A 72,089-nucleotide genomic window follows, 5' to 3' on the forward strand; every position below is an offset into this window, starting at 1 on the left:
CTTCTACCTTAAGGTTTCTGATGAATGCAATGACTTGTAGAAACATTGATACTGAACTCATGGGTTCCTTGCCAATGATTCTTGTTGACATCCGTTTCCCATACTGCTAATCTAGAAAGTAAAGCAATTTTCATTATGGAAATTTAGGCAAACACTAGTGTCTTCAGTATTAGAAACATTTTTCTCATGACTGCCCCCCCCCGGTATTCATATCCTTAACCCATGGAAATAAAAAGCAGACATTGCTTGTGAGGGGCATACACTCTTATGAGTTCACGTGTTATGCATGTCTGCACATGTACGTGTTCATGTTGGTATTTATGTAGGTGTGTGCACATTTGGATGTGTATAACTGTCTGTACATGCATCAAATTGTATGCAAGTTGATTTGTATGCAAGTTGATTTGTATCGAGATTTGCAATTATCTGTGTACTTGTGTGTAACTCCTGAATATCTTCGTATTTGCATAGGTTTGAGGGTATATCTGAAGGGTTTGTTTTGTGTAAGCTTTGTATTCCTAGCTGAGAAACCGAATTGTTGAATTTGCACATTTTGAGTGGCCATCATTGTTCTGCTCTGCAAACATCTCTACTACAAAGTAAGCTGTTACTGTGTGGACTTGCAGTGCAGGACAGATTTTGAATATCATAAATAGAACAATTGAAGTAGTATTGTGGTAAAGTACCTCAGTATTCAAGCACTGGCTCTAAAAAAAAATACAAAATTCATGTGGAAAACAAGGATGCCGGGAGTACATTGATTTGGAGAGAACAAAAAAAGCAAGGAAAAAGGATATTTTATTGCCACATGTGCCCTGAATGTGGTGAGTTAATACATAGTAATGTTGAAAAAGGCAAAAATATCTGGGGAAAAGGATGATGGTCTAACACTATGCAAATAATTCTGCTCAACATTTCTAAGGACAGTCTCATTCTTTGTCAATGCCAGACACACAAATTTCAATGGTTTTCTGGACTGGCAGTATCTGAAAAGCTGAGCTAAAACTGCATCTTAACAGTAGTGTGGAGGCATCTGTTCTTGGTAAATATGAACACATCTTTAGACAAAATAAATGCAAGCTGATTTGTAGGCACCCTGCTACAAGTGCACAGATTTCAGTTACAACAGAATTGTCCCAACCTATCATGAAATTAATGTACATACCATGCTGGTAACCTACAAAACTTTCTGCTCATCATAATCAAAAGCAGAAAAATTGTGTAAAAGTCAGCACCAAGATTCCTCAATGATTCAGAAGTTCTTCCAGAACTGGCGCCATGTCGTGCTTAATACAATGTACCAGCAAATGACAAACTGTGAATCACTGGAAAGGAGTATGACGTCTGTCCACCTGGAACACTGAATTGGATGCTGCTAGGAATGGCATGCCAGTGGCTGAACATGTCGCACACAAACCTGTGAATCTGGGAAGAGCAGAAGGTTGTGCAAGTTCTGTTCACCCATCAGGTGCTTTTATTTTGTCAGTATTGCCCCTTTAGTGTGGTAGAAATGGTGTATTGCACTTCTGAAGTCCCATCCTTTGGATGAGACATTACACTAAGGTTTTTTTTCTGACTGAGTAGATGGTAGATCATGTCGATCTAAAGATACAATGGCATGGATAGAAGAGTAGGTGAATATCCATGATGTCTTGGCCGAATTCCAACTACTCTGTAATATCACTTCAGGTGTATTCTGAAAATAGGCTAATGGGACAGAACTGGTCACCACAAATAAAACGTCAGGATTAATGAACTGCTCTTCTCAAATAGTCTACTACACTTAGCATGCAATATGCTTCTCTGACATCAGATGTACTCTTAATTTCAAAGCATGAAAATAAATACCCTAGTCATGAAAATTTTGAAAAAATGTTGCCATTGAAACTAAAGCAATACATCAATCTGTAACTGGCAAGCTCAGTTTAGTGGTGGGCTTGGGAGTCTGAAAACCTTATGTGCGAAGAAAAAAAGCTAAAACCTTAAGATGTGTGCTTTACTATAGTAGCAATACAAGGTGCAGTGGTATGGGGTGCTACAAAATCCTAGGTCTGACAGTAACTGCAGTTGCTGAGACAGTTGATTGGTATAATTTTATTGGCTTGTGCACAGCAGGATAAAGCATATATTATATCTGCTGTATGTTGCAGATGGGATGGACAGAAGGTGGTTAAAATGGTATTGCATGTCATGATTTGCCACTGTTGGTGTCCAATTTCCCACCAGCTTATGTTTGGGCTGTAAAACTGAAGTCCATCTGTTGAGGGATGTATTAGGCTTGAGAAGAATAGTTAAAAGGGGTGGGCAACCAGGAAATCAACAGGACCTGAAAGAAATGTGGATGAAATTAAATTGTCAGAAGACAAGGTGTTACTGCACTTGAGCTCAAAACCAGATAATTTTAAAATTAGGGGGGGTTCTTTTGCTTTCTGGTGGGAGGTCAAAACCAGATCATTTTAAAATTAGGGGGGTTCTTTTGCTTTCTGGTGGGAGCAGATAGCTAAATTCAACCCATCCAAGTTGGAAACTACTGGTCAAAGCGTTGTGTGCTTTTACCTGATTGACCTGAGGGTTTGACTTTGTAGAACTTATTCATCCTGCTGGTATACAAGCCTTGCATTTGCATGTTTCCCTGTTCTTGCATGTAGGCAGACTTTTCCACTGTTAATCCTCTGGAGGTGCACTCCATGGTCTCCCACTGTTCATGGCTGCTCGAGGAGTTTCCCCGTTTCTGTGGAATGTGGTACAGCTGTAGGTCATCTAGTGATGTACTGCTGAACACTGTCACTCTGTCCTTTGTGTGACTATTTCCTATTCCTTCCCATCTAGAAATGTTTTCCTTGCTTTACATAGCATAGGTTTGATTCAGACTTGCTGAATCTAGACTGTTTGGTATCAATGTGCTCTTAAACCAGCTATTTTGCATTAAGAGGGCTTCCCTGGCAGAAGTGGGTAGCTCAGGACCCATCTGAGTTGAGGATTGCTGGAAAAAGTTCATTTTGGGGTTTTCCCATTGGTGGTTGTGTTTAAAATCTTTAAAATAGTCTGTATACAAGCCTCACATTTGCTTGTAACTGCACACTGTGCAACTGGGTTTAGCAGTGCCCTGTATAGATGGAAATACTTGGGGACATATTTCCCTAGAGACCATCCAATAGAATATCCCAAGCTTCCCTGCTGAGCAAGGGGCAACTCAGTTGCACTCTAAGCAGTGTTCTCACACTTAACCACAACCTACTATGCACTCACAACCTTTGCTACTGCAAGTCAAAATAACCCACTAGTTAAGCCAAAACCTTAAGTCCAGCTAGCCCACTTTCTTCCCAAATGCAACATTCAGAAAAAATCCTGCTACAATGGATAGGCAATTTCCTATCATTTCTCCTGCCAGCTTGATTGATATAGGCATTTTAAGGCAATGTATCAATTGCTTCATGTATACTGACATTTACTCCTAAAGCAAACTAATACCCTGTCAGAAATAAAAATACACTGCGGAATTGGAGTTGATTCTTTCAAGTAAAAAAACTGGACATCAAACAGGGTGACACACATTTCACTTCTCACAAAACAAGGCTATGACACATAAACCCACTTAAAGCCTACCAAAAGAACAGAGATCTCCCAAACACACACCACCCAGACTTACCACTAAACAAAAACAAACCATTAATTATACATATTGGCACAAACACCTGTCTCTACAAATAAGCCCCTAATGCAAAACACACCAAATGTCTTGGCCAAAGGCACCTCTATAGTGAGACACCAGATGTCCCCCTCACTAAACTGGACAAGGTCACGGTCTGCTGCCTATCAGGTGCCAGGATCCAACAAATAATGCATTTACTCAAAAAATTGTTGAGACTCTCATAATACATAGTAAAAAATCATCGACCACTGTGTAGGTAGAAACGGCAATAAGGCACAGACCAGGAACTTGAAGCAGAAAGAATTTATTTCTTTCTGCTTCAAGTTCCTGGTCTGTGCCTTATTGCCGTTTCTACCTACACAGTGGTCAATGATTTTTTACTTCATTTTTTACTTCACTCTCATAATACATGTTGGAGAGTGACTTGAGATGTACATCTCTGGGCTTAAATGGAGAGACACATAATGTAACTCTCTCGTTTCCTAGACAGATATGTCACTAGCCCTAAGCAGTACCCTTCCCTTACCCAGGATGACACCATAATATAAACAAAAATTAGTTGACTTCAACAATAGGTTTGGCTTCTGGTGTCAGTCCAGGAGGAGCCAGCATCTATCAGCCTGGGAGAATATAGTAGGTAGACCTTGATGCTTTGCTAGATATTGTCTGCACCTGTCCCCCCTAGGCTTTTGGATACTGACAAATACCCTTGCTTTCCCCCATTGTGCCTTTTTAGGCAATGTAAAAACAACAAATTTTCCAACGTAACAAAATCTAATTGACACAAACGCAGGGCTGTGCTGCTTAATAGTAGGAGTTTAAACATGAAGCTGCACTCCTTACCTTGGAGGGTGCTGACATTTGTTCCATTAGAGACATGGTTCAAGGCTGTTGAGAGCATCCCAGCTGTGCAAGGCTACAATGCCTTCTACATGCTCAGACATCAAAATGAGCATGAGGGAAGCAAAGGTGGTCTATCAATCTTCATTAAAAAACAAATGCACTTTGAGACTGGTCCATGTCCACTTAACTATCTGGAAAGTACCATTCCATATCATTGCTAGCTATAGATCCCCCACCAAGAACCAGGATAAGCAAACTGCCTACCTCGGTTTACTGTAATCCCTCACCATACAGCCCAACACCTTAGTCATGGGAGATTTCAACTATCCTTCCATAGACTGAGGGATATACACAAGCAAAAACACACTTGCCCAGAGGCTCCTGGACTTCAACACAAATGCTCTGGAATAGTGTACACCCCAACAAGGGGCTCTAATGTTCTGGACACAGTACTCACCAAAATGGTGGCTCACTGTACTTCCTCATGTGTGATGCCTTCCTTGGTTTTGTCAGACCACAAACCAGTTTCATTTGAAGTGACTACTGGAACTGACACTTTCACAGGAACAAAAATTATAAAAACTTTACCAAAGCTAACTACAGCCTACTAATTGGTGGTATAAAAAGCTTCATACCACCCGCAATCATACACATAAATGATCATTATACAGAATTGTATGTAAATGATCTGTACAAACACTTAAGCAACTGCATATGCTCTGCTGTACCGGACCAGATCAAAACCATGGTGGACTTGCCTATTTTATATAACAAGAGAAAGAAACTGTTGTCCAAAAGCAAGAGGGATATCACTCTGCAGAGGATGTTTCCTCCTAAGCCTAAACAAGAAAATCAATCTTGTAATGTCTTCTAAAGCAAATTACAAAACTAAAATCGTATCCCCTAGCCAAGGATAATAACAAGGCACTGTTTATCTACATGCAAAGTCTAAAAGGGAATGCCCCGCTGTGTCCCAAACTAATTTGTAGATTGGATCACTTGTAATGCACCGGAAGATATCACCAACCTGCTAGCTGACAGATTCAGTGCAAACTTCACCCCTCTATTCCCACCTACCATATCCCATAGAAACTTGACACCAGTCCTCTGCCTAGTATCTCTAGAGAACAGGTAATCTCTACACTTTCCAAAGCCAAAAACATGGCCTCAATGGTACAAGCTAATATCCCAGGTTGTTTGCTAAATCTAAAACAAGACCTAGTGGACCTACTTGGCAGTCTTTTAATCATAGCAGCAGTAATCCCCGTGCACAATGGTGGCCATCAGCTGACTCTGGGAACTGCAGACCTAGTTTAACCAGCCTCATTTGCAAGGCCATGGAAAGAATTAAGGACCTTATCAACAAGGACATAGGCAACCTTCAAACACTACACCCAGTTCAGTTTGGCTTCATTAAGGGGAGATCATGCTTATTAAACCTGGTAGACTTCGAGAATATCACCAAAGCCATGGATGAAGGTAAGACTGTGCACACAGCCTATCTTGACATTGCCAAGGTATTTGACACAATTCCCCCACTCTGATATCACTGAGGAATTCTCCCAGCTGGGGATTAACCCTTAGATTACGAGACGGGTAGCCAAGTGGCTCACCGATAGAACACAGTCAAAATTGGTGACTCCACCTCAGCCAGTAGACCTGTCACCAGTGGAGTACCACAGGGGTCTGTGCTAGGCCCTTACTGTTTGGAATCTTTCTCAGAAGTCCAGGCCAAAGTAGATGATCTCTGGCTTACCAAGTTCACTGACTACAAACTGGGAGCAATCATTGAGTTCCCTAATAATGTCACCATATTACAAAAATGGTTAGCACAAATGAATGGTGCCAAAGCCATGGTCTAAAACTAAAACTAAATGCAAAAAGTGATTCCCTTTGGCAAAATAAATTTCCCCACAAATTACAGTATCGACAGCACCCCCATGAGTTCCAACCCAGTTGTGTAAAACTTGGGAACACAGGTTTATAGCAATCTGAACTTTGACTACCAAGTTTCCACAGTGGTAAGGAGAGCCTACCTCATAAGCAAGAGCATAGCTTCCAGGTCAAAAGATGTTACAACTCCACTGTACTCTACCCTCATCAGACCACTGATAGAGTATAATGCACCCTTTTGCATGTACCTTACGAGACACCTGCAGCAGCTGGAGAGACCTCCGAGGTTTCTCACTAAGAAAATACAGGGACTTCAAGCTATGACCTACATGGACAGGCTGAAAGCCCTGTCACTTTACTTTGTATCTTATAGGCTGCTGAGAGGCAACTTGTACCTGGCCTATAAGGCAATCTCCAACCCTGTCCTAATGGAAATGCTGCACATCCGCAAGTCAAATGGGACAAGAGTTTCTCACTCTAAGGATCTTAACCTAACCTGTGACATTAATAGAATATGCTGGAGAGACAGATGCATCTTCCAGAGATTGTGCTTCTCTGGAATAGACTTCCTATTCACATAAAACAGAACTCTTCACTGACCTTAATCAAATGCAACCTAGATAACTGGATGAGAGATGGCAAATCCCTGGGGTGGCACCCAATGTCCCTCATGTACAGGGGTAGCCAGTGATGATCACAGACCTGCTCTGTTCATAAATTCATTCTGCAAACTATCCAGAAAGAACAAATGAGGATACTTGGGATTATAATGGTTAAGGTGTTTGCCTTACAAACATATAGTGCAGGGTTTGATTCTCAGGTGGGGTAATTGGCTAGGCTTAAAAGGGCAGTTAGCTTAGTATTAACTTGTAATGGGTCTAGGATCTCTAGCCTAGTAACCTATGATCGTAAAGAGCTTCAAATTTGTTAAAATATAACATGCACATTTGATGTCCAGGTATGAAAAGTTATTTTCCAACTTGCAGTATTGGATAATGAACTAATGAGCTAGAGCGTGGAATAGGGTTGCTGAAAAGGGAGCTATCTGTCTACAGTGGGGTGCAGGAAACCAAGACTTCAAGATACGGAGGGGTAGGAGATGTGGGGGGCCTTAGCCCTGATTAAACTTCAAAATAAAACAGTGAAACGTATCTCAGACAAGTAGCAAGGAGTCCTGGAAAGTTGTATTTAAGACTATAGTCTGTACTAATAATCCGAGCAATGTGATACTCCAATTAAAATATCTTTGCTGCTTAAGGTAACCAAATCCATTGAGATGGAAGGAAAGCTTTTAACACATTTCTGACCTAGGAGTCAACAATACAAATAAATCCATGTGCATGTATGGCTGAAGCTGTGTGGAACGAAGTAAACTAATAAAGAAATGTGGTGGGAGATGCAGTAGTGAAAGACAAGGTAGAAAGACAGGCAAATAAAGCAGTGCCCAGCAATGAAGGGATGAGTGAGACAGTAGTGACCATGAAGGAGCCAACATTACAAGGAAAGTAAAGGAGACGTGGGAAGGGTGGTCAGTCACGTGGGAGGGGTGGAGGATAAATGAGACAAAAATGAAACCAGTCTTGTAGAAGGGTCTAGATTTCCACATCGAAAAGTATGCTAATCGAACAGCTTTATAACTGAAAATGCAGTTAATAGAACTCACTTATGTGGGGGGCTTTGCCCCTGCACCCCCACTAATTATATATACCGAGTCAGATTTCACTACAGTGAAGAAAAGGCAAATTTTCTGATCTTCACTGTATTGTGATCTCATAATACACACTTCTTTCATCTTCATTTTCTGTTATAAAGCCGTTCGATTAGTGACTTTTTCGATGTGGTAATATAGACCCTTTGTAGAAAGCACAACATGGATGGTAGAAGTGTAGGGTGTATGGCAGGGGGTGAGACAACCAGCACAGAGTAAATGTTGGTCTAGGAAGACTAAAGGGGGAAGGTTTTAATATTATGCATTCAATTTTGCTATGTTCTAAATTTTGCCATGCACTCATTTTGTATATATTATTGATTGAAAGACCATTATTGTAGTTTCTGCTCTTTGAGGTCAGGTCATGGTTGAAAAGGACCAGTAGAACAGTCCACTTACCCAGTAAACAAATAGTTTGCGACTCCAGCTTTGTGGTCAGCGGTATAAAGCCCTAACTGATCCTGGTAACCAATTAGCAGCTTGGTAAGCTGAAACTTGGGTGGGGGTGGGTAACACAGTGCTTAACTTGGCACATTCAGTTGGGAGGACAGGTTATGATAAATCATCCCCTTCTGCTGACCAACCTCCCTATGGGATGAGTGTGGGACAGGTTTCTTGACAGCAGGCTACTTGGGGGGGGGGGGGGGCTGGGTTTTTCTGTCCAAGCCATTTCAACGAATGGTCATATGCAGTCATTTTGTGGTGATGCAAAAGTTGATTTCATCACTTGATGGAGTTAAGGCTGAATAACCAAAGTGCCCTACAATGGTTAAAACTCTAACACTAGTATTTCAGATACTTTTGCAGAAAGCTTCATCAGGCATAAAATCATTCCTGAAAAAACACCTCTTATAAAACAGTTAATCACATAAGTAAAACTGATTTATGTATAATAATCCCATTTTAAAGAAACATACTTATTTAACCTGATTATGTACTTCTTTCAAAATGGGTTTGGTGCTAATGCTACTATTTAATCCTGGTGGCATTTGAGCTCAAATGTAATATCCATTTCAACTCTTCCTTTTCTGTGAGACTTATTAAAATCACCTCCTCTAATAGGTTTGTGTATTACTTGTAAAATCATAAATTTAAAATGATGGGGTTTCATCAGTATTATAAATGTGCAATGTTACTTTGCACCTTTCTACCTATATCAGGCAAATAATTCCCTATATGCTCTTTAAATTTTCTATTTTATCAACATAATATGCATCACATTTGAAACATTTAGCCAAATAGACAGGATTCCCAGTGTTGCAGTTTCTGTATGCTCTTAAAGTAAAAAGGTTGCCATGTACTGGGTGTAGGATAGGTTTTGTGTATAAATATGTATGCAGTAAATACAATTGTGGCATTTGACTCATTCCCTCCAGTACAGCTGTTATGAGCGTGTATCTGTAACTCCCAGTGGGTGTGGCATGAGTCTTTGAAAAATTATCACCTTACAGTTCTAACAAATACTCATTGACAGAGGTCAAATGTCACTACAATTGTTTATGCCATTGTGTATGCTTCAAGATAAAGTATTCTGATACCTTGTATGGTGCACGGTTTTGGAATTATTAATGCAAGTATGAAAAAGCAATAATGGAAGCCTAGAGGTACAGTAGGAGATAACTGCAGAAATGCCTGGAAGCGCACACTGCTGTAATGAGTTAGCTTGCTTATGACAACGTGCAATATTTGTAGTCTTAGATTTGTTTCTTGCAGCATAGTTTGTTCAGGTTGTTACATTATTTGTATCCAAATAGAAGTTAATGCCCACACCATTCTTAAGTTCGGGTATTTGATTTACAAGGAGCCAATATTTCCTAATTGTGCTCTTTATTGCCTCTGTATTTGCGTTATAACATACGTCTATGAATGACTCTTCATTCAGCTCTGTGCCACAGGCAATTCCTCTGAAAAAGTCAGTCTAGCATGTGAATTGCATTTAACACTGATATTAAGTTGTATGTCCTTGGTCCTAGCTGAATCATAGCCCCTTTTCATAAAATCTTGTGATAACTAGATCAGGATATGCATAGTAGCATCCTGTGTATTATGTCTAGCGATCCCTAGCATCTGATTTTCAACAATGATCTTAAATATAAATGGAGGGTGCATGCTAGTCCTGTGTAAATGTGTTGCATTATACTTCCTTTTTATATAGCATAGTATCAAACCCACCTAATTGTTTTTTTCTGTACAGTAATATCAAGAAAATATTGAAAAGCAGTCATATTATGGGGAATAAATGGCCATTGGTTTGAGGAGTTCTGATAGCTGGCAGTGGGGGTGTCCATTGAAAAAAATGAGTGTATAAATGAGACATGGTCATGGAAAAAGTGGAGATGGTCAGAGCCAGTATGAATGAGAGAAGGATTTTGCTGTCACCTCACATCATTTGCAGCATTTACAAAAAAGATTTGACCATTTAGATATGGTTGTGTAGTCCTGGAGAAATAATGGTTGCCTTTGACACAGTTGCAGTCCAGCTGCTCATTTCTCATTTGCTTATTTAACTGCAAGAGACTCGAATACACAAGTCTGATGTCTACAGTTGGTGCAACCTCAGTGTCAGTATAAGGATTTGCGGTGAGGGGAGCAAAGTTGCTATGTTGGGACCCTCCATTCAAAAAAAGAAAGTTGCTGATGACTAAAATGTAGTTTTCAAATGATCAGCATTGAGATAATAGGATTGTAGCAAATAGGATTTAACTGACCATAAGCAGATCCATTACAATTGTATATGAAGGGTGTGGCTCCTGGTGTTTCCCCCCTAGGCTAAACGATTGTGCCCCTGCCCCTGATTTTGTCTGTCATTTACATTATTTATTTGACGATGGTGATGGCTTCTTTGTTTACTCATTTGACATGAATAAATCTTGAAGAATGGTAGAAGAAGCCAAGTAAGGACTTGGAAGGGTAGGCCAAAAGTGGTCAGTTTTAGTTCGCTGTAGACATGCAGATATGGCCACAACAACCTGATATAAAGCACCAGCTAGCCTAAGAGATTAGAGCAGAGTAACACTCCTAGTGCCTCTTGGCACCTGTGAGACTAGCAGTAATTTAGTAGTAGCCAATAAGAAAATCAGATGTTTCTCATTCTTGGCTACCCTTGCCTAATTCCTCCAATAAGACAGTAATTGTCCAGTCATCACACTGCATTTGCTCATGCCTCTTTTATTGCTAGTTTTAGTGCTAGGAAATTTTTAAGGTAGTGTAGCAATTTCTTTATTTACTGAGGTCTCTTCCTTATGAACTCCTCTGATTATTAATGCCAGAGAGATAAATATTTAGCTTGGAGGCTCACCTCTTTATAACACCTATTATTGCCAATAATACATTAGTATAGCAGTTCAGCAACATGTGCAGTCTTGGATTAAAAAAAAAATAAAAAATCATCCATCCAGGCTCTGACGTAGCAAAACCTCAGACACTGAGGGACTGTTGTCTATAATCACATACATGCATTCCTATTCCCACACATCTTTTATAAATCAACAAAACTGCAAGCATCCTTCCACAAGGTCCAATAGGCTTGCAGTGTCACATGGTGACAGCTCCTGATCTCTCCAAGGATCTCCCTCTAGAATTAACAAATCGTAAATCAATGTGTGCAGATGATGTGCTGCGCCTGTAACCCAGTACTAGCCACTGTGATCTGCAGACAAAGTACAAGGCCAATTTCAAACAGTTCTTCACCTGGTCCACTAGTAAAACAAACGACTAAGAACCTTAAGAAAACCAATGTCATTGTCTTGGGCTTTGCCAAGAAATTACCCACAGTTCCTTCTCCCATTCTTTTAACAGATCTTAATGGGAACAGAATACCTAATGCACTGAACAAGGGTATCTAGGTCTAACACTCAATCCTAACCTTTACCACTCTCAAACTATCAGGTAGAAAAGAAAACCCATGCCCTAACCCAAATGCCTCAGACTCAGATCTAGCTACCCAATTTAACTCATTCTTTATTGACTCCATCTCTAAATTAACATCATCCTTTACCACAAAACTACCAGCCCCCCAGCAACCTCCTCAGAACCCCTTCTCTCAAAACTTCAATACCCCCCAATCTCCTCACTTCACCACAAACCCTATTCCCATCTTTACTATAAAAAAAACTTCTTCAAAAACTAAAACCATGTTCTAATGCTCCCGATGAAATACCCTCCTTCTTCCTAAAAACCGCTGCAGAAGCCATAGCCTACCCTATCAGCATCCTAATAAATCGATCTATTTCTGAATGCCATGTTCCCCAGATTTGGAAAGGCCTACATTATTCCACTCCACAAAGGTGGCAATAATAATGACATCTCCAACTTCCGTCCCATCGCTATCCTATAATTCTCGAAAAATGTTTCCACCTATAACTCCTACCCTACCTCATCAATAATAACCTACTAACTTCCACTCAGCATGGATTCTGTCCTGGCCATAGTACTACCACAGCTCTCCTCTCCTTCCTTGAAACTGTAAACAAGGCCCGTGACTCTGGTCTCATAGTTTCCACCCTCCTCCTAGATCTCTCTAAAGCATTCAACACCATCTCTCATAACCTTCTTCTTACTAAGCTCTCCAAACTACACTTATCCCACTCCTCTATTAACTGGTTCACCAGCTACTTATCAGATAGGCAACAAGCAGTCAAGTGGAAAAAAGCTATTTCCCCTTTCCAATTCACAGCCACTGGTGTACCCCAAGGCTCAATTCTAGGACCCCTTCTATTTAACATCTTCATCAATGACTTCCACCAGGCCATCCCTCACTCTAAACTTGTTCAATACGCAGATGATTCAACAATAATCTGCTCTTCCTCCTGCTCATCTACACTAATGAAACTTACCCAAGAAGCATTGTCTGCTACAGAGCTACGGATGCTCCAGAACCATTTAGCACTAAATGCTAATAAGACTAAAGTAATTTTATTTTCCCCCTTCAGAAGCATTACCCTAGATAAACACTCTTTCCTTATTACCAGCAAAGATAACACTTCTCTTGAAACTGTCTCTACTGACAAACTCTTAGGTATCCTAATTGATGACCAACTAAAGTTTGACAACCATTTGCAGGCAAATATCAAAAAAACTCACAAAAAATTAGGCATGCTTTACCGCCATTACCAATTTATCTCTTCCCCCCCACCAGGCTCACTCTTGGTAACACTTACCTAACCCCATCCCTACTATATCGAGCCTCTATCCTTACCAACCTGCACTCCTCCCTCAAATCTAAACTCTCCTCCTGTTACTATAAGATCGCAAAATTCGCAACTGGCCACAGATCCAACACCCATCACTGTACCTCCCTACACCAACTGAAATGGCTTGAACTCCCCAATTATCTCATCTATACACAACTCATCCAAGCACATAAACTTATATTTAATGCTTCTCTCTGCCCCTCTCTCGCCTCAACCTTTAAAATGCATCTTCCTAACAGATGCCTACGATCCAACCAACAAAATCTAATTGAACTGCATAAACCCCCCCCCCCCGCCCACCTAGCAAACATCTTCTTTCCTTCTGCCTTGCACGCCACTGGAACTCCCTCCCACCTCTCATCTGTACCACCAGTAGCCTCTCTGTCTTTAAATCCCTTCTCCACTCTCACCTAACATCACTGTGGGAATGCTCTCGCTCTCATCCTACAGAATATCTCTATCAATAATCCCTTCCTACTTCAAACACTTCTGCTGACACCTTCTTAGAAACTGTCTCTCTTTATTCCTCCTTAAAACATTTATATTGGGGTACTTTGCATTACCTTTTACAACTGGAACAAACTCAATTATTAACACAGTGATTCTTTTTCTACCCTGACATTTGACTGTTGCTAAAACTGTGATACCTTTCTACTCTGACATTTAACACTGGGATACTGCATCTACCTTGTTATCGTTCATTGTTAAAACTCTGATAATTTATCTACTCTGACATTTTATTTTCTAAATTCTCTTAACCTCTGCATCAGTATCTAGTACATTCACAGTTATGTCTTCTTAGTACTCTGTGTAACTTAGAATTAGTTTTAATATTTTTTGTAATACTGTTATTATAACTAGTTGTATTTTTTTGTAATACTGTTATTATAACTAGTTGCATCTTTGGAGCTTTTCTCCCCAGGACTCCATTGAAAATGGGCTCCTCAAGGCCCAATGGACCACCCTGGTAAACAAACTACAAATAAATGAATAAATTGTGTAACCAAGTCTGCCCAGATAACATTAGTTTACAAGCTTGGTCACCTCCATTCATCTGCTGCTAGCAGGTCATTGCTAAAAATGGTCTTCTCACTATGCATTCAACAGAATACAGACTTCTGAGAATAACATCTGCACACTTATTCTATTAGCAGATCCCAATAATCTCCATTGCAATTTCTAAGAAAATTCCAAACTGCTTTCAGTGCCTCATAAGGTCACTTTTCTTCAGAGTAGTCTAATTTACAAGATATTAAAATGTGGAAACTACATCCCTTTAAGAGTGAAGCTACCTTTACAAGATGGACCATATGTACTTAGAAGTACACAGGACAAACGTTGTACTCTAGTATGCCCTCCATTTAAAACTTGGGGGCGAGACGGACATCTCTAAATTGGGATCTGCTACCTGGTGCCATCTTGCCTACAGGCATGAAAAACTTAGAAACCATTAAAAGCTTTGAAGGTGCACTTAAAGAACATCTCTTAACTCATTCCCTTCGATGGAGCTATGGAAGTTTGCCCTGCAACTTCCAAAGGGCAGAGACTAAGCTGCTTGAAAGAATATCCTCAAATTTCAAGCAACTGTTCACATCTCTGAAACCGTAACTTTTACTAAAGTATAAATCTAAAACTCTGTTGCACAAAGTATTTTTAAACTGGTGATTTATAGGTTCACAGTCTTAGTGATTTTATAAATCCCAGTAAACACAATCCGTATTAAGTTTGTAATATTTTTGTAAACAGCTTAATATATCTTGAACCACTAAAATTACACAGTACTTGTCAGCAGCAGTTTATTAATGAGGCTGAGGTGTATCATACAAGGCTAAACAGTTCTGTCTACTTGGTTGTCGAGATATTTAAAATGAAATTTATGACAATATAAACAACTTGTATCTTTCCCTGCAATATTATACAAGGTCAAATATCAGTATGGTTATGTTTGCCATTGTGTTAACTTTAAAATAAAATCTTGCTGCTTTATATGTAGCAAGCTTTTGGAATTAATACAAATGAACAAGCAATATTTCGTACCCTGAGGTGTCAGTAGGCTGTAACTGCGTCACTCTGCTGTAATGAGGTTAATTGAATCTACCTGCAACTGCTACCATAACATTGGATAGGTAACATCCCATATCATGAATAGAAACTTTTCTTAATGTGGCATCTTATAAGAGAATATTTCACACACACACACACACACACACACACACACACACACACACACACACACACACACACACACACACACACACACACACATAGGATTTAGATATGATTGTGCTATATTTTATACAATTAGTTTGCATTTTGTGCATACCTCTCAACTCTTCAGATTTTCGCATAATGTACAGATTTTTGCCTCAGTTTGTCTACTTTTAGAAAATTGTGGTTTTCTGGCAAATCATTGAAGACTGAAGGGACAAAATTGCATTTCAGACTTCATACCTTTCAGAAAATTCATGGTAATGCAATACTTGCTATTTTATTAACTTTCTAAGTTTGTAAGACCAATATTTGAAAATTGTCCCTGTTTTTTGTCCTTTCTTCCCCCATTATTTATGGCTCTGTCCAGATTTTGTGCTGTAAAAGGCTGAGAAGGTAGTTTTGTTTAAATTTTTTCTCAATGCACAATCCAGTCTGCAACCAGTCTTATGTTCTAACTTTTACTATGTACTCATTTTATATGTAATATTGTTGATTGAAAAATGGATGTGTTCTGCTCTTTGAGCTTGGGTTTGGGCAGAAAAGGGGTCAGTGGGACCAGTCCACTTACTTGCTGACCATAACATAAATAAATAAGGTCCTACTTATTGATTCCATAGTTGGGCACATTGACCTACCCTTACTAGACTGAACAAGGAGGATGCAGTAAGCCCTCTCTGGTGTGAGGATTAAGGACATTACAAAGACCTTCACTGTACTAAAATTGTCATAGGTTGTCCATGTAGGTGTAGATTACCTTAAGGGCTCCATACTAGGGTGTGTGTGTGTGTGTGTGTGTGTAGAGAAACATCTAAGCTCTCTTCCCAAGTCTTCATTGAATAAGAAGAAAATGAAATGGCATACACTAGTATGCTATTTATTTATTTATTGCATTTGTTGACCAGGAAAGTCCAGTGGGACTAGAATGAGCCCATTTTCAGTGGAGGCCTGGGGAGAAAAGCTCAACAATATTGCATACAAAAACAAATTAAAAACAATGTTGACACACAGAAAAATTAGATGCAGGTTGCAAATGTAAAAAGCAAATATAACAATGATGTCATTACATTAATTAAAAACAAAGTTCTATTAAGGTTTAGCTGCACAACAAGCAGTTGCTGTATGATGCAGTTGGTCTTTGTCCTCCAACTGAGGGTCAGGTTCCAAAATTCTGAGCTGTGTATATTAGCTGTAACTACTATGAAGCCAAATAAAATTTATAGTAGTAAAATTCCCGCTTCCAATCGTCCGAGGGTTCCCGAAATAACTGAGTTGTATCTGTGCAAACTCTTTGTTTAGTTAAATGCCAAAGTAAGTAAATATAGGAACATTTCTGGTAATATCTCAGTTTAGGCAGATAAGAGCTGTAGTTCTATTTCAGCAAAATACATGCGTGTTATCATATATTATGCAAAAAGCTGTTCGGCCAATATATCCCCTAACTTAGTATTATCTTGTTTTCTAATTGAAGTGTTAGTGGGATGGGCCTATTGACCATTGGTGGGCTTTCTCTGGGATAGGCTGTTTGGAATTTGATTGGAGGTTAGAGCTGGATGGAGCCTTTATTTGTTGACTTGGTTCAATCAATGATTACTTTTGTGTGGAGGGTGAGGATTAGGTTTGTCTGCTATCTTGTGGCCTCCTGATTGGGGTCTCGGATTAAATCTTTTGTTTTACTGCTGTAGGAGTTTTTTTAGGAACTCTTTGGTGAAAGAAAGGTGGCCATTAAAAAAGGGGGGGGGGTGCAAATTTATCAATGAGGTCAGCGAGGTACTACGACTAGTGGCATTGCATGCACATTAAATTAATGCCTGAAATAGATTTTAAGAAGTGGAACCAGACAATGATTAAGAAAGCTGGTGTTACCGTGAATGGACCTATCAGCATATAGGCCTGGATAATATTGTCAAATTTCTATGAGGCACTTTTGCAATCTTATAAGAAAATAATTTTTCAAAAACCTTATATGGTTTGCTTAACCTCATGTACAACTCTCTTGCTTGCACTTCGTTAGACCTGCCTAAGTCTAGAAGAGAGAAATGAAAAAAAACATTATGTATATAAATATCTCTACCAAGGTTTTTTAGAAATAGACCTTTGTCATAGGTGTTTATTCACCTAGCAAATAACAAGTGAAACAGTGGGATATTGTAATACATTTCTGAATGAAGTGAAAAAACCTAATAAAAATGACGATATGGATGATGGTGGATGAGGCAGTCAGTCCATGAGGGATTGAAGGAATTTCTATGCAGATTGGCAGGATTCCCAAGAGTGGTGGGGGGAGTGAGTTGGGTACTGAGTGGTGGTGCATGTAGAATAAGTAAAGGAAAGCCCAATATGGAAAAAAATGAAATCGTATACTTGTCCAAAGCAACTTTAAAATGCTTTTAGTGTGGCCTTGAGGCATGTATGTGTAAAATACTAAGCAAAACAATAAACAACTTCGAGTAACAAATCCGCATTGAGCAATCGGGTCATCATGCTTTTCTAAGTACTGCAATAAAACTGAAAGGAACATAAAAAGATTAAACTTCAGTGAAGACCAGTAACCATCAGATGTCATGTGTTGGTGTCCAGAAAACCTAATAGAAATTAAGAATAAAAATTCAAATGAATTAAAACCTTAGACCAATGAATGTAAAACAATCAATTCCTCATAATTTTTCTGAGTGTCTATAAGAGATGTAAAAACTATAAGGAATGTAAAAATAATTTAAACTTTAAGCCCAGTAAACATTGGATGCCTTGTATGTTGGTGTCCAGACTTGGTACCTGTGGTGATGTAACCTCCTAAGGTTAAGCCCACTTGAGATAGAGATGTGTGTTCAGACGGGGAGCCTTACAGGCTTAGAGTCTGAGCTGCCCATAGAGTTCTTATCTTTCAAAAAGATTGTTGAGCGGTCCTTGTATTTCATCCTTTACCAGCCTGCCTACTATGTGGAATAGGAATGAATTATGTCCAGGTCTCTCGAGTATGTCTGGCAAGAGCATTGTTTTGATTCCTGTACCTTATATCTGTGAGGTGGCATGCTGTCCTTGTTTTCAGTTTGTTCTTAGTCTTCTCATTGTAGAAGCCAGGGCATTGGGTGCATTGGGCCCTGTAGATGACAGCTTCAGAGTTAGTCATATGCTTCACTGCTTTTGAAGTATTGGTTGATGTTTAGGCAATAAACAGATTTGCCACTCATAAGTACACAATATCTGCAGTTGGAGTGCCTGCTGGGATTAGGTCCCTTTCGGGGAGTTGGTGTTTGTGGTGGAAGGTAGACCCTTTCTCTCCACGTAGTATCTAATGTTCCTGTTTTTCCCGATACTGAATCTTTTTTTTTTTCGGCATTATGTGGTTGAGAGGAGTTATTGGTGAACATAACCCAATTGCAAATGTTCATGATTGTTTTAATGTCCACTGAGAAAGTGATGGTCAGCAATGTGTGCATCATTGTTCCTGTTCTTTTTTCACTCTCCTTTCCTGGAGGTGGCTGTTCAGAGCTGGATAGTCAGGGTTATTGCCTTATACTGTGTAATTGGTTTCAGGGTACAGTGTATGAATTTTCTGGTGTAACCTCTAGCCAAGAAGTCTTTTTCTAGGTTTGTGGTGATCCTTGTGAAGTCCAAGAGTTCTTTAGATACTTGGGCTATTCTAAGGCCCTGAGATTTAATAATGTTCCCCTTTGTCTTAAAAGGTGCAGTAAAAGCTTAACCCTGGTGGTTTTTGAAAGATTTCATTGGAAAGTTGGCAAGTCCTTTAGGATTTGTAATTTTGAGGTCCAAAACATTTGTACTCCATTTGTCATAAAAGGTGGTGAATTTTCGGAAGTGAGTGGGACTTCTATTGCAGTTAAAGAAGTCATTGACGTTTTCCTCCGTGCTTTTCCAGATGATAAATGCATCACCTATATAACAATAATAGCACTTCATCTGTTGGTAGAATGGGAAACTGAAAGTGTTCCTTTTCCCATTTGCCTAGCTTCATGTTTGCCAGGCTGGGAGCCATTGCTAGCCCCATCACTATCCCTCTTTTTTTGCCCGTAGTAGATGTTGAATTTTAAGAAGTTGTTAAGCAGTCAAAATTTGTAGGTCTGTTTCTTTGCCTGGTTGGTGGTCTCTGAGTGATTCTGCAACTGCTTCAATATAGTAGTGTGTTAGGACTGTGTAGAGTTCTTCCACAAAGATGGTAACCAGTATGGATTTGCCTTTTGGTAGAGTCTGGATTTTCGTTAGGAAGTCACCTGTATTGGGAATTAAAGATGGGATGTTCTTTGTGTTTCTCTGTTGCACTCATCACCTGTGGGGTTATTCCTGCTGTGGTAGCCCTCAGCCGGCCTGGATACCAGAGTTAATATTTTTCTGTGTCAGCTGCTGTCACCTGCAGACAGACGTCTGATTGTCAGTGCTATGAAGCAATGCAGCTGATGCCATTACACCAGTCTTTCTTGACGTGGAGCCCATAGCAGAAGCAGTTCATAAGTGTGCTGGTCGGTTGCTACCAGAGTTCAGATCACAGCTGAAAACATCTAAAGCTATGTACCCCATTGGGGATCTCTTTCTTGTACTAACCAAAGTCCAAAAAAGTTAACAATTGTCTCGCCTGTGGAAACCAAGTCCCACACAGACTTCCATTCTTACTGTGTCACTTGTTTAGGCCTAGACCACAATGTAGCCCACTGGCAGTTCTGTGCCCTTTTAATGCACAAGGCCAAACCTTCTGACTCCTCCGCTAAAAGGTTCATCAGCACTCCGGAACTCGGTGAGGTGCTTTCACAGCCCCTGATGCCCGATGCAACTGCCATGCAGGCCTCTACCGAGGCCCTTCTGGAGTCCAGTATGCCGCAGAAATTTTAATCTTCAGAGCCTTTTGCTGTCTCTGCCTCGGTTGGGTCCAGAGCCACTAAGCAGGTATCTGCTTTTGAGGATGTCTTTTGCACCACCGATTTCAGTCAAACAGTCGTCTTCTTTCCTGACTACTGCTAATCTCAGACTGATGAATACTCTTAGGCCTAGAAGCCAGGCCACCCCTAGGAAATCTTCCTACAGCCACCATCTTGCTCCTGCCCCTCCACCCCAGGCCCAGATGCTTAAGATGGCGGAAGTTCTTATTTCTCTTATCAGGGGCAGCCAGGCCTCTTCTAAAAGGAAAAGACACCCTTCTCCTGAATTGACAGAGCAAGATTCTGAGGACTCAGATTATTCAGACTTGGAAGAGGATCAGCAACCTCTTATGGCTTATGAGGATTCAGATGCAGAGGAATCCATCCCATCTGCCTCCCCAACAGAGGACTTCTTTGGGGATACCCTCCATAACCTCGGGGAGCATTCCCAATGGCAATCTCAGGATTTCCCTCAGTCCAAGAAAAGGCTAAGAGAATTTATACACCTTCCTCAGCACAGACCCCTTGCCATCCCCCCTGTTTTAGATGTGGTGGATGATGTTTTCTTTGAATCAAGTTTAGCCCTGATGCCCTTCCTCCAGCTCCCAGTAAGCCTAACAGGCATTAGAGTACCATACACTCACAAAAACCTGTACAGGAATCCTGCTACAGACCCAGAGGTCATTACACAGGGCCCAAAAGGAGCCAGGGCTACTTATTCAAAGAACCCTACTCCTGATAAAGAGGCCAGTGCTCTGGACAGATGCAGTAAAAAAAAAAAAAAAAAAAAAGTATACACCACTGCAACCTTACCCATCAGAGCTCTCAACTGTCAGTTCCATATGTTAAAATATCAACAGCACACTTTGGAACTATTAAAACAAAAGATTTCTACATTTCCTGACTGTGCCAATTTTTAGGAGTTAGCAGATTTACTGTACTCCACTTGTCAAGTGGCTATCCATTATTTACACTGTGGATATGATGCACTGCAAGCCTCTAGCAGGGCAACAATGTCTGGATCTGTCATTCGGAGACTTGCATGGTTGATGGAAGAACCTCTACCTGATCATGTCAAGTCAAAGTTAATTGATGCACCTTTGGAGAAAGACTGCTTGTTTGGGGAAAAAGCAAAAGAGGTGCTTAAAATGTAGGACAAAGCTAAAGCTATGCAAACCATAAGATTTCTTTGAAGTTCAACCTCCTAGATTCAGCAGGAACTTTCCCTTTAAGCACTGGTCCTTTCCTACTCCTAGCAGATGGGCAAGCTAAGCACCACAGGGACAGACCACCCAGATCCCTACAGCAGGGACAACAGAGAACCAAGCAGTGGGCCACATCCTCCTCTAAGGGGGGGAGTTCTAAGACACCCCTCTATGGCAAAAACTCTCAGACTCCCTACCCCCCGCCATCCTTTCATCCAAAAGTTTGGAGGAAGGTTGTCCTCTGCAAAGAAAATTGGCTGTCTGTAACCAAGGACCAATGGGTCTTAAAGATCATTTTTCAGGGATATAAATTCACTTTCAATGAACTCCCAATTCCTAAAGAGTAACTAGACTTTCCTCCAAATCAATGGGCAGAGGCATTAAAGCAAGTCCAAACTCTCATATCCCAGGTGGCAGTAGAGCCTGTTCCCACAGATCAAACAGGCAAAGGTTTTTATTTCAGGCTATTCCTTGTTCCCAGAAAGGAGGGTACTTTGTGCCCCATCCTGGATCTATCCATTCTGAACACCTCCCTGGTAGTCCCCAAATTCAAAATGCTAACTTTGCAACAGCTGCTGCCTATGCTGACAAAAATGCCTGGTTAGTCACCCTGGACCTAAAAGATGCATACCTCCATATCCCCATAAGGGTGTCCTGCAGGAAATTGCTGAGTTTCAGAGCAGACTCACAGCACTTTCACTTCTCTGCTCTTCCCTTTGGCTCATCTACTTCTCCCAGAGTTTTCACCAAATGTTTGGCCCCGGCCATAGCATTTTGCAGACAGAAAAACCTTCAGATTTATCCCTATCTGGACGACTGCCTCATCTAGGCAGAGAGCAAATAAAAGCTCCTGCAGGACTTGGTCTTCATCAAAACCATTCTTACTTCCTTGGGATTCACCATCAACGAGAGGAAATCAAAGCAAACTCCCTCTAGGAGCATCATCTTCCTGGGAGCTCTGCTAGGCACAGCATCCCAAATGGCCTTCTTACCCCCAGAGAAGTAGAGCTTCCTGCCTCACTACTTTATTCAGCTGGCATCCCCAAGTCACCTCACAGCAAGGAAGTTCTTGCAAGCCTTGGGTTACATGGCTTCTTGCATCCTTCTGATTCCTCTGGCCAGACTGCATATGAGAAAACATCAGTGGTACCTAAGGAACTTTTGGTGCCAACATTCTCAAACTCTGGAGACCTCTCTCCCTCTGATCCCTTGTATAAGGGCAGAGTTGCTCTGATGGGCAGATGCATGTGCCATGAACCAGGATCTCCCCTTCATCCACTATTCCACAAGCCAGACCCTCGCCACCGATGGTTCAGATGTTGCATGGGGCACCCACCTAGGGGGCAGGTGCACCCACGGTCTTTGGGATGCTGGCACCTTCCCTTGCACATTAACCAGAAGGAAATGATTGCAGTACAGAAGGCTCGGACATCCTTCCAGCCTCATCTCACGCCAGGGGTTTTCCTTGTCAAAACAGACAATACCACAGTAATGTTGGACATCAACCAACAAACAGGGAGGGACACAATCTTACCCCCTGTGCAGGCTAGCCATGAACCTCTGGCTGACTGCCTCCTCTATGGGATTACACCTTATAGCCCAATACCTCCCATGAATCAACAACACCCTGGCAGTTCACTTAAGCGGAAACATTGTGGACCCCCATGAATGGCAGCTCCACAGAAAAACCTTTAGGCAAGTCACTCGAGTATGGAGAAACCCAGAGGTGGATTCTTTGCTTCACACCTCAACCATCAGCTAAAGAAATTTTGCACCAGGGAATATCACCACCTAGCATGGAAGGTGGATGCCTTAACCTTCCTTTGGAGCTCCCTTTTTGTGTATGCCTTTCCCCCTCTGTCTCTTGTTCCCAAGGTACTCATCAAGATCAGGGAGGAGGGGCCCAAGGCCATCCTCATTGTTCCAGATTGATCCAGGCAACATTGGTACCCCCTGCTGTGCAGCCTTGCATCTCATCCCTCCCTGGCAGCTTCTCCAGATCCCAAACCTCTTGGCTCAAGCAGGGGGAAATGGTCCACCCAGATTTGCAGACTCTCAAGCTATCAGCATGGCTGATGCTCCCAAGGGTAAGGGAAGGGCCCCTGCTAAGCACACAGGTCCTGGACGTTCTCACAGAGGCCAGAAGGCCAAGCACCAGAAGATCTTATGCAGGGAAATGGAAAAGATTCTGCTTCTGGTGCCAGGCCAGGGTGCTCAGTTCATCCCAACCTTCTGTCCCTCTCATCCTGGACTATCTCTAGTGGAATTAATTAATAGTGACCTCTCCTGCTCTTCAGTTAAGATCCATGCTTCAGCCATTTCTGCTCAGTTTAACACAGACCAGCCCTTGTTCTCTCACCCTTTGATTAAGCAATTCTTCAGAGGGGCTTCTAATATCAGGCCTCCCAGAAGGCCTCCCACACCAGCCTGGGATCTTGACTTTGTTGTGGAAAAACTGACCCTACTCCCCTTCAAACCTGCTGCTACAGCAGAACTGAAATTCCTCTCCTGGAAGAATGCTTTTTTTGCTAGCCATCCCTTCAGCAAAAATGGTTTCTGAGCTTCAGACACTGATGGCCATTGAGTCCTTCATCATTTTCCATGCAGACAGGGTGTCCCTTGGGACTAATTCCTCCTTTATGCCCAAGGTGATAACTAATGTGACTCTCAACCAGGCCATTCATCTGCCTATCTTCTTCCCCACCTCTCAAAACAAGGGGGAAACATTCTGCACTCCCTGGATATACACAGGCAGCTCAGATACTACCTGGACCATACTAAACTCTTCAGAAAAATGGACCAACTTATTAGTTTTACCTTAGGGGCAGAGGGGAAGCCCATCTCCAAGCAGATTATCTCTAAATGGATATCGCACTGTATCCATTTCTGCTGCAGATTTCATGGGAAACCTCCCCTTAAGTCTGTTTGTACCCATTCCACTAGGGCAGCCTCCACTTCCACAGCATTCCGCAGAGGAGTCCTCACTAGGGATATCTTGGAAGCTGCAACCTGGACCTCTGTCCATACCTTTACAAAGCATTACCACCTTCCTCTTTTCTCTAAGGCTAGGGCAGGGTTTGCATCTGCAGTACTGCAGGGTCTCCTTACCCCTGCTTAGGTCTCTAGACTATCCTGACACCCCTCTCTTCAGCTTTGGGAATCCTCCCACAGGTGATGACTGCAACAGTGAGACACGAAGAACATAGTACAGTTGTGTACACTTACCATAAATGTAGATGTTCGAGTGTATTCACTGTTGCAGTCCTGGTTTCCCTCCCTCCCTACCCCCTTGTATCTTTCTTTTGGGAGACGTAAGCTTCTTGGGGTGGTTAACCATCATGTCTTCTGTGCCTTACCTCCTGGGGCTTCTGATTGGTTAGGGCAAGTAAAACTGATGTAATGTCATCAGCTGCCTTGCTTTATAGCACTGATGACCTGACGTCAGTTTGCAGGCGACAACAGCTGACACAGAAAAACATTGACTCTGGTATTCAGGCCGGCTGAGGGCTACCACAGCAGGGATAACCCCACAGGTGATGACTGCTGCTGCGAATACACTCTAACATCTACATTTATGGTAAGTGTACACAGCTGCACTTTTCTGAGAGGGGTTTGATTTGTACCTCCAAGTAACCTCGCTTGCAATACCTGGCCAGTAGGGTGGATCTGAATATTTAATCTGAGACACCCAATAGGGAGGCCCAAGATAGACCAACCTAACCCTTGCCCTCCTGCAAAGGTAATCATTGGAACAAGTCAACAAATTAAGGTTCTCGCTCTAACCTCCCATCAAATTCCAAATGGCCTATCCCTGAGAAAGCCCACCAATGGTTAATAGGCCCATACACTAATTTTACAAATGGAAAACGAGATACCAAGTTAGGTTATGTATTGGATGAACAGCTTTTTGCTTTATATATGGTAACATGCATGTGTTTTGCTGAAACAGAACTATACTTATCTGCCTAAGCTGAGATGTTATGAAAAAATTCACTGTTTTCTTAGTTTCTTATTTTGGCATTTAACTAAATATAATGATTTGTTTGAATGTACAGATATGACTCAATTATTTTTTGGAACACTCTGGAAGTGGAACTTTTACTACAATAACAAATTTTATTTGTCTTCATTGTGTTACAGCTAAGACACAGCTCAGAATTTTGAACTCTATCCTTGGATGGAGGACAAAGAACTGCATCATACAGCAACTACTTGTGCAATTTAGCCGCAGCATACTTGTGTATGCTGTTATTTCATTTTGTCTTTAGCTGGTTTTGACTGGGACAGAGCCACTCTTGCCTCCAACACCAGGGATTTAGGCTAACTGCACTTCAAGGGTGTATTTAGGTGTGTATGAATGCAAGTCTCCATGGAAGGAAATAAAAAGGTTCTCAACAGATTTATACCCTCTCAAAGAATGGCAGCAAACTTCAAGAATGAAAAAGGATTTGTCAACTGGCAAGGTAAATGGTGTCATTCCAGGGGGTGATCCAGCATGTCTGCTTTGGAAAAGATTAAGACCCTCTAACTTTGCCAAGGATAGGCTACACCCCTCATCCTAGGGTTTTTATGTACTAGCTAAAAACTTTTCTCCAAAAGAGTTACTACCAGGGCAGCAAAGTCCATCTAATGGTGTCTATCTGCTTAGCAGATTAATTCAGACAATATCAAGGTAGAACAGCTTAGTGCTAGATCAAGGTAGAACAGCTTAGTGCTAGATGCTTAAACAGCAGAACACCTAAGCATGAAGTCTCAAGAAATACAGCTGGGTATTTAAACACATTTCTATTGGGAAGATAGTACTCCCTCCTTGCAAGTATTCAAGTCTTTAAAGAGAATGCCAAAGCTTTCGGCTATAATAGGAAATCTGGAAAGGATTATCATTAAAGTACTGAACTTACAGGTCTTCCTTGTGATCCCAAAACTCTTGCAAATATCCTTGTAGATAAATGCAATGCTAATTTCATGCCTACTACCCAGCTCTTCACTACCAACAATCCCTTCCCAACCAAAAATAATCTTGGACCAGGCTATATCCCCACTATCCTAAACCACAAATGCTAGCTCTATGGGATGTGACAATATCCTTGGCTGTTTGCAAGTGTCAGGCACTACTCAACCAGTCATTCTTAAGCCCCCTCAATGTCATTTTTTACAAATTATATTTATCCTTTCATGCACTTAAAGCCCTACCCTTTTTACCACCTTCACCTTGAAAAAAAAAGAAAAAAAAAACGAAACAGAAAGACTAATACTTGTGTGAAAGAAACTCCTCAGCAAGATCAACACCGGATGGGATGACAACCCATCACATTTCCTGGTTTTGGACTCCCTCTACATCTCATATAAAGTAAAAAGAAAATCTCCAGAAGTCTTGGATATGCCCCTGCTAAAACCTTACCCAACTCTCTCCTTTTTACTCTTAATCCTCATTCCCTTATGCTTGCACTTCTTTTTATTCAACTACTTCGCTGTTTTTCTTCTAACTTTTACAATAGCTTCCTTTATACATGGGTATTCTATTGCAGACCAACCTATTTTGTACCTTAATTTTATACTTCACAGTTTGTATGTAATACTGTTTCAGTATTTTACATTTATAACTGTACTAAAAGCTTTGTATAATCTTTGTATAAACTTGACTTTTACTATTTTATATCACTACTTTTAGTTGAGATTTTTTCCCTGGGCTTCTGCTGAAAAGGGGCTCTTGCTCCGCTGGACATTCCTGGTTAACAAAAGTCAAATAAAAATACAAATAATCAATTTTCAAAACTAGACATTAGTTAGAGTATAAATTCTTGTATGGTATATCTGGAAACCTTATAAGGGGCAACTAATTTCCTTGATACCAAGGGAGTCATTGCTATCTTCTCAATGACCCTTGAGCAACTGCCATAGCATAGGATGACAATATGAACTGATGGCAAAAATAATATCTGGCCTTGTCGACCACTCTGCAGTATGCCACAGGATCAAAGTGAGAAGGCAGCGGGAGCACATAAGCGGGAGCATATAAGTGTTTGGCCATATACTCATGGGTGAAAGAATCCATAAACTGAGTTCTTGGCCCCCACTTCACCAGACCCTAGCTAAATCATGCCTCAAATTGCTACCCTGGCCAGATCAGGCCCATGTGCCATTCCAGTAATATAGAAGGAAAGGGATGTCCAGAGGAAAGCCATCATACTGTTGTATTGGCTGGAAGGTGAAATATAAGATTAAAGAGTAGGGGAACTAGAAACATGTTCAATAGAAAGTAGAAAAAAAACCAGTAGGGTTGTAATCTATGCACAAAATTATGAGCAGTGGAGATGCAGTGAAGTTTTAATGAAAATAAGGAACTGGGAAGGTGTCTTAAGTAGCAGACTGAAGGGCCAACCATTCCTCGATTTATACAAAAGTGCTACTACTAAAAGGATTATGAACCAATGGACTAAACATTCAAAATGGGTGGTAGAGAGAGAAACTCTAGATAAATAAGAGGGTATAAAGCAAGTGGGAGTGATGGAGATTGGAAAGGGGGGGTGGAGTATAGAATATTGAATACTCGTAAAAAAGACGAGAAGAAAAAACTGTTGCAAAACACAAAAATACTGAACAGGAGGATGAACCACTCCACAGTAAATGCACCTATTCAGGCCAAATTCAATAAAACCAATACTGGAGTTTATTGAAGAGAATAAAACAAATAAGCGCTTTTGTCCTGACCACTTCAGAACTTCATTTGTTTTATTCTCTTCAATAAACTCCAGTATTGGTTTTATTGAATTTGGCCTGAATAGGTGCATTTATTTACTGTGGAGTGGTTCATCCTCCTGTTCCTGTTTGGCATTTTTGTGTTTTACAAATGTTGAATACCCCTAAAGGGCAGACTGCGCAAGTGTCTTGTCTAGTGCTGTCTAACAAGTGCTAGAATTTTGATATAGATTCAGACCATATTATGGGATAGCGTATAATTGAAAAGCATGCTACATATGGGAGAAGAAACTGCAAAAACTAGTGTACCTTTCATCAACATGCCTTAGTTTTAATATATAGCTAAGTGCTGGCCTAGTTTGGCTATCTTAAACTTCATCAAGGTTCTGAGGCTACTCCATGAAAATGACTGGCTATAATTTTAAAAGGAGTGTTGGAAAACAAATGTTATCTTTGAAAGTTATTGCTGTGGGATTCCAGGACTGCACTGTATGCCCATCTTGTGGACAACAAGTAGTAATTAGAACTTCCCTTTGGCTCATTATTATGCAACATGCTAGCTAAGAACAAGAAAGCTCTTTTATGCTTGGTATATCCTTTACCGGTAATTTGATGCAGTTATGAAATGTTTTTGCCACTTACTGACCTGACTAAGGAGGGTTTTATCCTGGGAAAGTGTTGGTGGGAGATGGGGTTCTGTTGGTGACTGGCCATGGAGGTACATCAGTGTAGTTGCACTGTACAGGAGTCAGTTTTCTCTTTGAGGTACTTCTAGAAACTGTTTTGTCTTTGAGATTGTGTTGGACTATAAGAGCAGAATCCTCCATAGGAACAAGCATTTGTTTTCCCTGTCATTCATAGATTGTTTTAAGCATACTGCTAGCCATATCCTTTTATCTACATGTTGATGTAGTCAAATGAAACAGCCATAACATTCTTAGTAGTTTGGAAATGGACCTATATGTTAACGGAAATGGGATCAAGCAATTATCTGAGCTCCAAGCCCAAGTTTTGGAAGCAGGTCTGACCATGTTGTCTACCTCCATTATGCAGATGCATTGTTGCCTTTGCTTAATCATGTACATCTTCCAGGCTACATTAGAACTCTCTTCAGAAGCTTACCAAAGCTTTTGAAAAGACCAAGATGCTGTTTGAGACAGCAGGATTTGCAAACAAATATTTAATGGCTGCTGTTGAAGTTTGTCAGTAACCTACTATTCCTTCAGTGTTTCCTCTCAGTATTTCCTCTCAGTATTTCCTCTCAGTATCCCTTAAGAACAATATTCAGTACAGTATCCGTTTCACTTAAGAGCTGATCTGGTATGTTTTCACTGAAGATGCAACCTTCAGAAGTGACACATCCAGGTACATGGACCAGTTATTACCAGTGCTAAATTCAAAATGTTAGTGGATTACCCATAGTCTTAAGCACCCTGTGAGATATTTAATGTCGGTCAAAGGCCCTCTGCATTAAAAGGGAAGATTATCTCAGATGCCAATGTATGCAGAAATGAAGATTGCTAAGCTAACACTAGTGTATGACAACCATTCTTTATCCTTAAGTTAATGACCAAAATTCTGTCTCCAAAACAGATCTATAAATTGTTAGTGTATTAAGCATGTGTCTTGAATAAAAGTAGTAAAATACTGCCACAAACAAAAACTAGAATTATTTGGCTAACAAACCAAGAAAGAAGAAAGTTGCCAAATACTACTGCACCAACATAAACCCTACTGATTAATACAAGCAACTCTGAGGTGGTTGTATTTTACAGAAAACACAATAGGTTTATGGTAGAGGGCCAGTCCATTTTACAAAGTCTAATGTCCTCAAATCTGCATGAAATCCATTTGACTGTATTTAGAAAGATGGTTAAATTGTCATACATCTCACCAATACATAGACAATGATTGACATACTCTCACTCTAGCCTTCCCAAACTACTACTACTATGTAGTTCTATCAGCTGGAACATCTAGAAATATAGCAATGATAAAATGGGATATTCTGAAGACATTCAAGAAAATGGCCCTTGACATCAAGAGCAAGAAAGAGCTGATTTCCAGTAGCTTCACCACCATGCCAAATCACAGCCTGCCTTAAGGTGCAAAGCAGTTTGTGCCAGAAGCTAATGGTGACTCATGATGCTTAACTGGGCCGTGTAAGACTGCATTGCAACATCACCTCTAGACTCATGTTAGAGATGATTCTCAAATTAAGGGAGAGTTATTCAAGACTGATTTACTGCTTTAGTATCATATTTTAAAACTTCTTACAAAAGAAAATGTGGGGAAGATAGAAAACATAGCAAGGTTTGGGATATGTACATATACTTGCAAAGATGAAAGCTAAAGGCAAAGATGAGCGGGTGTGTGTGCGCACACCTGGTTAGTGCTCTCAAGACATAACCAACTTGTTGCAAGCCATAGATGCAAAGGTCTGAATACACACCCACGATAAATCATGCATGATAAATCTTTCATAGGTATGGAAACGGGTCAAAGTATCTTGGAGAATTGGGTAAGAATAACTTTATTTTTTCAAGGCTAATTACAATAAACCTTAACTTACAGTGCAGCTAAGTGACCATAGCTCTAAGATGTCCCCAGTTTTGCAGAATTTTCCCAAATGTTAACTTATTTTGCTCTAGCCATAATATAAAGCTTTCTTTTCCTATTAAAGATGTGAGAATTGCAGCCAGGAATTTCTTGTCCAGAAAAAGCAAGTTGATGAAAAACCTATAAGTGAATTAGTACAATACTTACAAATCGTCCCTGACTTTGGCTCTGTGTCCCCTTTATTTGTCTGTCACCAATTCTTGAAGTTAAGAGCCACTGGAAAGACAAAGGAATGATGCACTTGAAATGCTATTAAAAGCCAAATATCTCGATATAAAATTGTATTCACCTAGAGGCTGAGCATCACACTGCCTTTAGTTGAAGTCTTGTATTCAAGAACTAAACTGATGTGCAAAGCATGGGATGTTCAACACGCTTAGGGTTCCCTCCTACCAACAACTTCAATGTTATCATATTACTGTATTTCTCTTCTTCCTTCATCCATTTGTAAAAACACCTGCTGATTTAATGTTAAGATGACATTGACTCAAGTGGCACATCCTTAAAGCAGTGTTTTGAGAATAGTGTTTTGCTCTATTGTGGCCACTAAGTGTTAGCTGTTTAGAGCTGTTTTATTAGCACATCCAAACTGCTGAATCACTTTAAAACATCTGCTATCTCTGTTCCTTCCTATTATGCAGTTAATCCAAGTTGTCTCACTCAGCCAGTTATTTTTGTCTGTCCTACTCCATGCACCCACTATTTTCTGCTCTTTGGTATTGCTGAGTTTCTTTGAAAAACATTACATCACCATTTGTCTAGCACCTTATTGGTTACTCACTGAAATGATTGATGTCATAATTGTGTTTACACGGAAGTAGATTACTAGTTTTGTTTTTCAGGCTTCTGCTACCCCAGAATTTCAGTCATCTGATGTTTACTCTCTGGTGCAGTGGGTTAGGAAGAAAGCCATTTAAGGAAGTAGGATAACATTTAATGTTGTAATTGTGAAGTCACATATTCCATTATTCTCCACAACAAAAAATAGCAGACACTGTTAATGAAATTACACCCCTTCCACAAGGGTTGCTTATCCTAAATGTTTTCAATGTGCAGGATGAGGTCAAGTGCACTGGATCTACTTGGTAGATTTTTGGAAAATAAAAGCACTGCATCTAAGAAGTTAAAAATTCTGGCTTTTTTCATTGGTGGATCTGGGAAAACTGGGGGAATGGTTTGTAGGACAAGCACACAGGCTTTTGAAGCAGAGGTAGTTGCCTCAGGGCAACTACATAAAAAGTAATGACTCTATACTATATTTGCCCACTCTTCAACCATATGCTTTCAATATCTTGTCTAAAACTAGTATTTGCTCCCATCTTTTCAAATGCTAAAAGAGGGATATTATTTGTAGAAATGTGAGACCTGTAGGACTTAACTGTACCCACAGCAAGTGCAAAGGACTGGATGTCACTTTGCCAGAATAAAAGCTTGTCCTTGTAGCACTTGAATTGTTCTGCCTCATGTCATAATTGGGTGTTTCACATACAAATTAGTTTTATGCTCATGTGCATGTCTACATTTTTTGTGTGGCTCTGCATATGTCTGTCTCCTCCTGGCTCTTGCCTTTTCTCTTAATGAGCATTACTTAGAGAAGGGGGCACTGTGTAAACAGATGGAAGACACTGCCAGATACGTGAGGTGCTAATTTCCAGTTTAGTGTAGAACTGTACGTTAACATTTGTGACTGTACCTCTATTAAGCTTTAGCATAAGAAAATACCAAGCTCCATGTAATAGTACAAAACAATTAAAAATCTGAAGGCAGAAAAGCAATTGTATTCTGTGGCTCAACAGGTGGCAATCTCACCTTTGGGTATACAAGAAGGCTGATTTCTAGTCTATGTGCTGGTGACTGCATTATTTCAGTGTGGCTGTTGACTGCTAAGTGATGTTGAGCAAGTCACCTTAACCAGACAATGCTTTGAGGAAATTGGGTTAGATTTCTCAATGGTATCCTGAACTGCATGCCTAGCAATTACCTGTAAACCTATGACTGAGTGCAGAACAAATATTTCCTAGTAATGAAATGTTACAATCTCATTTCGTACTGTCTTGTGCCCTGCCCAATCTGTTATCCTTGTCAAGTACTAAAATGCACTGCGATTTGCCATCCAGGCCTAAGAACATACTCTTTGGATCATCTGGTCTCGTAGCATTTCTGGGTGGTCCATTAACACCAACCATCTTGGCTAGCATAAAGAGCTGCACTTCTATTATATATGGGTGTATATGCATGAATGTGTGTGTATGCACTGTGTTTGTGGTTAGCTGGATCAGCACCCAGTTATTGTAGGATTTTGGTTTAGCCCTCTTAATTTAAAGTAGTATCACCCAATAAGATTAGGTGACCCTTTGTCCTGTCTTATGAACTGAAGGGTAGGTACAGATTACCTAAACTTTAAAAATGCATTTACCAACCCCAATAGTCCAGTAGCATGCCATTTTGTTCATTTATGCACAGCTTCCACTTATAGTAAAGAATCAAAAATAACTGGAGATGGAGTAGCTCGTGGACCATTTTCTGAAATGACATCATCTCCCTTAACTATGTGGCTTTTATCCCAGATGCAGTACAATCACTGCCACCTAGGACCATATTGGCTATGCATGTGGATTGAGTTAATGGGCATTATCAATGCATGATTAAGGATTTTGAAACTGAACTACAAGCTTCGTCAGACTCTAGCTGGATGAGTTTGCTGGTGAGTCTTTTGAAGAGGTTCCAGTTTTACCTGTAAAGCTGAGAGCCTATGTAAAGGTTTGTCTTGACAGGCAGATACTTGTTGGTCCACATGGTTACATTCTCAGGGTAAATTGGTCAAATTCCCCAAAAAAGCATAGATAATGTATCTCTATTACATAACAAATGTCATTTTGCATGATCAGTCTAACCCACTGGTTTTTAGAGCCACAAAACTTCTCCCAAACCATGTCAACACTAAAAAGCTGCTCTTTGGGTCACCAGCTAGGGTACCTTTTGTGGAATACAGCACTGTGTGCATGTCTATTTGGATAGCCAGGAAGTCAGCCTGGTCTGAAATGAGCCTTTGTAAGTCCATTCTGGGCCTTCTGTAGGATTTGCATCTAGACACTCTTCACATATACATTAACTTGCGTATAGTATTCAATGCCAACAGAATTTACAATATTGTAAGTAATAGTTCATTTTTGGTATTTACAATTAAAGCAAAATGGTATTTATAAATGTAGTGATTGGTTTTATAAAATTACAGACTCACAGTAGACTAGAATTTGTATAGTTATTCACTCATGGTAAAGTAGATCTTAGATGGGCATTTGTTTCCAAGGCTAACATGCACAAAACTGGTTCTGCTATTTTGTTACTGAAAATGTTTAGTTATGCAAATAATCAAGTGGGAAATGATCAAACCAAATAAGGAACTCAAGTGCTGTTTAGATTGCTCAAGTCCGCATCGGTCACCTGCATAATAATCAAAGTTAAAATGGAATCAACTATGCAAAGGTTGACTAAGTCTGAAACTGGCAACCATGCAAACTAACTTAGTTATCCAACCCCCACAAAAGTTGAGTTGCTTACGAAACGTTTGCTCATGCAGGTTGACAGATGTAGCAGTTGACCAGAAGTGAAGCTATACTTCAAGATTCATGAAGCCTGTTAAAGATATCCTGCACATTATATGATTTGGGCGTTTGAAATAGAGTGCTGGTGTGCTATAAAATACTAAATGTGGACTAGAATTTAAAAGGGAGGTGAAGAATGAAAATGGATAACGCTGATTATGATGAGTGAGAGGTTTGATACTGATCCTTAAGGTGCATTAGTCTGAAGAGTGGAGGCATAATTTGATTGGCCTGTTAAGAGGTGTATTAGAGCTATAACATTGGTATAAAAAGTTAATGATTTATCAGATTATCAGGTCAAAACATACCTCTAACTGTCCATATTTTTGCCTATTTGTTCTGTTCCTCAGTTTGTGGTTTTCTGCTATATCACTGGGATGAACTTGGGAGTGAAGTCACTAAATTACATAATTTGACTTTTGGACTTCAAATCATTCGGAAAATTAATGTGAACACAATTCATATTCTAGTACATTTCTAAGTTTAAAAGAGCAATATTTAAAATCTGTCCCTATTTTTGGGTCATTGTCTTGCCATTGTGTCAGGCTTTGTCGAGATTTCTTGCACCATGAGGTTGAGAGTTAAGAATCAAAATGGCCATTTAAGATCTATGATCATACATGCAAGTTAAGTCCATTGCTGCAGTAGTAGTAGTGTCTTTGATGGAAGTTTGCATCTTTTAAGATGTTGAACCAATTTTAAGATGAACTTTTCATTTTTCTATTTTGCTTAGAGGTGGTAGCATTTGTTATAGACTGGTAATGATCCATGGTTCTAAGTTTTATTCCATATAAGGAATGGATCAGAGCTGTTACATGTCTTTACTGTTGTATTATCAAATGCATTAATTTCTTTTCAGTCAGATTGGAAAGTTTGTATTGTATACATTTGCACTTTTGTTTCCTGGTATAGCAATAAAATTCATCATTATTTAAAAATTAAATGGCTAGCTTGTAATGTCTTAAAATGAGGTGACTAACGAAAAAATGCATGCAGAAACATGAAGTATGCTGTAATACAAGTAAACCTACTGGAACACAAAGCAGAAAAGTCATTAATGGGGGCATTATAATACTACATTTAGAGTAAGGTGTCCCTGCAAGTCTGTCCCATCCAACTTAAAAAGCCCTATGGATTATTCTGAACAGGACTTATAACTTATTTCTTTTTAACAGTATTATCATAGCCTTCTTGACCCACCTTCATTGAGTTCTGGCTCAGATGGCTGCAGTTTGCCCTACACATCATAGCTGTTTGTACTGTTCCAGTGTTCCTCTTTTGAGCAAGCTTTGAGACTGGGTGTACGGCCTTCACTTATCAGGCTTAAGATAAGGGTACAATGCTGTCACTTGACAAAATGCCAGGGTTAACCCTGTAGTCCTATCTGTTCTGAGAGATAGACCTGAACTTGGTGACAGACTTTGCAGTTAGGTTTTGGAATCCATTAGTATCTTGTAGAAGTGGCTCATAGTTCAAAATGACGATCATGAACTATTTAAGGAAGCTGTTATGCACTGGCTTCAGGATGTAGGTACTATGGTTGGAAGTGCAACTGCAGAGACTATAATTTGTCCTACTGATTTCTGCTCCACAGTAATGCTAGTAAGCCTGAGTAGCGAGTGTGCTCCAGAGTGTGCGTTACTTTCAAGTGGCACACCCATCTTAACTGCTTCATGCACACTGTATTTTCCTGACTATAGAACAATGGGTTAATCATCTCTAGTATTTTGCTCTTGCAGAAGAGCATATGCTTATGAATGAACCCCCCCCCCTATTTTCTGTGCTCCTCACTTTGGAGTTTGGTGTCTATAAATACAGTCCAGCATATCACCTTACCTGCACTGTCATCTAATAGCCTAGGCTTTCTCCATGGGGAGGGGAGTGTAAGAAACTGTGTGGAAGATTTTCAATTTCTTTATGTCTAGTTTATCACACTATATTAAGCAGAAAAAATTCAGAAAATTGTGGTAGAACTCGAGAGCTTAAAAACATCCTAAATAAAAAAAAATCTTATTTTGAAATATTACACAGAATTAACTCAAGTAGGTATTCAGAAGTAATCCAAGCAGGGTAGACTGTCTATTTCCAGTCTAGAATCCTTTAAGCACACAGGTAAGCAATCCAAACAAAACAATGATAGTTTCATCCCAAAATTTCTGACTCTGTACCTGTTACCAGGTATGGGAGTGGTTTATTTTGTTAAACAGTATATTGATATACATGTTAATTTCAAATCCTTTCCCCCATCCTTATCAGTGTGATATTTGAGCTGGTAATGCCCTACTTACAAAATGTCCTAATAATTTTAAACCTGATGTACTTTAAAATTAATAATGCACTTATTAAACAGATAAAGCAGTCTGTGAATTTATCAGAAATTAAATATTTCCAACAATGTATTATGAACATTAGACCTTTTGGCAATTAAAAATGTTGACCTCCAGAAAACACACACTGTCCAAAGCATAGTCTCTCTCCATAAATTAACAGATTACTTTCGTACCTCTGGACTTCAGGTCTGTGTACAAGAACCCTAAAAATATATAGCTACCAAAACATCTTACTAAAACTAACCAATATGCATAGTAAAACAGTAAACCAAAACTGAAACAAGAATACAACATTGTACATGCATGTAATCAAGTTAAACTAGGAAAAGTGCATTAACTATGTGTTCGCCAGTGTGGGACAAAGTGTCCTTGTAAAAGCAGTTAACAGTCCTTATAAAATATCAGTAAAATCAATACTTGAAATAACCCAATATAAATTAAATAAACCTATTAACTAAAAAAAGTGACAAATTAGCTAGTATTAAAAAATCATAGCAATAAAGTGGAAATAAGTATTCTTTAAGCTAAAAGAGGTGTGATGATAGAAATGTACTATACACTACTATGAAATATTTACCATGGTATTAAAAATGACTGGAAAGAAATGATCATGGGAAAATTGAAAAAAAGATGACAATCGATAAGTAAGAATAGTGGAAAAATAAAATTAGTCCAGTAAACAATGTGGCAATTTTTTAAGTTCCAGTATACTTCCCGGATTTCTGAAAGACTTCAGCTTTGTCATGAGTTCACATTTTTCCAGTACGTTCAGGACATCACCTTCAACATCACCCATGTCTATGCAATCCAAATATCTGGAACTTAAAACCTGTGTCTCTTATGCAGAAAAGGGTATTTGGCTAGTGCATTGTTTTTACAGCCAGAGTGGATTTCTGCCAGATGATTTGAAATCGTATACTTTTTTATAGTCTTACCCACAAAAAGCATCACATTTGTTGCAATGTGCTCTGTAAATAACGTTTGTAGTGTTAGTCACCCCCTGGACTGGTCTTAGTTTTTATTGCCCTTATTTAAAGAAAATCATTGCCTTGCTATGTGTGTACTATGTATTTTTATGTGTATAGAATATTAGTGTCACCTCTTTTTGTGTTTCTCTCGTATAGTCCTGGTCTAAATTCAACAAAACTTCTAATGCTCCTGGCCTTCCTGTAAACAAAGGATGGGGCTTTGTCAAAGATGTTAATCAGATAAGGGTTTCCTGTGACAATGGCCTGCTTTTCTTTAATATTTTTGATAAAGTGATAATCCAGTCTATATGTCGGGATGCAGCTATTTTTGTTCTCTTCGGAATTTCTTGCCACATTGTTTACAAGACTAATTTTTTTCCAGTATCCTTATTTATCCACTATCATCTTTTTTTCCAATTTTTCACAACCATTTCTTTCCAGTTTTTAATCGCATGGTAAATATTTAATAGTGTATAATGTTTCCTAGCACACCTCTTGTAGTTCAAATATACTTTTTCCACTTTTTGCATATGATTTGTAATATCAGTACTAGCTAATTATTCTTTGTCACACTTCTTAGCTTTTTTATTTAATTTATATTGGGTTATTTTGTTTAAGTATCAATTGTAGTGGTGTATATGGAGTGCTCAGTACTTTTATGAGGGCACTTTTTTTTTCTGTCCCACACTGGCCAGCACATAGTTAAAGTGTACATATGTTGAATTCTTGTTTTAGTTTTGGTTTACTTTTTTTTTTTTTACTATGCATATTGGTCAGTTTTAGTAAGATATATATATATATATATATATATATATATATATATATATATATATATATATTTTTTTTTTGTAAGGATTCTTGTATACACACACCTGAAGTCTAGAGGGACAAAAGCAATCTTTAACAATAATTTATGGAAATTGTTTTGGACAGTGCATTTTTCTGGATGCCATAATTTTTGATTGCCAAATAGTTTGTTTAAATGTTTCCAACCAAAGTCTTTGATAAATTCACACCCACTGTTTAATAATCTGTCTGTTTAGTACCACATAATTTTTTTAATTTTATTTAAAGTACAGGAGGTTTAAATTACTAGGATGTTTGGTAAGTAGGGCAGTACCAGCTCGAATATCGCACTGGTAAGGATGGGGGGAGGGATTTGAATTTAACATGTATCATTCTTTTTTGTTTTGTTTGAATTGCTTGTCTGTGCTTAATAAAGGATTTTTGACTGGAGGCAGTGTACCCTGCTTGGATTACTTCTGAATAGCTATTAGAAGTTAATGCTGTATAATATTTCAAAATACATTTTTATTTTTTGATTTAGGACGTTTTCGTTTGCTACTTCTACTACCATTTTTTTGTTTTTTTTTCTGCTTTTTAATATATAATTAACTAGACACACAGGAATTGAAAAACTTCCAAACAGGGAAGTTTACACAGTTTTGTATTGGACCCACTATACTTGTGTATTAGGTTGTTTGAGACTTGGGGGATACCACATAGATTAATTGTTACTTTTTTTTCCATTAGGACTGCCCCCTAGTTGCATAATGGGGAGAGTGCAAGGACCCAAGCATGCTTGCTGTCCATCCCATATCAAGTTCAGAAATATGACTCCCTCCTGTCCTTGGCAAGGTGTAGGTCCCTTAAATGGGGATCATGTATCTCTACAAAAATTGCAGAATACGTTTTTACAAATCGGTCTAGATAACTCTTCCAGATCCGATAGAACATTGTTCCAAAGGGAATGACCTTTGACTACATATCCCTTACAGCTAATGTAAATGAACATAGCATACTATTGAATTGAGTCATGCATAGAAATTCTCATACATATAAAAGGTGAGACATTAAATACCCACCATATGGAATTAATCTAAAGTTAGTGCTCGCCAAAATAACCACCTTACCTATTCAAGTTAGGTAGCCTGTTACCTTGTATTAAATCATGTCTGTAGCTTCAGAAGGCAAAGATATTTGAGTGTCAGCACTTTATACATATTCATTTTGGTCATTTAAGTTTAAATGTTAAAGAATAAGGTATCTATAACAGGAAGTGTGTACTTCTGATAAAGATTGCAATCCCACTGTTTGACAAAAGTATACCACTGCATACAAAATTTAGCACAAGGTATTTGCTTCCTGCAAACTTAAAGTTAAAGAAATAAAGGGTTTATTTTATCCTACACAGATAAGTTAATAAGGTCACCTGGGTATCGAACTTAACTAAAACACTGTATTCAAAAATAAAATAAAACGGCGTTCGGCAGTATAAATGTCCCCATGTTGTCAAAAAATGCAGCAAATAATCCAAATAAAAGACCAGGAGACAACCAAAGCTCACTTCACAATATAACTCTTGTCAATATCCAAAAAGTATGCTCGTACTGCAGAAAATACTTAAAATAAACATTTTTAATGGAGAGCGTATACACACAGCGCTTTCGCCGTAGCTTCTTCAGACTGTTAAAATTCAAACTTACACTCAATTACCTTTATATATACTAATTAATGACATGATGTAGTCAATTAACCATTCTTATCTTTTTTTAAAAACACAGTCCATACGAACAATAGTGAACTAAATTAAAACAATCCTATCTACTATCTAAAGTTTATAATAGAAAAATCATTATCACACTATATCTACAGCTATTACTTTAGCTAAATCAATGAAATATAGCGTTTTAGTACACTTATGGTAAACTGATGTAAATCTAATATAAAAAATATATAATATAAAAAACAACACTGGTAGATACTATACATACTCTTCTAGCTGCGTCCATATACTACGTGGGTATAAACCAGTTATCCTAAACTCTAAGCGGTGGTTGAAATGCATGCTTACAACGATACATACTTAATCTACCACTACTTACTAATCTACTAAAGACAAACATCGCTTCCAATACATAGAATACATAATTATAATCATCGTTGTATATAATACCTATATGTATGGTGTATGTTATACATACTGCATAGTAATCTTAAGATGTTAAAAATTCCACTCTACTGCATTTTAACTTAGAAAATTAAAAGATCAACTCTAACGAACACTAATAGCGCTATACTGCCTACCTGCTTCAAAAATGTTCGGCTACTCGTATAACGCAAATATACATATTAGTAATTGATATATCCAAACATTACATACTAAATATAAATCGCATGTATCGCATAAAAACATATAAAACATAGAAAACCTAGCTGTGATCATTATAGTATGTCAAAGCTAAAATACTAATACATATTTAAAGCTTCACTTCACTTTCATTAGCAAAATATATAAAACAATACATATCTATGTATACATCAAATCTTGCAGTACTACATGCCCGAATCCCTCAAGTTGATTTAATACATGGCAACCTTAATAATAACTACATGTTCGTGTTACCTACTATGCAAATAACCCGTATATATATGGGTGTCTATAAATATATACGGATAACTATATATGGTCATATTGCCTATTCATTTACATGTAGCAAATAACTTAATAAATACTACAATAATCTAAAAAATATATACATATATATGTGCTCTAATTGAGTTAAATGAAGTTAAATATCTATCTATTTATCTTGTATAAAGAAACTCTTCATCTAACCTTCAGTCGCCTAGCTCTCAAAATAGGTTTTAGTGATGCTCTTTCATTTAGTCCTTTACCTTGATCTGCTCGTAGTTTAATGATCCACTCTATTTCTTTACATTCTGTTTTATTGCGTATATTACCTTCCCTAGCTGTGGGTATAACAAAATCTATAGCCATAAACTTAAAATTGTGCTGAGATCCTTCTCGAGATAAATGCTTGGCTAGAGCATTTGGCAAATAGTTTATCTTAACTGCATCTAGCATTTGGCAAATAGTTTATCTTAACTGCATAAAGATGCTCTCTTATCCTGATACGAAAAGGTCCATTAGTTTCGAAAAGGTCCATTAGTTTTACCCACGTAGAATGCATCACATTCTACGCAGGTAGCTAAATAAACCTATATTAGCCATATCACATCATACAACGATGATTATAGTTATGTATTCTATGTACTGGAAGCAATGTTTGTCTTTAGTTGTAAGCAGGCATTTCAACCATTGCTTAGAGTTTAGGATAACTGGTTTATACCCACGTAGTATATGGATGCAGCTAGAAGAGTATGTATAGTATCTACCAGTGTTGTTTTTTATATTATATATTTTTTATATTAGATTTACATCAGTTTACCATAAGTGTACTAAAATGCTATATTTCATTGTATTAGCTAAAGTAATAGCTGTAGATATAGTGCGATACTGACTTTTCTATTATAAACTTTAGATAGTAGATAGGATTGTTTTATTTAGTTCACTATTGTTCATATGGACTGTGTTTTCAAAAAAAGATAAGAATGGTTAATTGACTACATCACGTCATTAATTAGTATATATAAAGGTAATTGAGTGTAAGTTTAAATTTTAACAGTCTGAAGAAGCTACAGCGAAAGCGCTAACTGTGTGTATACGCTCTCCATTAAAAACGTTTATTTTTAAGTATTTTCTGCAGTACGAGCATACTTTTTGGATATTGACGAGTTATATTGTGAAGTGAGCTTTGGTTGTATCCTGGTCTTTTATTTGGATTATTAACTAAAACACTACCTTTGCAGTGACGGTAGTACTAGTTTCTCTGGATATGAAATGGAATTTACAGGTTACCGCTTTGCAAATATGCCATAGAACTTTTGCTACTGATATTATATATATATATATATATATATATATATATATATATATATATATATATATATAATATAGATTTGATATAGATAGCTAGAGAGAGTTTGAGATATATAGAAATATATATATATATATATCTATCTATACAGAGAGAGAGACAGAAATGTGTGTGTGTGTATGTATGTGTGTATGTGTGTATATGTATGTATATATATATCATCCGCGGTGATGCAGCAGTAGCATTGTTACCTCAGCAAGAGGTTCTCCCATTTGATTCTCAGCTGGAGTGCAGGGAGTGCCTTCTGTGTGGAGTCTGCATGTCCTCCCCGCGGTTGGGTGGGCGTTTGAAAAACATGCATAAATGGGAGTGCCTTCTGTGTGGAGTCTGCATGTCCTCCCTGCGGTTGGGTGGGCGTTTGAAAAACATGCGTAAATCGGCGTGCCTTCATTGAAGGTTGAATGCCGAGCTGGCACCTCGGCGTTCATGAAAATCTACTGCCAATCATTAGCGGACCGGAGTTCTGCTGTGGCGATCCCTAACTGGGAAAAGCCAAAAAACTATATATATATATATATATATATATATATATATATATATATATATAGAGAGAGAGAGACATATATATAGAGAGAGAGTTATAGAGATATATATAATATGTATATATAAGAGAGATAGATATATATATGGAGCGAGATATTGTGTATGTGTGTGTGTGTGTATATATATATATATATATATATATATATATATATATATATATATATGAGATATTGTGTATGTGTGTGTGTGTATATATATATATATATATATATATATATATATATATATATATATATATATATAGAGAGAGAGAGAGAGAGAGATGTGCGTGCATCTCTACTGTATGAATGGTGCTTTGGTCAATATCTGTTTATACAACAATTTGGTAAACTACAGATGGTTGACACCTATCAACAAAAGTAGCAGAATGGATGATTCTTGGGGGTTGGTGAATTTGTTCCTTGAGAATGTGCAATCTGAGTTGTATATAATAAACAAGGGGTGTGGATGGTGTGAAAAACCATGTTTTCTTGTGTTTTTTTTTTTCTGTTTGCACATACCAAGACTACTGTTTGGTACATAGTGAGTCTTGGTCATTTGGTGTCGACATTATGCACATTGACATTTATGCTGTTCAACTTATAGTTCCATATGCATATACACGTGTGCACACACCCATGTATATATACACACAAATGTACAAACGTATATTTTATACGCACCTGCACTTGTGTGCACAATGTACCTCCAAAGTGTTGCCATATCAGGAGGATAGCACTGTTGAGCCAACACAAACGTTTGTAGCCTCCCTTAAATCATTGCAACGTACCCTTCTCTATTCCATTGGTCTATAAACAACATTAAGTACAACATATGTTGTATATCTGTATATCCATTAGTGTAGCTGCATGCAAATGAGGTCCCTATCATAATGTTAGAACCTCCTAACAGATAATCACTGTTGGACCCATTTCTCTGAAAACTCACTTCTTTCACTGAAAATTGTAGATCTGTATAGAAACTCTGCTGTCATTTCTTATCATAGGAATTATTAGGGAAGTGATTCTCACATTGTGTGTTTGAATTGCAATGTACAGTGTCATGTTGTACCCACAGATCTGTAGATGTCCATGTTTGCTCTTGAGCACACTGATTTACTGTCATGTGGTTGTGCAATCAGAGTTAGTATATATAAGTAAGGGGTGTATGGGGAGTGTGGCCAGCTTGACCCCCTGCGAAAACATGTTCTTAGGTAATATTTCTTGTGGAGAATGTTTTTAATGTTAGGAGGTATGGTGATTTAGTGCCAGCTGTTCTAGGGGAAGTAGGGCTGTGCATGTGTAAGATATGCCAGCCTAGCTAGCTGGAGTTTTGTAAAGAATTATGCATTTGAATATCAGACTGATTTGTACAGATGCTTGTGTTAAAACTGTATTTGTAAAGTTGCTTGTGTTAAAAAAAAAAAAAAAAAAAAGTAAAAGTATCAAAAGTGGGTCCTGCTGTACAGAAAGACATTTGTGTCAAACTGTATTGCAACTGATTAAATGTATATATTTTAATAGAGGATGCTGGAAGGGAAGGGGTTAAGCTCAGCCCTGTTAACCTTAAGAAAAATGGCCTGAAATAAAATCTTTATGGCATAATCCAAGCCACAGGTCTGAATGCAGCCAGAGACTCAATGTCTGTGGAAAGGCTTTCTACAGAAAGGGTGTAAGTGTTTGAATTGTTTTATAGCTTCCAGATGCTGTATTAAGCCATAGCAAGGTTCTGTGTGTGTATTGACATATCTGTGCCAAATCCTGGGTCAGTTTCTAGTGACTGGGTAGTGTGGGAATCAGAATTAGGTGACCAGAGGTGATAATTTGTATCCAGCACTGAAACTGTATTTGTATACTAGTCAGAGATGTGATAAGACACTCTGACTTGGACCTGACAACAAATACACTCCTCCACTTTACCTTGCCTTGCTTTAGTAAATAAAGGAACAGCAATTCTTCAGTTAGAAAATATAGTGAGATTAACTGAAAGTTTTTTTTTTTCATCTGTGTCTGTTTTTATATTTACTGTAGATTGGAACTCTTGTTTGTTGTAAATCCATATTTCATGCTTTCTATTTTATTATTTATTAAATATATCTATACCTTTCGTTGTGGCTGGTCTTCTAGAAAATATTTAACCTTTGAGAGTAATTGCATTGATGTAGTGGCACTGTGGCTTTGTGTTCCTGAAAGTCTTGCTGCTTGGTCAAACATTACCCTTTGTATAAGTATTAATTTTACTGAGAATAATTGGGTACCCTGGTAAGAGCTTTAGAGTAGCTGTCTTTGAGTGTTATGATGGCAGTGTTTCTACCTTGTACTCTAGGTGGAGGTGGCAATGCAAGTAAGCTGTGCCAGCCTTTCTTATGGGTTGTGTAAAAATCAAATCTGTGTATGTCAGCTACTTTGAACAGGAGCACTAAGGGCACTGATTTCACAGAGAGGGTGGTGGAGGACTTGGCATGGAACATACAGTTAAGGACTCAACCCTATAGCTGTGGCATGGAACATACAGTTAAGGACTCAACCCTATAGCTGTGCCCATTGGGAGTCTTATTTGGGGCCTGGAGAAAGCCCAGCCCCAGGACTGGAGTGTGCATTCCGTGTGTGCTTTTAAGGGAAATTGTACTTGGTGCTGACAGCTGCATCTGAAAATACCATATCTATTTTTTTCTCGGTGAAGAACATTCCCCACTGGTGAGGATTTAGACTCCTTGGTCACTGGCCCAGAGGTGGGATGTCACATGAGTTTTCAATGTGAACACACAGACCCATATAAATAGGTCGACCTGATTTTTGTCGAAGTGCCAAATCAAATGGCACTTTGATACTCGCAATATTGAAGCCACTCTTCATCTCTGGAACTATTAAGACTTTCCCACAGTAAGTAGCTGGTTGTGTTGGATGTTCAGTTTTGCCCTTCTCCCAACTGTAGTGCAATCTTGGAGTTGGTATATTTAATTGGGGGGGGGGGGTTAGGGATGGTGCAGTTTAGTTTTTTGAGTAACTGGTTGCTTACTGTGGGAAAGTCCAGGGAGTCTAAGTGCGGCTTCAATATTGTGAGCGTCAACAAGGTGGCATTCTTTGTTTCAGCATTTTGATAAAATACAGTAAATCCATATAAATATACATATAAGAATGAAGTGCTGTATAACTCTTGATGTCTTAAAATGGATCTCTTGAATAAGGTCAAATGTTGCTAGAATGGATTGTCAAAATTCATTTGAATTTATTGCAATAAAGTTCTGTAGGATGTTTCATTCATAGGCAAGTACTCGGCTATCCATCAGCAGGCTATTACAAGCCTAGCCAAAAACCAGAAGTCAGAATTTTGAACCCTGTACTTTGGTTTGGTGAGTTAAATACCTTAAAAAAATTTGCCAACCCTAGTAATCTAATGTTCAAATGTGTGTGGAAGGTGGCAGCATTGGCCCGACCCAGCTAATCTAAGGTGATACAGAGTCTCAACTAGTTTATGTAAGGTGATAACAGTGATTAGTTTGCTTTTTTAAAAGCCTCCCTGTAGCAAACCAATATCTTCAACCTTGGTTCATTTGGAATGATCTAAGTTTACTCTCACAGGTAAATAGTAGCCATAGACTCTAACACACACAAGCATGTGCAGTCCATAGCTCCATGGTCTAATTGTATTACTCTGGACAAGTGGTATGTTTGGTGTAAAATAGCCTTATTCTTTGCTTGTAGACGATGTTTACACACTTTAAGATACCATTAGCACCTCCCACCCCCCCCCCCCAGATGCATCTTCTGAAATTACTTATTCCCTGATATTTTTGAAAGCATTCACATAAGTCATATTTACACTGATCTACAGCAGACAGTGTTGGAAATCCCAGTACAGTCTTTAAGTATAGCTTTAACAGGCCCCTTTTAAATGTACTACTGCTTAAGTGCAGGCTGTTACACGTGTATTACAGAAACCTAGTAAAGTTCGGTCTTGCATCATGAGCATTTGCCACAAGGATCAGTACCATGCACAGAACAAATCACATGTTAACACAACATTCCTGTTTTTATTTATGTTCATTCAGAAAGTGGGATGGCCTTGTAATTCAAGCTCAAGGTAGGCATATCAAAGGAAACATTGCATTCCCAGTAAACTGTCTGAAATAAGTCGAAGATTATGAATTACATATATGGTGTAAAAATGCAAAAAGCATAATATGAATTTGGAAATAAATGTCTTAAAGACTGAAATTAAAAGAGTGAGGGTTAAAAGGAATGAAATAAAAAGCAGCTTGGAATAAAGAAAATGCTACAGAAAATGAATTATATTGTGCTTTTAGCAAAGCTACACTGAAAATAACAGAAAAATTGGTTGAAGTTAAGGATGGAGACCTCAGCCGTTTTCTAAATTGATTACAGACTGAAGTATGTGTAAGATTGTTAAAGGTACTCATATTGTAGGAAAGTCTGTTCTATTAATTCCTGCAAATAAATATTTCCACGTATCTGGACATATTTCTGGCAAATTCCATTTCCTATAACCAAGTTAAAAATGGACCTTCCTGATAAGGTAAATATTTAGTCCATTGATATAAAGTGAGGTGTGTGAACAAAATATCTGTACCACACTGGACAACTAGTTTGCATATATACTTAAGGCTGTATGGTCAGAGTTAGTTAAACACAGTATAATAGGTTACACAGGAGTGCCTCCAGGGTTACTCAGGTAATAAACTAACATGGTTAAAGTAGTGGTAGCAATTCTGGACCAGTAATTAACAAATGATTTTCATGATTATTGGTATTTTGGAAGCTGGTTGTATAATTTCAGTTAGAGCATGATATACTCCTGTGTATTATATGGATGAAAACCTGGGTATTGGGTTGACTTGGTGTGACCATGAGAATTGATTGGTACAAGTATCCTCTGCAACAAATGACCAAATGGTTTGTGTTGACCTAATGCCATAGACAACAAAGATGTTTCTGATGTGCAGTTTGCACTGCAGTTGCAAACTTGATGTGCAGTAATACAAGTTATTCTGCATAGTGAGTGGAACATAATGAGTAAATCAGATATAACATCATAAACTGGGATAAAAGCAAAGGTTTTAATACTGATCACTGAAGGAATTCTGAAGAGCTGAAGCCAGTATGTTTAGAATGACTTGAGCAACATTTAAGGATCTATTAGACATGGTCAGAAAACCATAGAGGTCTGAGAGCAGATGCAGTTAGTTTCTTGATGAGTATCTCATCACTCACCACTTTAGCTCAGAGGTAAGCACTAGTTTAGTCATATTAGCATAACTTTAGTCTCTGATGCAACAAAGCAGTTATTAGTGCTGTAATCATGTCAAAATTCATGCCGTGAGTGAATATAGTCTGTCTTGACCCAATCTGGTGTAAGATCCAGCTATAAAACAGGCTTGCACCCGAGTAAATAATTTATACTGAGAGAAAGTCTTTTAAAATAGAGGAAAATTTAGACCCGAGTAAGTCACTTGAAAGTATTGTTGGTTTAAGGATAAAACCAGTGTCAGAGAATAGATGCACATTCAACAGCTAGAAGTGGAAAACTTCTGCTGCAGAAATGCCTGGAAGTATGGAGCATGGGATCTGTTGATACTTTTACAATGTTAGTAAAATAAAACTGGGTATTTGTTGCTGAGGATGTTGGGAATAGTGTTCTGATGATGTCATTAGGAGGAGTGGTAATGGAACCAGTAAGTAAATGTATTGACTTCGGCTATTAAACTACAAAAAATTTTTTTAGATGTCTGTAAAACTGGTTGAGATAGTTTAACATGAGTAGATAACATTTAAATGCTTTTTTAGCCCAATTTTTGGTTTATTCAATTATTTGTTATAATAGTGGGAGAGATGGATGATCCTGAGATGACCATTTTAAATTTGCATAATGACCATCCACTCTTGTATCTAAGGTAGTCTACAGAGACAGCATGAAGGCTTGAAATTTGATGTTTTGACTTTCAAGACTCAGAGACCATGCAGTTATATATTTATATGCTTGCATACTCTCTTTGACTCGCACACGCATGCACGCACACAGATATCAATTACATAAATTTCCCTCACAATAACTTTCATCACCTCTTTAGTTAAGAACAATATTCTGTCAGCTTATGATACCCCCCTCCCCCCATTGCTTAGAAATATGAATTCAGCTAATGCAACAGATGTCTTAGCCTGGAAATTGCTCCCAGTCAAATCTTGGAAAATGTTGCTTTGTTTTTTTGTGTAGAGCTATTACTATAATTCAGATGAGTTACAGTGCTAAATTGCATAGGCAAATTATACATGCAAATGATTTACCTTCCAGAAATTTTATGATGTGACCTGTGTATGTTCATTAGACTCCATAGTAAACTTTTCTGACAAATTTGTATCCCATCATTTAAGGGCTGCTATGAATTAAGAGTGGACTGCTAAACTGAGCTGTGATTATGACTGACATTAGTTTGATTAAATTTGTAGAAACCTATTATTAACCCACTCCTTTGTTGAATACTTTGCATAAATCTCTCTTGTGACAATGTTACAAGATTATCCGCTACATAAATCTACCTAATTATTTTTTTTGCCTCCCTGGAAAGCTGCTGTTTCATTCATGACTGCCTTCCAAACAGGTGATCATTAGAGTGACAGCAGCCAAATGTGAACTGTACCCCTGTTACCTGTACTAATTATATATACTGACTGACATCAACTCAACCCCAAATGTGAGCAGGATTCTATACCCCTGTTACCTGTACTAATTATATATACCGACTGACATCAGCTCAACCCCAAATGTGAGCAGGATTCTGTACCCCTGTTACTTATAAATTATATATACTGAATGACATCAGCTCGACCCCAAATGTGAGCAGGATTCTGTACCTGTTACCTGTATTAATTATATATACTGACTGACATCCACTCATCAGAGGACAAGGAGAGCACTCTGTTGCGTATGCAGTTTGCTTTTGTGTAATATCAGTCCACCCATCAAGGGAGAAGGAGTGAACCCTGGTACACTGGCAGTTTGTAATGTGACACACAGTATATCAAGTGGTTTTGCAGACAAGCTTGTCCTACAAATTTCCCAGTAGTTTATTCCTATTCATTTCTACTGTATAGTTGTAGCAGTACCTTTATATATGTTCAGAGATTCTACATATTTTTTGCAAACTTTTTTATAGGTACTGCATGCAGCTGCTTCCGATAAAGTTATCTCATGCAGTTAAAAACTATTTACTCTTGTGCTGTCATTTTACTGTTTCTGCAAAGAACTTCTTTGTGGCACTGTCCTGTAAAAGGGTGCTGCCCATTTATTATCTATGTTCCGTTAAGTGAGTTAATATATTCTTTAATTTCTCCAAAACCTACTTTAGCATATTCAGGGCTGTACGGAAAGCTGTAAGCTATCCTGGCACTCAGCAGGTGTAAGGCAGAGACTGTCTTCCATGGGACACCAATGCATGCATACACAGAGCAATTTAAGAGCTTGCGTTGCAGTGGATTTTCATGTCTTTGTGATGGAAAGACTAGAAAGTAGCAAACTCATGGACACCGGGAGTGCACATGATTCTCCACAGAAGGAACTTGAGCCAGGAATGAATTCAAAAATGAAGGATTTTGAGGCAGCAGTGCAGCAGCAGCTTCTGCAGTACTATGATGCCTGGTTACCTGAATGTATTTAATACAGTTGCCTTTCTCTAATTCCCTTTCACAGCTGACTTGTTAAACTGATGCAAATTATCTCTCCATTTTCCCCAATGTCTCTGCAAAACATTGTAGGTGTGGACTTGGATTATCTATGCTTAATTTCTGATTTTGTAAGAATCTGTTCGATGTGAATCATGAAATCATGAAAATCTGCTTTTTTTTTTTACAGGGACATTTTTATTTTCACCATGCTTAGATGTCACTGGCATTACCTGGAACTTTTAACTCTGAATTTCTTTAAACTAGAATTTTCAAAAGTTCAGATGCTAATAGGCCAAAGCAATAACTAGGAAGCATTGTCTATCGTACAGGAAATGAGCTAAAATTCATTGTAATAGCAGCTTAGAGACAAAGCTGGCAAGCTTCCTTCATTATGAACTATCGAGTGCTGTGTGTATCTGCAGTAAGCAGTGGGCTACATTTTCACTTCCTCTTGGACAGAATTGATTGTGTGTATGTATATGATTATATATAATACATGCACATACACAGTGTGCATTATAAATGTATGTATAATTAGTCTGTGGATATATGTTTTATGTAAAATTATACTGCACCTCGGTGGGGGGGGGGGGGCTAAACATTGTGTAAGTGGTACAACCACATCAGACCCTGTATATGTCCACAGTGTCTTCATGGTGTGTTTTTTTAGTGTTTTTAAAGAACGATCCCTTTACATGTTCAAACTGACAAAACTACACATTCCCTTATACAAAGTAGTCTTTGTATGATGAGGTACTGCTTCAGTGACATTAAACATTAGTGCTATAAATATCTTTCAGGTTTTATTTATATATATATATATATATATATATATATATATATATATATATATATATATATATATAAAATCTCATGGTTCTACTTCAAAACATCTAATTTCATAACATTGAGACCAGAACATCTAAAATCCATAACATTGAATTTCATAACATCTAACAGTAAAAATCACAAGAAAATAACATCCCCTCCACATATAATGACACCAAACTATCAAACACATTTTTTACTACGTTTCTGCAGGGGGGCTTGATACAGTGGAGTTAGGAAATTAACTTTTTCCAACTGTAGTGCGATCTTGGAGTTGGTATATTTAATTTACAGGGGGTGCAGGGGGGGCTTTGTCACCCTGCAGAAACGTAGTAAAAAGTGCGTTTGGTAGTTTGGTGTTATATGTGGAGGGGGTGTTATTTTCTTCTAATTTGTAGTGTTTGATGTTCTGATGCACATTTTACATGTTTTGGGTTTTAGATGTTCTGGTCTCACTGTTATGAAATTTGATGTTATGGGTTTTACATGTTTTGAAGTAGACATATATATATAATATAAAATATATTTATAGAGAGATATAATGTATGTTTATATGTGTATGTGTGTATGTATATATATATATATATATATATATATATATATATATATATAAATATTCACCTGTCTACCCTTTGAGATCCCTGTTGGGAATTTATTAATTTGCAGGAGGGAAGTTGATGCTAGAGCCAAGGTGAAACTTTGGAATTCTAAGTATTTTAATGCTGTGTAGCTCTTTGCTACAGACCATGTAGCTACATTTTAGATTTATTTAGTCTGGGGACATTTACTCATGTGAGCAATTTTACTGCTTTCCTAAGTGTGAATATAATCAATTTTTTTCTGTCCCTGTTTGCCAAATATAAATTGGAGAGTGATGGGTTTCTCTCTTACATTGTAATTTAAAATCAGAAATATCTGTAGTCTGTTTTGTCAATATGTTACATTTGCTGCACTTGGCGGCTAGAATGCATTCTAGAAAGACATTCTTGATTGGGTATAGTTTTGAATTGCACTTTTGAATATTTTTAAATGCTGGTTTAGTTTGATTTTCAGGCAAAAATAATTTGGTTGCAGATTTTTTCATTTGTATAGCAAATTTGACAGTCCTAGAGCTTCTGGAAGTTTCTATGCATCCCTTTAAAGAAGCCTCTTTTCATACCTAGTTTTGTAAGAATGGCAGATTTGGTTAAATTGCTAGTTTGAGCTAATTATTACTTCTGTCTCAGAACTGTAATGATTCCTTAGAAGGCATGAGTTCTAAGCAGAGTTTGGGTACATGTCCAACTAGGATCACTGAGTAACTATGTCGAGTGTGGTTGTTAATTTAACAACATAATGCATCCATGTCGTCATTATGGTATCATTCTATCTTCAGCTCTTCCAGTTTGTATCTTGAAAATATGTGAATAAAAGTGGTGGTCAATTTTGTATAAATTCATTTAATAAAATGAAAGAAACTTGGGAATAGGGGAAAAACTGAAAATGTTAGGCACACTATTGCAAGTTTGACTGTTGCAAGTCTGAAAACAGTGTTATTTTACAAGATGATACAATTTTCTGAAGTGGAAAAAATTACTTTTTTATAGGTGGACCTCTCCACAACTCTGCAACTATATTAATATCTTTGAGATTACTGTATATTGGAAAGGGGGGAATGACATACTGGAAGTTGTATAATTAGTAACGAGTCTGAAGTCTGCACTTAATCTTCAAATGTATAATAGAAACCAAATGCTTAAATATATTTCTAAATATGTACCTGTAAGCCTTTATAGGCATAAACAGATGACACCCCCCCCCCAACACACATATTTCTGTTATCTCTGTCCCTTAGAAAATTGTTTCAGTCTGATAGAATAATTATTTTACCAAAAAGTTTGCTGCTGCTATTACAAAGGGTGTCTGTAACAGTCAAGCACATTTCATTGGGTGCCCTAGTGAAGCAGTTACCAACAATAGTGTACTAGGGCAGTCTGACCAGATGGAGGTTTCAGTTTCACTCCAGTCTGTCTCCTTACAATGGAAGCGATGCAGGGTAAATAGATTTGGCAGTTACCCACTTACTGCATGTGAAACTTCAATCACCATCAGTTACACTGATTGGCACTGCATACTTCACTGTAGGTATAGGAGTGGCCAGGTTTATTGTGTTAATTCCGAGATTTGTCGCAAATACATGCACTTGGTCTTGGTGGTGGTTTTCCATTTGAGTTGTCAATACACGTGGGGTAAGAAATGTACAAAAATGTTAAAGTTATTGTGTTAGTTTGCTTTATGGAAAACCGAACCTTTTATTTGGTGGTTTGGAAAAGAATGCCTCTGTTTGAATAGAGGTAGATTTTCAAATATATAAAAACTGTCAAGACATGAAAGTATGCGAAAAAAACTTTAGCCTTGTAAATGATTTTGTTCTGAAATGTTAAAATAATGCTTAATTTCATTTTTTCTATGCTGTAAGATTCCGAGGAGTATGAATTGGACAGATATTATACATATGCACATGTATTTAGTCAACACTGACGCTCTCACTGCAGCAGCTGAATCTGATGTGGACACTCATACCTTCTTATACACACACAGACAGTGATTATGGCAAAGAAAAGCTCACCAACAGTCAGGCAAACGAAATATGAAGCAGTCTACCAAGTAGAATGCATAATACCAACACTGCAGTATATTTCTCTGGCAATAAGTGAAATGATTGTCCTTTTGTGTCCGTTAAGAGGCACTTTTTTTGGAGATCAGCCCAGCAGCCTATACCATTGCATGAATATACTTTAACCAAGCTTTTCATTTGGGTATTAATCTATTTTTACTGGAGGCCCAGGAACACAGTCTGGTTATATAACTTTTTGAGTTGCACACTTAAGTAAATGGATCAGAAGGAAATGTACCCTGATTAAGTAACAAATCTCTCAGTTTAATTCTCTGCACTGAACTGCCTGTTTTATTACTCAGTAATACAGTATATCACTAAAACTTTACTATTTTTCAATGCCAATTCCTATTTTCACTCAAATAGTGTTTCAGTAGACAGCAACGGACAACATCAGAATTCGCAGGTTTATCCTCGCATACTGTCAGATTTATGTAAATACCTAGTTTGTATATGAAAACAATATACTTAAGATCTTTTTTGCAAAAGGTCCTTCCAAGGATTTTAGTACTCTGGTTGTAATTTGTTCTGCCACTTGCACGCATTGTATAACATCTTTCAGCTGCTTACCTGAAAGAAGGAACAGATCTGACACCAACAATGCCAGCAGTTGTTCGTATCAGTGGCATTGTATACATATTTAACTTGTGCTAATTTTGTTCTGCAAAAGCTGTGTTGAGCTTTATTCTTGCAGAACATAACTGATATGGAAACAATTAATACAGCCTTAAGTAAAAAAGCCATGGGATGCAATGGTCTCCGATGACCCACAGAATTCCAATGCCTAATGTAGATACAGCAGAAATGGAACCAATATCTGAAATCTCCCATGAATAGCCAGTGATATTATATTAGTCTTCTTTAGAAGCATCTCTTATTGTCTGCCCTTGAACTAGAATGAACCTGGTGCAAATATGCATACTGGGTAGCTAAAATTTCCATAAAGTAAAGGGAGAAGTATTTGATAATCCTGGCGGCAACACGCAAATTTACAAAACTCTACTGGCACATTTCATTCTTTTGAACAGGCTATAAAAGTAGCTATAAGACGGTGAGCTTTGATTGCTGGGCAGTAAGCTGGTAGCCTTCCAGCGTCAAACAATGACTGAAATAAAATGTACATCTTGGCAGAGGTGGTCTACTTGGATCTCTGACCTACCACTTTCAAAACATTCCATTTAAGATGCTTGCCACATATTTACCAAAACTTTTTTATTCCACCCAGCTTAATAAATGACTTGTGTGTCCCTGGTATTTGTCACTGTTAATGCTATCACTTGTTAAAGATGGTTACTTCGATGGACTTATATCTATATCAATATACTCTTGTCCTATTTTCCTGGTGGCATGCATCTTGTATCTACAATCTGTCCTGTTCTCATGTACCTATTGCTTTCACTGATTCTGTAGATTCCCTTGAAATGCTTCTATTCTCTCTTTCTTCCAGTCTTCCAACATTTACATCTTAAATACTAGTTTATTTTCTTATGGTCACTTAAGGCTATGCATAATTTTTTCTGCTCTGTACTGCCTGCGTGTTCTCTGTCTTGGTGAAAATGCAGTTTCTAGAACTGCAGAGGACATTTTAAATGGTCGAAATCTTAGCAACTCTATGGATATAATGGCTTTTTTTGTGTGATAATACTCTGACACATGCTGGTACTGTCGGGTGACCTTTCAGCTGATGAACACCTAAACACTTGTTTTATTGCTTCTGCATGATTTCTTAATGTTTTACTTGTTGGTACTGATTCTGTGCTCTGCTTGAAGTGCAGTTTGTTCTGTCTGAGTTCAGTGTCTTCGAGCCGGTGAATCTTTCATTTCTTGTCCGAGATGAAGTTCCTTCAGAATATTCTAGTAAGAATGCCAGGTGCTCCCAGCTCAAAATTCGCTGTTTTATGATTGTGTATGGTGACTGTTTATGGATGTGAGTTAGTATTTCATGATTTTTTTTACTAAAAATGTTCATATTTTAATTTGATATATGAAAGCCATCTTCCTGCCTTTAGTTGCCTTTCCACTTTTTTACTTTTAGGTCATGTAATAAGTCTACCACAAGGCCCTTTCTTATGTTGCTACTGCTTCCTCTCCTGTTGTGTTACCATAGGTTGCTGCTACACATACAAGCATTTTCTATTTTGTTGCATTTAAACTGCCACATTTTTAATCATTCTAATTTGCTAAATCCTTTGTTTATTTGTCCCTTAAGGTACAAGGTTGGATCCTGATCTTCAACATATGACTATGGAGTTTGTATGCTTTCCCTGTTCTGGGGGGGTTCCACTGACAACCTCCTCAAAACAAAAAAAATGCTGGGTGTTTCCACCTCAGACACTCACAAATGGAATTGTGGGCAGCAGCACAGATTCTAGAAGGTTCCTGTCTGGGGAAGTGGTGTATAGACTAACCGCTTTGGGCCTTAGCTGTGGTGCACAGTCTACAATGGATAGAAGTATACTGATCATAGACTGCACACCATGTCAGGGCTAGTCCCTTGACTGTTTAAAAATCAGCTCTGTGATTTGGTTGCACCAACCAGCTAAAAAATGAGCATGGGTATTTACCAGTGATAAGTAGATTAAGGACCTGGCCAACTCCTGTCTATGCCAGGGGCCCATGCCAACAGTAAGCGGTGGTCTGTATACCCGCTATTGACCAGTGTGCCTACCATAAAGCTCAGCAGCCCTGGGCCAATAAGTTACTTACTAGCCAGTGTCCAGTTGCCCAGCTCAGGCTACCTGACATAGCTGAGCAGAAGCTGGGATACAAAACAACCTGGCAAACATGAAATTTAAAGACTGAAGAGCAAATTTAGGGGCAAGTCTTTCATTAACTTGAGTTCTAAAGACAAGGCTGTTTTTAATGAATTGACTAATGACAGAGCTATCAGACTTATGAAGCCTGACAAAGGGGGGTGGTACTGTTATTTTTGACAATGTGAAGTACATCGTTGCCACGTTCTGACAGTTAAAAGATACTGATACAAACATTTGTTTCTAAAAATGAGAATATTGCTTATACCAAAATTGATTTACAGCTTAGTGATTTATTTTGTAGGGTGTTATTTCCTTGAATTTATTTGATTTAAACAGGCACCCAGTTATCCCCGCAATCTTGGAAATACCCAAGGTTCACAAAAGTTTGGCTGATCCACTTTTTAGACCTATTGTGGCAGAGCAGACCTCAAAAAATCTACCCTTTGTTTTTTTGACAGGAACTCAAACCCATCTTCCCTACAACACCACATTTACTTGGGGATTCTTGGGATGTTTTGGGTAGGTTTGATCACAATCTAATGTCTTGGTACTGGATTTCTCACCACTGATATGGTTGGCTTATTAACTTGTATACCTCAAATAACAACCAAAAACCACTCTTTGAGCCAATGACCTGCGACCAATAGTTAAAAGCACGTTTATTCAATCCACATAAAGTACTTCACCATACAAAAGGTGAATCCACAAAAACAAAACAGGTCAAGCACTTTCGTCGATAGACTTCATCAGAACAATTAAAAATGAGAACTATCACCATTTTTATATACACCCGATACCTTCAATTAAAGGAAACAGTTCAAAATTAAAGTGACAGTGCAATTCTAATCTTAAAGCTTAAACTTCACATGAAAACTAGAAATTCTAAAAATTCTATAAAGATTCCTTGAACTATATACATAATTATAAAATATATTACTCTAAAAATGAAAGGTGGTGAAATACATGACAAGTTTTTGGACTAGCTGAATGGAGTATGTGATTATTTTAAATTCACTGGATTAGATTTTCTTGTATAATTTCTGATGATACCTTGTTTTTTTTTTTTTTTGGAAGCTAATAAACTAAAAAATGTTTTTGGAAAGAGGTTGCCCACTAGATATACAAAGGATCACCCCTGAAGTGCTTGAAAACAGGGGGAGGAGTAAGTTTTAACCTTTGTTAGGGTATTGAGTTCACCACCACAACCACATCTTTGGTTACTCTAGTTAATGCATGTCCCTGGCATAAGGCTTTTATATTAAAATTCCAGGGAATGTCACATAATATTTTTAACATTAATAACTAGAATATTAAGTCTCACATGCCCATTCTGGACAAGTTAGGTGCACAACCCTTGTACAAGACTAGTGGTCATCTCAAGACAGCTTTGGAAAAATTGTGGATATAGTACTTTGTCCACTGGAGGCACTAGGAAATGCGCATGTGCACATTGCCCCTATATATACAGGTGACAGTCTTATACTAGATAATGCATTGGAGAGAGTTTTTTTCTGGAAGGATTCTTCTGACTCCAACAGCATGGTCTACCTAGCCAAATGAGAGATACATCCAGCTTTTAATATTGGTAAGACAGAATGCACTTTTAAAAAATAATTTGAGTGTCTGTGATATAGAGTCTAAAAATTCCAGAGATCATTTGGAAAAACATTCCCCAGGATTTACTAATCTTCCGTGTAAGACTAGATTAGTCTTACATGGAAGTGCCAGTCTGAGTATGACGGCAGCGCACCATGCATATTAATGAGGGCGCGCTGCCTCAACTCTAAAGCTTACAAGGAGCATGGACGAGTGTAGAGGGTGTGTCGGACTGCCGAGCAGTCTAAAAATCCACGCCCCTGCAATGACGAAACTCGAGAAATGTCAAGTTACATGACCAAGTCCGCTCACATGTGTACATTGTAACACTACACTCCCCCATATGTTAAACTTCATACAAATTTAAAAATTAAAATAATTTTTTTTTTTTGTTTTATTTCCGATATAGCTGCCTGTATTTGCGCATGTTTGCACGGGCTTGCCCATTGTTTAGCTACAGTTAGCAGCTTAGAGACCGAAGAGGATAATAAGAAAAATATATGCAAATTAAGCAAAATAACAATAGCATAGTGGTTAGAGCCTTCGCACAAAGAGGAGGCATTCCCGGTTTGAATCCGACTATTGCACGTTCCATTTTCTGTTGGAAATCTGTATACAAAAATATTTCCTGACATTTATCATGTATAAGTTTTGTAAAATGCATTCAAATGTTACATGTAGTAGTGAACGAATTGTATGTATGTATATATATATATATATATATATATATATATATATATATATATATATATATATATATATATATATATATATATATATATATATATATGTATAGGTGAAATGGTTATGCATTCTGAGGCATAAGTAACTTATTTTAAGTAATATAAAGCACTGCTAAAGCACATTTTACCAGTGTTGAGCATATTTAAATCCAATTGCTTGTAGCTGAGCACCGTGTTAACAAGCACAATGTCTTTGCGCGCAGCTGCGCACCACGCCAACCAGCGCAACTACAACATATTTGCACATAGCTGTGCACAGCGCTAACCAGCACAATGTCAAGCAACATTGGGCAAAGTCGAGCAAAGTAGGCTAAACATGGCCACACCTCCTTTACTGTACCTTAACCATTCAGGTCTGGCAAGTAAGAAAATAAAAGGCAGTGACAGGGCTAGAACTCAGGATACTGTGGACTATAGTTACAGTACATAATCACTAAGCCATGGCAGCATTTCATAACCATGCACTTTCAACAGACACATATCTATCAAAGGAATTTTAAACATTGCCAACATCAGCTAAGCAGGTGTGCCTACAGCTGAGTTTTTTCAAAACTGGCCAATCACAAATAGGTGCGGGAAATGAGGCACATTTAAGCTCCACAGGCAGGAATACTTGCCATAACTGGTTGTAGCTCCCTTCTGCAGTCAGCATGGCTGGTGTTGGAGAAGGCACTCTATTTTGAGCACAACGCTGGGGCATTGAGGAGTCCAAAGCAATGGTTTGGCTCCTTGTCCACAATCATGAGGAAAGACTCCTGCGGGGCTAGTACCAGGGCACCCAATATAAAATGGAGGCCTGGAACAGTCTTGCTCATGATCTCACCAGTGTCACAGGCATTCCTCGGACTGGTGAGCAGGTCAGGCACCATTATTCTGACCTGTAGCGACGTAAGGAGGATCAACTGGACCAGTGGATCCAGGAATCCCGAGCGATGTCCAATGCCCCAGTACTGGGTAAGTAGCCATTGTATTAAGTAGTCAAGAATTGATATGCTTGTCTATACTATGGACAGGTATGTCTCAATATCACTGCGTTTACTTCAGAGCTGCAGGTGTCCGGGCTATGAATCAGCAAGCCCACGAAGATAGGTTGCAAAGGCTGCATCATCAGGCAGGTTAGTAATTATTCTGCATGTACTTTTATATAAAATAAATGAGAGAGCCTTCAAAGTGTTTTAACCCAATAAATGAAGGTGTAATAATCCTTTAATAAATGTATAATTCCTGGAGTGCGTATGTGTCATTTTCTTTGATATGTTGTTGTACTGTTGCATTTTACAAATAGTACTGTTGTATTAAGCAGTGTTAACCCACACTTGGGTAGGCCCATATAACATGGATGAAGGGAGTGCCAGTAGCTTTTATGCATATTTACAGCCCTCAACTGTTGGTTCATGCCCAGCATGTACAGATTAATCTGGCACATGAGTAGTTTGGTATTGTGTTCCCCAGAAATGTCAGTGTGCTGCCAGAGATGTAGGGAGCTGTTAACATATAACTGATACTTTCACTTGAACATATCTAGATAATTGTATGAAAGTAGAGCTGTCAGTATACCATCTTAGCAGTAGTGTGTGTGAGCAACTCTCAAAATATGTAGCAGTAACATCTGCATCTTGGACAGTTTGTAAGATACAGCTCATTTATATAATCTAGCAAAATCCAATTGCACAATATAAGGACATTGGGTAGTGTAATAATACATGTAAGGGACATATAAGTGCAGTTAATAGGAATGTAGTGAAAATTAGAAGGATATATAAGTTGTTAATTGAGCTATCTGTTTCCACCCTACTGCATGCGCATAAAAAATGCAATTCCACACCTCAGTCAGTATGTCTAATCTCAAAACATTTGTTGGGACATAAGTCCTATTGGTTTTTAAATATTTGCATTTATTTCTAAGCATATGCCCTGTTAAAATACCACAATATTGGTGGCCTGTTACCATCAATTCAACCGGCATGCTGTTGTAATGTCCACTATTGTTCTATATATGCATGTGTTATGCTTGCTTTTCAACTGTTTAAAATCTGGTGTGTTGGGTTAATGGGAATAATTCTGCATGCTGTTTAACTAATTGGGAATGCTGTTGACTGTTGCTAACCCATATCTTTATTAAACTCTCCAAAACATAATTTGTATGGGAAGGCCAGTCCCAGCGGACCCACCTGTCTCACCTCAGCTCGCACTGGCACCAGCAGGTCCGGTGTCCAGCTTGGGACCTCTTCCTCCATTAGCCTTGTGCCACCTTCAGGTGGAAACACTGCAGGGGATGGGGCTTGGCCTCCCAGTGCAAGCGTGGGTGGAAGAGGGCCACCTATCACCCTTCAAACGGTCCGGGCTGTGGTGCGTAGAGAGATTGACCGTTCTGTTGCAGAACCTCTACGCCAGCTTGTGGCATGAGTGGCGCAACTCCCGGGTCAGCCTGCCCCTCCTATACAGCCTCCAGCACAGCCACCCTCTGGGCTGTGAAGGTGCAGTGGTGACTGCCCATGGGTGGGGACCTCAGTCCTGCTGTTTCCATCTGTGGGCTCATGGGCTTGTGATTTCCAAACATCCCTCCCCGTCAAAGGTGTTCACCCACCACATGTGTCATATACCGCCCCTGTATGTGTCTTGTTTGTCTTGTCTGTTTACCTCCCCAACCTACCTCCCCAAATATACCTACTTCCCCTACCCCGCATTCTACTCTCACCTGAAAAAAAAGGGCAGTCTGCTCCCAAAAAAATATTACGCCCCATACATAGCTGCCTATTTTGTACACATGTCCACTGGACACATAAAATGTAATTTAATTGGCATTACAACATACTTTGTTGTTCTCACCCCTCTCTCAGTGGTTGAAGGTTTCATATCTACCTTCAAATTTATTCCATATGCACAGCTGTTGCTGTTAAAGAAATGGGCAGCTATGGACCTTCCCTATACCCGTCCTGCACATCCCGAGCTATTTTCCATACTGTCTTGCCCTCTTTGTGCTCCTTTTTCACCACTTTCCTATCTCCCCATTTTTCTTTTCTTTCAAAGAAATGAGTGTGGGATTTAGCGGGAGTAAGCACTATTGAGCAGTAGTTAGGGGGTTTGCACGAGTGTGCGCTTGTTTGTGCTTAGCTAAGCATTGCTAAGCATCACGCAAACCTGCTTACAACTGCTTAAAATACCTTAGTCACTCTGTATGTGAGGGCCCTTGTTCTGTTCAGAAGTAAAATGAAACACCTTTGTCAGTCTCGAACCCTGGACCTTGTACACACTACACAACATGAAGTACCACTAAGCCACGGTATATACACAACAAGTTGGTGCTGAAATAAATACATCATGCATCAGAATGAGTGAATGTAAAGGAAAAATAGGAATGCCACACCACACAACTTGTTCTGTGGATCTTTACCAACAGTTGTTGTGGGATTACATTACATGACTGTGATAAGAGAAGCAGCAATTCTAGCAGGAAATAATGTTACACCATCACTTTACAACCCCACACAGTATCACAGCAGGACAAACACTGGCATATCTGTTTAGGGCAGAGGCCATGCCTCACAACTGTCCCTAATTTTCAGGGATGTCCTTGATTTTGGCACAAATTTTAGCTCTGTCCCTCTGAATCCCTCCTAAAACTACTCACTTTGGGCAGAAAGGTGGTGAATTATGCTTGAATAATGACAACAATTAAGAATTAGACACTTCTTTTACTTCAGAAAAGGTGTATTAATTCATATGCTCTGATTCTCTCAATGTTTCAACTTAATGGCACTAATATTTTAAAGGTGTCCCTGAGTTTTTCTTTATTTTTCCCTGAGTCTGTTCAAATATGTACCTGAGTGTTTGAAAGGTCTGGCAGAGGCAGAAACAGAGTCATATCGGCCTTTCTGTTGCTACACACTGTGCAAATAGCTTTGGAAGGAGTTTCAGAAGCATTCCCTTATGTAGGAATACAACACTGAAATACAAATAGATGTAGCCATGTACTGCTAGCAACCAACTGTAACAATGTCATTGCTCTATTGCTGAAAAGACCTGTGTGGTGCACAGACAAAAAATAACAGGCTATTCTCTAGCTACCATGTTGATAGGTCCACAGTTGGGAGTTACGCAGGCAGACTACTTGGCTTGATAAACTAACATGTACACAGCAACCCTGTAAGTCCAGCAAGATAAAATCCATGCAATAATACTTACGGTCTCTGTACTTCTGCACCCCTACCCAAATGTAGAATATACCTGTCTGTGCAGGGTCTACCAAGGATGTAGATAAGCATACTCACAGTATTGAAATCTTCTGAGCAGCTTGTGCTAATGTCAATACTAAAAAAGCACAAACGGTTTAGAACTGAGTAAATGAATATTCACAGTATAGCAGTTCACAAACAATTCTTGTGCCAAAGGAATACATCTCGGTAACTAGCTTTGTATGGCAGTTAATTGTAAAGGTTGAAAAGAAAGTACATCTTTCCATGTATCTTGGGGTAGCATTTTGAGGGGTGAGTACATCTCTACACTGACAAGTGGGTACTGGAAGCAGCAACATTAGGTCTGAGTACAAAATGTAAATCTCTGGCTACACACCTGGCTTCTGATATAAGAACTATACCAACCTTCTGTCTTAAACAATGATGTCCACAACAAACAAGGATGATCTCCATCTTGGAATGCTGAAAGGGCCACGCCTACCTGAGTTAGCAATTTATAGTACTGGGTTGCTATGACAGTGATTATTGCCATTACTACACAGCAGGCAATTAGCAAGTGGTGGCCACTAATTGCTGCAGAGGCCATCACATGCTCATGTGCAAATACCTACAAAAGCAGGCTGCAATCTCTGCCAACAAACTCAATCACTCTATTGCAGAGACTGACAGAGAGAGACAGAGAGAGAGAGAGACAGAGAAAAGGAAAAAAAAAGAAATATTACCAAATCATACAAAGGAAAGGTATGTGACACATATGTATTTATTGGCATGTAGTAGATGTTATTGATGAGTAGTCTACATAATGTGAAACATTCATATGTGGCAGCAGTACTTCTTTATGCACAGATGTTCTGCTTAACTACTGCTATGGACAATACAGTGTGTACTTGTGGGCAGTGGGACATATCTGAGAAATGTGTAGCTCAGCATTAAATGTCAAAGATCTGATCCATGTTATCTGTGTTCTGTACAGTAGTGTGACCAATGGCTGATGGGTGGATTAGCGCTGACATTGATATAACTATCATGCATGTGTTGTTCTGTCACACCCATGTTTATATAAAGTGTAACTTAGCACTGGCAACTGCTGTAGCAGTCTAGTATGCTTATCTAGCATTTGTAGCCATATATACCCCCTAATGTTAGTGTGTGTTCATATGTGGCACCTGTTTGTGTTGCAGCAAGGCCCAACAGTTCAGCTGTGAGGTCCAGGGACTTACAACAGTGTGTGGACCTTGTGTGTGTATGCCACACACATATGGAGAAATATGTGTCATATATATTCACATCTGCATATGTGCATAGAGCAGGGGTCATATTGCAACGGTTTGTGAAGGGTGGAGATATATATGTTGGTGAAGGTTAGTATGCGCATATTTGTATGTAGGTTTTAGTGCGTGACAAACAAGACAGCATACAGTGCTGGTATATGACATGTGGTGGTTAAACACTGTGGGTGGTTTCTTCAGTTTGCAATGTTGAAGCAAGTGAGGCCTGCTAAAGCTACCTGGGCTGTGAACACCTTCAATGCATTTATCCCAAGACTGTGCGATTTTTATTAAATTACCGTACACCTCACATCATTTGTATAATTGATATTCTCACTATGAAAGGTGAAATGTATATGTGCCTACATATATATGTACACCAATGGATGTGTATATATATATATATATATATATATATATATATATATATATATATATATATATATAGCTGACATCCCATTTCACTGAAACCCATTTCGCTGACAGCTCATTTCATAGACAAACTTTCAAGGTGGGGGGCTGTGCCCCCCACCCCCCCAACTATATATTACAACTCCACAGTCACACAACAGTGGGGAGGGGGGCAAATCCCAGGTTTTTGCCTTGATTACTTTTGTCTATGAAATGGGGCTGTCAGCGAAATGGGTTTCAGTGAAATGGGATGTCAGCGAATAGAAGTAGACCCATATATATATATATATATATATATATATATATATATGTGTGTGTGTGTGTGTGTATGTATAGTTATATATACTCATACACACCTACATCTACTTGTTGCAATAGATTCTCTGTACTGTTGACTGACTGTGATGGTCAATGTGTTTGTGAATACGTCAGAGATATGTATCTGTGGGATAGCTTAGTGGGAAACTGTCATGGTATTATGGGTTCTTGCTTTGATCCCAGCAAAAGCTGTGTATTCTGTTGCTAGGCAGAAAAAGTGCTATTGCATACAGTGTGATTAAGGCCCTTGGTTTTAATTAGGGTGTGTCATTGGAGGCTAAAGCACTACATCTATGATTGATTGGTACTGATGTTGAATCAAAATCCTGTGTGTACTGTAGTACTACTTGAAGCTTTGGGCCTGTACAACAAAGTATGGTGCATGTCCACATTGCTTGCATCCACTGTTTTGTGTGCTCCCTGTATTCATCACAGATTACATTTCTCAAGATTAAGGTTGTGTAAGTACTGACACACAGTACTGTATAGTACACACTGAAAGCTTATCTGGGTTGTCATACCTTTGTGTCCTGTAATTGTCTGATGTGTGTGTGGGCATGTCTGTAACATGTCCTTTGACATATGTGTGGTAAAACATATAACTGCGTATCTAGCAACATTCATAGTGTACTACAGCAGCATGCGACCTATATTCCCAATTGTGCACATATTTTGACCACGGGTTTGCCATTAACAAGTTGTGTGGTATAATAGTAATACATTTACTGGACCTTACACTCATTGTGATGGATGATTTATTTCTTTACACATCAGCTTGATGTATATCTGCTGCGGCTAGGTGGTGCATCGTGTTGCACACAGTGTGCCATGTACTCTTGTATAGTCTTGTATAGTGATTTTATTTTGTTGCTGTGTAGAACATGGTTCATTAGATAGTGAGTGAGACAGGCACTTTCAAGCAGTTGTGGGGTGAGCAGTGATAAATGGCAGTTAGTATTTCACTCTTGGTTAGCTAATAGGTTGCTATATATGGCAGTTCAGTGATATCTGTACTCTATAATGTTAAATGTGCCATATGACTTGCTCAGACATATTTTAGTATTTGTCTTCCAGGGATCATGGTGCGTCACAGGAACCACAGTTACAGTAGTGCTGAAGATGATGTAATTACTAGTAGTATGATTCAGCACTACAGTCTCATGTTCTCACGAACCAGCCAGGACCAGCAGACCATACTGCAATGTGGCAAGATGTCCGCAGGGTAAATGAGGTAGGCCTGCATAACCGGACATATGAGCAGGTATGCCACCACTGCAGTGATCTTCTCAGACATGTCAGTCAGCATGCTGCTGATGTGCAGAGAAAACAGCTTGCAACAAGAGGTGGTGTTAATATCCACCCCCTCCCCCCTTACCAGAGTGGATGAGCTGCTCTTGAGCCTAGTGGCACCTGTCCAACAACAACAGCAGCAGACATACACCATGATGGAGGTTGGAGCCACCCAGCAAGCACACATGGAGCATGCAGGTGACATGGCATATCTGCAGACTACTGTTATCTGTATTGGTAGATCATGCATATGTGAGATGTGGAGTGTGTTGTTAAAAGAAGTGGAGCCTGTTGTTGTGCAATACTGATCATTTGGAACATAATATGTAGCCCTGTGAATGTAAACTGTTGTACTGTAAGATTGCAAACACACAGTAGCAATGCCACAGTTGTGGCCACTGACAAACTTTCTCATCTCTATGTAGGTCCCTCTGGGGTGACATCAAGGCAGTGGACAGATGCTGGTGAGTGTGTTCTGCATTTATTATCGTAAATAAAAAGTGCATGTCATAGTTAAGGTGTAGGTCATGTACACATGTAACACACCTACCCATAATGCATGCTGTGCATGTTTGGTGTAAGACCACGCACATCTCACTAATGTGATTTAGCTGCCTCAAATATATGCAATACCCAGACCATCTCAAACAAATGTGGCTAGACTGTAGTGACCATTGGATAGGCCCAGTTGGTACTCAACATGCACATAACATACACATCTATGTCATACACAGAGCATTTTAACATGCTACACATAAAGGATTCCCAGATCCTCTGTAAAGATGCACTCCAGTATCCAAAATCTCATCCACACATTACACAAAATATACCTGAGGGGTAGAGGCCTATCGTGGGGCATTTAAACACTCTGCAACACACTACACATTCATGTCAGGGAATGCTCCTTATTGGCCTCCTTACAAACTCATGTAACAACTGGTTGTGAAATGGTGAATGTAGCCAAGGTAGTACAGTTCCGGTACAACATGATTAGTGCTGGTTTGGGAAACATTTGTAGCCTTGAGTGATCACATGATGCTTCATGATGATGGCCTATGGTACTATACCTCATCCAGTTATTGTAACCACAGTACTACACATAGCTTTCATTGCTATACACCTTAATGTTGCATGTATGCACACATATGCACCTCTAAACAATATGCACGCCAATCACCATTTGTACAACTGACACATATATGTCTTGTGATGCTATTGAGTGGCTAGGCCATATGACACACATTGGATATGTGTAGTGTTTAAATATGCAGTTGTGTTTTAGCATGCCATGTCATGGATGACACTGGCATGTCCACAATATGATCTACACTCACCATAAGTACCGTGCATTGGGTTTGTGTCCGAATGTCTACACTCACCATAAGTACCGTACATTGGGTTTGTGTCTGAATGGTATTCCATCAATTATCCATGCACCACTGATGATGATGTGTGAATACTCATCATGCATGTGCTAAAAATTTCTCCACAATTCTTTGTTAAAGACACAGAGGCTGTAATCAGCATTGGATACCTATCTGACACACAGATACCCATCCAGCCATGTTATGTACACCTGTGAGTTATGGTGCACAGTACATTACAGAGTTTTGAATACCTGCACAGCAATGTTGTGTCCATGTATGCATTGTGTTACAGGGGGAAGCCCATCACCTAATAACAAAACACATGCATCAAAGCCATGTATGCTGTTAGTAGCAAGGACTGACTACACTTGCACTGCATGCTGTTGAGCAACACGTACTGCATGCTGACATGTGTGATATGACTGTTTTGCTTGTGATACTGTACCCCACCATCACCTGCTATTGTGTATGTTCTGCGATTGCTGGTGTTGTGTGTGTCTGCTTTAGGGAGGAGTGTATTTTTGTATGTGTGCATGTGGTCTGACATCATGTTCAGGTCTTAGTGTGTTTCCTGTTTTCCTCTCACAGGTACCAAGGTGGGGCTGGTTCAGTACAGCAGGGAACCTGGTGTCACTGAGACAGACAGTGATCATGATGATAGGTGTGTTGAGGCACAGGCAGGTTTGTCAGGGTCTGTTGTTGGTTCACCAATTGACAGTACATAAGTCTCCACCCCATCCATGCACACAGTCATACTGCCTGTACATCCATCATCATCATTACCCTAGCTGAGGGACAGTGTATAGTTGGCACTGGCCAGGACAGTGTGGTATCTACGGCAGCCATAGCCAGATGTCTGGAACGGTACCACATAGGCAGATGCCCAGGAGTTCTTGTCAGAGCATTGCTGGTCATCATGCCTCTGGCAGATGTGCCACACTTCTTTCTACCACATGCATGTTCCAGGCTGTCATGGAGGCACAGACATGAATGGGGCGGTACACCAGACAGGGACTAAGGGCACAGAGGGCTCATAACACCTCTGTAAATGACAGTATCCATGACCTAGCAGGTGCCATATGTAATTGCACTGAGGTCATTGATAGATGTTTGGGTGAGACATTAGATGTCTTCCACAATGTCATGTCCATGTGTCAGAACAGTGCGGGGCGGTTGAGATGTGAATGTATGCCAGCAACATCAGCAGCTGGAGGTCACCGTGGATGTCCAGCAAGTCACAGCCGCTCCCGTAGTGCCAGCCCCAGCAATGTTGGGGGGGCTGTCCATAGACTGTCCTAGAAGACCACATGCACGTGGCTCTGGCTAGTCCCAGCAGGGACCTGGATCCAGTGGACATATGTCAACCTCTTCAGATAGTACCCAGTCTGGATTAGTACCTGATACTGTCTGTACACCCCTGCCAGGCACAGGTTCCATATCCATGGCCAGAGACTGTGATCTGTAAAGCCTGCCAGGTACAGTCTGTAGCAGTCTCATAAATCCCCATATATGGCAGCCACATGGTGGAACTGTGTGCATGCAGACACACACACATAAACCAGAAACCTAGGGCAAACACATACCTGCACACATTACATCATCATTGGCCCATAACAGTACTCATGGCCCTCACACACACACTCACACACACATGTCGATTGTATAGCTCAGTGTAGGCCTCTAGCAAACCAACAACACACCCTGTGCATATGATGAAACCTGTGCCACCTCCTGTCATCTGTAACTTTGATGCAGGAACAGGCTAACATGGTGCTGATGTAGAGGGTGACTTTAATAAAGTATAGCAATGGTTGAATGTGTAGCATGTATAGCAATGGTTGAATGTGTAGTATGTAGTCAGCAGTGAAGTGTAATTATATCCTTGAAGGTGTAGCTGAGCAGGCATGATGCATTAAATCTGTAATTAGCAATGTTGTATTGTTTCTACCAGTGTTTATTCCAATTGTGTTTTGTTTGCCCATGTGCCACTTGGCTGATGAGTGTAGTTGTGTCAGCATGTGTAATACAGTGGACAGTAAGTGTGTTGTGTGCAGCACAGGTTTGCAGTTGTACATTTGAGAACATGGTGGAGGTGCACCGTCTGCATGTACGTGCATATTGAACACATGGGCAGGGTGACATGCCCTGTATTGGCCAGTGTTAACACTCCATAGTTTCTATTGGTGGCCAGTATGCATTGTACTACACACATTTTGGAACTTGAGTACTCATGTGTGTGTATGATACAGGTTGACACTGTGCTGTGGGTGATGCTGTTGTTGCTAGCTGTCATTGGTTTGCATTACTAAGGTTAACACTGTCCCAACTGCATAATCCTTTATTAATGCACACTGTTTACCTACAGAGTTGCATGGACAGTGCTATCCCAAACAAAAGAAATTCTCACTTATACAGTAAAAGTGCATAGCCTCATGGACTCCTGCCATAAACTAAATATATAATAGAAGGTGTGAAGTTGTACCAAAAAGAGTTACATACCAAGAAGGGATAACCTCTCTGGTCAGTATCATTGGGAAGATACAATCCCTCAATAAACATACAAGGCAAACTTCAAAATACAAAATGGCAAGGATTCCAAAGACAACACTAAAGCTTTCTTTAGTGTTGTTCATAATCTACAGGGGAAATCGCAGATCGGGTCACAGTTAATGTAAATTGTCACAAAGTACATTTATCTGACTGACATTACCAATTCCTTGTCAGACAGTTTGAATGTGGATTTTACCACCCTGTCATTACACAAGGGCCACATTTACAGACCTGAAGTATGTAAAACCTGATGACTCACAGACACTTTAGTTAAAACATTTCTTTAACAAAGTACATACCACAGTGGCAATGGTACTGGACAGTGTCCCTGGCTGTGTCATACACAAGCTGACATATGAAGTTACCACTCACCTAAACGCTCTGCCCAGATGCAGCCTCTATACAGGTTACATTCTTGTGGAATGACACAGGGTAATGGTGTTCACAGTCCGCAAGGGTTGAGCTACAACGTCGTTGTCTTCTCCTTTATTAGGGGTCACCACAGTAAATCATCTGTTTCCATTTCTACCTGCCCTCTGCATCTTGCACTGTCACACCATCCACCTGCATGTCCTCTCTTACCACATCCATAAACCTTATCTTATGCCTTCTTCTTTTCCTGTTACCTGGTGGCTTCATCCTTAGCATCTATTTCACAATATACTCTGCATCCCTCCTCAGCACATGTACTAACCAACTTAATCCTGCCTATCTGGCTTGGTCTACTAACCTTCAAACCTGGCCTGGCTCTCTAATATACTTATTCTTAAACCTGTCCACCCTCATTGCACCCAGTGCAAATGTTAACATAAATTGATTAAGGGTAGAACTACTACAGGTCCTGGAAACTCTCACCCTATATGTCAGACAAATGTTATCTGGAAGGCTATGGAGCACAGCATTATGTAACTCATTAACAGAGACATTATGAACCTGCAAACACTGCACCATACCCACTTAGGTTCTCTAAAGGCCAGATCATGGCTCCTACACCTAGTAGACTTCAAGCCAGTCAACAAGGCTATAGGTGAGGGAGGGGAGGTCAACACAGCCAAGCTATAGCTCACCAACAATTCATACCCATCCCACATACTGGTATAATACATAACGTCAACAGACTGACCATAAATGATTGTTAGATGATGGCATGACAATTGACACACAGATGTAGGATACACAGTAACATTTGCAGCCTCCATGTATTATTCTATGCCAGTAACAAGTGGTATTCACCTGCACTCAGTCCTGGAACCACTTCTGTTTGGCATATAGCTTTCTTAGGTACAAACAAACACAGTAGGGATATGTGAGCCCACATTTGATGACAATGCATAC

This window comes from Protopterus annectens, chromosome 14.part0, assembly GCF_019279795.1.
Source record: "Protopterus annectens isolate FY-2018-M chromosome 14.part0, PAN1.0, whole genome shotgun sequence".
NCBI classification, from domain to species: domain Eukaryota; kingdom Metazoa; phylum Chordata; order Ceratodontiformes; family Protopteridae; genus Protopterus; species Protopterus annectens.